General features: G+C 52.2%; 2 pseudogenes; one reads left to right on the top strand and one right to left on the bottom strand.

Annotated features, from left to right (window-relative positions):
• Window positions 1-18,811: 18,811 nt before the first annotated feature.
• On the bottom strand, window positions 18,812-38,628 carry LOC119622685 (SH3 domain and tetratricopeptide repeat-containing protein 1-like; annotated as a pseudogene).
• A 1,454-nt stretch (window positions 38,629-40,082) lies between these two features.
• LOC140713124 (uncharacterized) lies at window positions 40,083-68,240 on the top strand (annotated as a pseudogene).
• Window positions 68,241-72,089: the final 3,849 nt, after the last annotated feature.

Raw genomic sequence — 72,089 nt, 5'->3', positions numbered from 1 at the left:
GCTCTGGAGGCTGATCTGTGTCCTCCACAGTCCCTTGATGCATTTTATTGAAGCCAATCCTTGTGTGAATGACTTCAAGTGTTGTTACCATCCAGCTCAAACCAGAACCGGAAGACTGTTGCACTTGGGCCCAGGACTGAATGATCCCCACAAAACACAGTGACCAGGATGGGAGGGAGGGCTGGAGGTCAACTCCCCCCCAACCCCTGCCACCACAACCAAGAGGACCCCATGGAGGTTGGCCCCGAGATGTGGGTCCCTGCGGGATGCAGGCTCCCACGGATAGTTCAGGGGATGAGCACGGGTCCTCCTGGCTGACAGGAGCCTGGTGGGCACTGGGTATGTGGGGCCTGTGTAGGTGGGTTGGACAGCCCTGGGTTTAACCGGGGAGCCAGGGACTGGTGTGGTCAAAGTGGGCAACAATATGTTGCTGGGACCAAAACTACAGTGCCACCAGCCCAGCTGGTAGGGAGAAGGAGGCCTGGCTAGCAGGACCACCCACCCCTGTCCTAGCCCCAAGCCCAGACTGCCTGCCTGTACGGGACATCGCCTGGTCCAGGAGGCCTGGGCATGAGGGTCAGGTGGTGTGTCCCTGGGTTGCAGGCCTTGGTGGTCCCTTGGGACCTGAGAATCCTCTGGGCAGGAGGATGGCGCGTGGTCCACTGTTTGTATCTGCCTCTGGGGGTGTGCCCCCACCCCAGCTTCTCAGTGCACACGGGGACGTGGCCAGGGCTCCTCACCTGCTCTGTGGCTCCAGCTCTGAGCAGCTCACTGGGTGACGCTGACAGCATCCTCCCCAAAGCTTGGGTCCTCCTCTGGAATCATATCACAGGGGTGGCGTGCACCCACTGCGAAATAGGAAGAAATATCATCCTGTCCACATTTGCGTCTTAGGGACACTATCACGGGGGAGGTCTACACCCCCTGCAATATTGGGAGTCATATCATCCTCTTCTACCCAGGATACAAGAAACAAGACGACCGAGGGGATACACACCCACTGCGATAGTTTCAATAACGTTATCCTATACCCCCGGCTATCAGGAATAACATCATAAAGGGGTGTACACTTTATTCAATGTTGGCAGTAATATCATCCTCTCCCTGCCGGATATCAGGAACAAGTCTATTAATTATTAATATTAATAAATATAAAAAATTAATAATAATAATTGATATTAATAATCAGAGTAAAGATAGTAGAAATTGATACTGGTTAAAAATATTAATGATTAGTATTAATAATTAATAGTAATATCTATTATTAATAATAAAATAATGATATAAGCAATTAATGTTGCTTAAATCACTACTAAGAGATGTTGGTAATAAAATAATGATTCATATTAAGAACTAATAATATTGTTATATGACATTAAAATTAATAATTAATTTTAAGCGTGTAGAATCATATATGAAAAATAGTTATCCAAAATTAATAACGGTATCATATTAATTAATAGTGTCATTGATAATTATCAAAATCGATCATTGATTATTAATAATTAATCATATTATTACTCCTAATAACGAAAGGGGTGTACACCTACCTGTGACGTCGTTCCTAATATCCAGGAACTGAGATCATGACATTAGTTTTCATATCGCAGTAGCTGTACAATCACGCTGTGACATTAATGCTAATATCTAGGGGGAAAGAGGAAGACATGACTCCCAACATAACAACGAATGGACAGCAACCTGGAAATATTGCTTCTAATATTCACGGAAGAAGCGTATGATACTATTCTCAATATCGCAGGGAGGGAAGAGCTCTTCCGTGTTACGGTTAATAGTATCCGGAGGGGCACAGGATGATTATAATTCCAGTATCGCAGGCTATGCTCACCCGCCCTGTGATATAGTTATTAATATGTTGGAAGGGAGAGGATGATATGACTACCCATAGAGGAGGAGGCGTAAACACAGCCTGGGATATTGTTCCTAATATCCATGGAGGGAAGAGGCGGACCATACTACCAATATGGCAGGAGACCAATAGTCACTCCCTCTCCCCCCCTTGGCTATTGGGAGCCACCTCGCAGGGGGGTGAGCTACCCCCCGCGAGGTGGGGACCAATAGCCACCCCCTCTCCCCCCCTTGGCTATTGGGAGCCACCTCGCAGGGGGGTGAGCCACCCCCCGCGAGGTGGGGACCAATAGCCACCCCCTCTCCCCCCCTTGGCTATTGGGAGCCACCTCGCAGGGGGGTGAGCCACCCCCCGCGAGGTGGCGACCAATAGCCACCCCCTCTCCCCCCCTTGGCTATTGGGAGCCACCTCGCAGGGGGGTGAGCCACCCCCCTGCGAGGTGGGGACCAATAGCCACCCCCTCTCCCCCCCTTGGCTATTGGGAGCCACCTCGCAGGGGGGTGAGCCACCCCCCTGCGAGGTGGGGACCAATAGCCACCCCCTCTCCCCCCCTTGGCTATTGGGAGCCACCTCGCAGGGGGGTGAGCCACCCCCCTGCGAGGTGGGGACCAATAGCCACCCCCTCTCCCCCCCTTGGCTATTGGGAGCCACCTCGCAGGGGGGTGAGCCACCCCCCTGCGAGGTGGGGACCAATAGCCACCCCCTCTCCCCCCCTTGGCTATTGGGAGCCACCTCGCAGGGGGGTGAGCCACCCCCCTGCGAGGTGGGGACCAATAGCCACCCCCCTCTCCCCCCCTTGGCTATTGGGAGCCACCTCGCAGGGGGGTGAGCCACCCCCCTGCGAGGTGGGGACCAATAGCCACCCCCTCTCCCCCCCTTGGCTATTGGGAGCCACCTCGCAGGGGGGTGAGCCACCCCCCTGCGAGGTGGGGACCAATAGCCACCCCCTCTCCCCCCCTTGGCTATTGGGAGCCACCTCGCAGGGGGGTGAGCCACCCCCCTGCGAGGTGGGGACCAATAGCCACCCCCTCTCCCCCCCTTGGCTATTGGGAGCCACCTCGCAGGGGGGTGAGCCACCCCCCTGCGAGGTGGGGACCAATAGCCACCCCCTCTCCCCCCCTTGGCTATTGGGAGCCACCTCGCAGGGGGGTGAGCCACCCCCCTGCGAGGTGGGGACCAATAGCCACCCCCTCTCCCCCCCTTGGCTATTGGGAGCCACCTCGCAGGGGGGTGAGCCACCCCCCTGCGAGGTGGGGACCAATAGCCACCCCCTCTCCCCCCCTTGGCTATTGGGAGCCACCTCGCAGGGGGGTGAGCCACCCCCCTGCGAGGTGGGGACCAATAGCCACCCCCTCTCCCCCCCTTGGCTATTGGGAGCCACCTCGCAGGGGGGTGAGCCACCCCCCTGCGAGGTGGGGACCAATAGCCACCCCCTCTCCCCCCCTTGGCTATTGGGAGCCACCTCGCAGGGGGGTGAGCCACCCCCCTGCGAGGTGGGGACCAATAGCCACCCCCTCTCCCCCCCTTGGCTATTGGGAGCCACCTCGCAGGGGGGTGAGCCACCCCCCTGCGAGGTGGGGACCAATAGCCACCCCCTCTCCCCCCCTTGGCTATTGGGAGCCACCTCGCAGGGGGGTGAGCCACCCCCCTGCGAGGTGGGGACCAATAGCCACCCCCTCTCCCCCCCTTGGCTATTGGGAGCCACCTCGCAGGGGGGTGAGCCACCCCCCTGCGAGGTGGGGACCAATAGCCACCCCCTCTCCCCCCCCTTGGCTATTGGGAGCCACCTCGCAGGGGGGTGAGCCACCCCCCTGCGAGGTGGGGACCAATAGCCACCCCCTCTCCCCCCCTTGGCTATTGGGAGCCACCTCGCAGGGGGGTGAGCCACCCCCCTGCGAGGTGGGGACCAATAGCCACCCCCTCTCCCCCCCTTGGCTATTGGGAGCCACCTCGCAGGGGGGTGAGCCACCCCCCTGCGAGGTGGGGACCAATAGCCACCCCCTCTCCCCCCCTTGGCTATTGGGAGCCACCTCGCAGGGGGGTGAGCCACCCCCCTGCGAGGTGGGGACCAATAGCCACCCCCTCTCCCCCCCTTGGCTATTGGGAGCCACCTCGCAGGGGGGTGAGCCACCCCCCTGCGAGGTGGGGACCAATAGCCACCCCCTCTCCCCCCCTTGGCTATTGGGAGCCACCTCGCAGGGGGGTGAGCCACCCCCCTGCGAGGTGGGGACCAATAGCCACCCCCTCTCCCCCCCTTGGCTATTGGGAGCCACCTCGCAGGGGGGTGAGCCACCCCCCTGCGAGGTGGGGACCAATAGCCACCCCCTCTCCCCCCCTTGGCTATTGGGAGCCACCTCGCAGGGGGGTGAGCCACCCCCCTGCGAGGTGGGGACCAATAGCCACCCCCTCTCCCCCCCTTGGCTATTGGGAGCCACCTCGCAGGGGGGTGAGCCACCCCCCTGCGAGGTGGGGACCAATAGCCACCCCCTCTCCCCCCCTTGGCTATTGGGAGCCACCTCGCAGGGGGGTGAGCCACCCCCCTGCGAGGTGGGGACCAATAGCCACCCCCTCTCCCCCCCTTGGCTATTGGGAGCCACCTCGCAGGGGGGTGAGCCACCCCCCTGCGAGGTGGGGACCAATAGCCACCCCCTCTCCCCCCCTTGGCTATTGGGAGCCACCTCGCAGGGGGGTGAGCCACCCCCCTGCGAGGTGGGGACCAATAGCCACCCCCTCTCCCCCCCTTGGCTATTGGGAGCCACCTCGCAGGGGGGTGAGCCACCCCCCTGCGAGGTGGGGACCAATAGCCACCCCCTCTCCCCCCCTTGGCTATTGGGAGCCACCTCGCAGGGGGGTGAGCCACCCCCCTGCGAGGTGGGGACCAATAGCCACCCCCTCTCCCCCCCTTGGCTATTGGGAGCCACCTCGCAGGGGGGTGAGCCACCCCCCTGCGAGGTGGGGACCAATAGCCACCCCCTCTCCCCCCCTTGGCTATTGGGAGCCACCTCGCAGGGGGGTGAGCCACCCCCCTGCGAGGTGGGGACCAATAGCCACCCCCTCTCCCCCCCTTGGCTATTGGGAGCCACCTCGCAGGGGGGTGAGCCACCCCCCTGCGAGGTGGGGACCAATAGCCACCCCCCTCTCCCCCCCTTGGCTATTGGGAGCCACCTCGCAGGGGGGTGAGCCACCCCCCTGCGAGGTGGGGACCAATAGCCACCCCCTCTCCCCCCCCTTGGCTATTGGGAGCCACCTCGCAGGGGGGTGAGCCACCCCCCTGCGAGGTGGGGACCAATAGCCACCCCCTCTCCCCCCCTTGGCTATTGGGAGCCACCTCGCAGGGGGGTGAGCCACCCCCCTGCGAGGTGGGGACCAATAGCCACCCCCTCTCCCCCCCTTGGCTATTGGGAGCCACCTCGCAGGGGGGTGAGCCACCCCCCTGCGAGGTGGGGACCAATAGCCACCCCCTCTCCCCCCCCTTGGCTATTGGGAGCCACCTCGCAGGGGGGTGAGCCACCCCCCTGCGAGGTGGGGACCAATAGCCACCCCCTCTCCCCCCCTTGGCTATTGGGAGCCACCTCGCAGGGGGGTGAGCCACCCCCCTGCGAGGTGGGGACCAATAGCCACCCCCTCTCCCCCCCTTGGCTATTGGGAGCCACCTCGCAGGGGGGTGAGCCACCCCCCTGCGAGGTGGGGACCAATAGCCACCCCCTCTCCCCCCCTTGGCTATTGGGAGCCACCTCGCAGGGGGGTGAGCCACCCCCCTGCGAGGTGGGGACCAATAGCCACCCCCTCTCCCCCCCTTGGCTATTGGGAGCCACCTCGCAGGGGGGTGAGCCACCCCCCTGCGAGGTGGGGACCAATAGCCACCCCCTCTCCCCCCCTTGGCTATTGGGAGCCACCTCGCAGGGGGGTGAGCCACCCCCCTGCGAGGTGGGGACCAATAGCCACCCCCTCTCCCCCCCTTGGCTATTGGGAGCCACCTCGCAGGGGGGTGAGCCACCCCCCTGCGAGGTGGGGGACCAATAGCCACCCCCTCTCCCCCCCTTGGCTATTGGGAGCCACCTCGCAGGGGGGTGAGCCACCCCCCTGCGAGGTGGGGACCAATAGCCACCCCCTCTCCCCCCCTTGGCTATTGGGAGCCACCTCGCAGGGGGGTGAGCCACCCCCCTGCGAGGTGGGGACCAATAGCCACCCCCCTCTCCCCCCCTTGGCTATTGGGAGCCACCTCGCAGGGGGGTGAGCCACCCCCCTGCGAGGTGGGGACCAATAGCCACCCCCTCTCCCCCCCCTTGGCTATTGGGAGCCACCTCGCAGGGGGGTGAGCCACCCCCCTGCGAGGTGGGGACCAATAGCCACCCCCCCTCTCCCCCCCTTGGCTATTGGGAGCCACCTCGCAGGGGGGTGAGCCACCCCCCTGCGAGGTGGGGACCAATAGCCACCCCCTCTCCCCCCCTTGGCTATTGGGAGCCACCTCGCAGGGGGGTGAGCCACCCCCCTGCGAGGTGGGGACCAATAGCCACCCCCTCTCCCCCCCTTGGCTATTGGGAGCCACCTCGCAGGGGGGTGAGCCACCCCCCTGCGAGGTGGGGACCAATAGCCACCCCCTCTCCCCCCCTTGGCTATTGGGAGCCACCTCGCAGGGGGGTGAGCCACCCCCCCGCGAGGTGGGGACCAATAGCCACCCCCTCTCCCCCCCTTGGCTATTGGGAGCCACCTCGCAGGGGGGTGAGCCACCCCCCCGCGAGGTGGGGACCAATAGCCACCCCCTCTCCCCCCCTTGGCTATTGGGAGCCACCTCGCAGGGGGGTGAGCCACCCCCCCGCGAGGTGGGGACCAATAGCCACCCCCTCTCCCCCCCTTGGCTATTGGGAGCCACCTCGCAGGGGGGTGAGCCACCCCCCCGCGAGGTGGGGACCAATAGCCACCCCCTCTCCCCCCCTTGGCTATTGGGAGCCACCTCGCAGGGGGGTGAGCCACCCCCCCGCGAGGTGGGGACCAATAGCCACCCCCTCTCCCCCCCTTGGCTATTGGGAGCCACCTCGCAGGGGGGTGAGCCACCCCCCCGCGAGGTGGGGACCAATAGCCACCCCCTCTCCCCCCCCTTGGCTATTGGGAGCCACCTCGCAGGGGGGTGAGCCACCCCCCCGCGAGGTGGGGACCAATAGCCACCCCCTCTCCCCCCCTTGGCTATTGGGAGCCACCTCGCAGGGGGGTGAGCCACCCCCCCGCGAGGTGGGGACCAATAGCCACCCCCTCTCCCCCCCTTGGCTATTGGGAGCCACCTCGCAGGGGGGGGTGAGCCACCCCCCCGCGAGGTGGGGACCAATAGCCACCCCCTCTCCCCCCCTTTGGCTATTGGGAGCCACCTCGCAGGGGGGGTGAGCCACCCCCCCGCGAGGTGGGGACCAATAGCCACCCCCTCTCCCCCCCTTGGCTATTGGGAGCCACCTCGCAGGGGGGTGAGCCACCCCCCCGCGAGGTGGGGACCAATAGCCACCCCCTCTCCCCCCCTTGGCTATTGGGAGCCACCTCGCAGGGGGGTGAGCCACCCCCCCGCGAGGTGGGGACCAATAGCCACCCCCTCTCCCCCCCTTGGCTATTGGGAGCCACCTCGCAGGGGGTGAGCCACCCCCCGCGAGGTGGGGACCAATAGCCACCCCCTCTCCCCCCCTTGGCTATTGGGAGCCACCTCGCAGGGGGGTGAGCCACCCCCCCGCGAGGTGGGGACCAATAGCCACCCCCTCTCCCCCCCTTGGCTATTGGGAGCCACCTCGCAGGGGGGTGAGCCACCCCCCCGCGAGGTGGGGACCAATAGCCACCCCCTCTCCCCCCCTTGGCTATTGGGAGCCACCTCGCAGGGGGGTGAGCCACCCCCCCGCGAGGTGGGGACCAATAGCCACCCCCTCTCCCCCCCTTGGCTATTGGGAGCCACCTCGCAGGGGGGTGAGCCACCCCCCCGCGAGGTGGGGACCAATAGCCACCCCCTCTCCCCCCCTTGGCTATTGGGAGCCACCTCGCAGGGGGGTGAGCCACCCCCCCGCGAGGTGGGGACCAATAGCCACCCCCTCTCCCCCCCTTGGCTATTGGGAGCCACCTCGCAGGGGGGTGAGCCACCCCCCCGCGAGGTGGGGACCAATAGCCACCCCCTCTCCCCCCCTTGGCTATTGGGAGCCACCTCGCAGGGGGGTGAGCCACCCCCCCGCGAGGTGGGGACCAATAGCCACCCCCTCTCCCCCCCTTGGCTATTGGGAGCCACCTCGCAGGGGGGTGAGCCACCCCCCCGCGAGGTGGGGACCAATAGCCACCCCCTCTCCCCCCCTTGGCTATTGGGAGCCACCTCGCAGGGGGGTGAGCCACCCCCCCGCGAGGTGGGGACCAATAGCCACCCCCTCTCCCCCCCTTGGCTATTGGGAGCCACCTCGCAGGGGGGTGAGCCACCCCCCCGCGAGGTGGGGACCAATAGCCACCCCCTCTCCCCCCCTTGGCTATTGGGAGCCACCTCGCAGGGGGGTGAGCCACCCCCCCGCGAGGTGGGGACCAATAGCCACCCCCTCTCCCCCCCTTGGCTATTGGGAGCCACCTCGCAGGGGGTGAGCCACCCCCCCGCGAGGTGGGGACCAATAGCCACCCCCTCTCCCCCCCTTGGCTATTGGGAGCCACCTCGCAGGGGGGTGAGCCACCCCCCCGCGAGGTGGGGACCAATAGCCACCCCCTCTCCCCCCCTTGGCTATTGGGAGCCACCTCGCAGGGGGGTGAGCCACCCCCCCGCGAGGTGGGGACCAATAGCCACCCCCTCTCCCCCCCTTGGCTATTGGGAGCCACCTCGCAGGGGGGTGAGCCACCCCCCCGCGAGGTGGGGACCAATAGCCACCCCCTCTCCCCCCCTTGGCTATTGGGAGCCACCTCGCAGGGGGGTGAGCCACCCCCCCGCGAGGTGGGGACCAATAGCCACCCCCTCTCCCCCCCTTGGCTATTGGGAGCCACCTCGCAGGGGGGTGAGCCACCCCCCCGCGAGGTGGGGACCAATAGCCACCCCCTCTCCCCCCCTTGGCTATTGGGAGCCACCTCGCAGGGGGGTGAGCCACCCCCCCGCGAGGTGGGGACCAATAGCCACCCCCTCTCCCCCCCTTGGCTATTGGGAGCCACCTCGCAGGGGGGTGAGCCACCCCCCCGCGAGGTGGGGACCAATAGCCACCCCCTCTCCCCCCCTTGGCTATTGGGAGCCACCTCGCAGGGGGGTGAGCCACCCCCCCGCGAGGTGGGGACCAATAGCCACCCCCTCTCCCCCCCTTGGCTATTGGGAGCCACCTCGCAGGGGGGTGAGCCACCCCCCCGCGAGGTGGGGACCAATAGCCACCCCCTCTCCCCCCCTTGGCTATTGGGAGCCACCTCGCAGGGGGGTGAGCCACCCCCCCGCGAGGTGGGGACCAATAGCCACCCCCTCTCCCCCCCTTGGCTATTGGGAGCCACCTCGCAGGGGGGTGAGCCACCCCCCCGCGAGGTGGGGACCAATAGCCACCCCCTCTCCCCCCCTTGGCTATTGGGAGCCACCTCGCAGGGGGGTGAGCCACCCCCCCGCGAGGTGGGGACCAATAGCCACCCCCTCTCCCCCCCTTGGCTATTGGGAGCCACCTCGCAGGGGGGTGAGCCACCCCCCCGCGAGGTGGGGACCAATAGCCACCCCCTCTCCCCCCCTTGGCTATTGGGAGCCACCTCGCAGGGGGGTGAGCCACCCCCCCGCGAGGTGGGGACCAATAGCCACCCCCTCTCCCCCCCTTGGCTATTGGGAGCCACCTCGCAGGGGGGTGAGCCACCCCCCCGCGAGGTGGGGACCAATAGCCACCCCCTCTCCCCCCCTTGGCTATTGGGAGCCACCTCGCAGGGGGGTGAGCCACCCCCCCGCGAGGTGGGGACCAATAGCCACCCCCTCTCCCCCCCTTGGCTATTGGGAGCCACCTCGCAGGGGGGTGAGCCACCCCCCCGCGAGGTGGGGACCAATAGCCACCCCCCTCTCCCCCCCTTGGCTATTGGGAGCCACCTCGCAGGGGGGTGAGCCACCCCCCCCGCGAGGTGGGGACCAATAGCCACCCCCTCTCCCCCCCTTGGCTATTGGGAGCCACCTCGCAGGGGGGTGAGCCACCCCCCCGCGAGGTGGGGACCAATAGCCACCCCCTCTCCCCCCCTTGGCTATTGGGAGCCACCTCGCAGGGGGGTGAGCCACCCCCCCGCGAGGTGGGGACCAATAGCCACCCCCTCTCCCCCCCTTGGCTATTGGGAGCCACCTCGCAGGGGGGTGAGCCACCCCCCCGCGAGGTGGGGACCAATAGCCACCCCCTCTCCCCCCCTTGGCTATTGGGAGCCACCTCGCAGGGGGGTGAGCCACCCCCCCGCGAGGTGGGGACCAATAGCCACCCCCTCTCCCCCCCTTGGCTATTGGGAGCCACCTCGCAGGGGGGTGAGCCACCCCCCCGCGAGGTGGGGACCAATAGCCACCCCCTCTCCCCCCCTTGGCTATTGGGAGCCACCTCGCAGGGGGGTGAGCCACCCCCCCGCGAGGTGGGGACCAATAGCCACCCCCTCTCCCCCCCTTGGCTATTGGGAGCCACCTCGCAGGGGGGTGAGCCACCCCCCCGCGAGGTGGGGACCAATAGCCACCCCCTCTCCCCCCCTTGGCTATTGGGAGCCACCTCGCAGGGGGGTGAGCCACCCCCCCGCGAGGTGGGGACCAATAGCCACCCCCTCTCCCCCCCTTGGCTATTGGGAGCCACCTCGCAGGGGGGTGAGCCACCCCCCCGCGAGGTGGGGACCAATAGCCACCCCCTCTCCCCCCCTTGGCTATTGGGAGCCACCTCGCAGGGGGGTGAGCCACCCCCCCGCGAGGTGGGGACCAATAGCCACCCCCTCTCCCCCCCTTGGCTATTGGGAGCCACCTCGCAGGGGGGTGAGCCACCCCCCCGCGAGGTGGGGACCAATAGCCACCCCCTCTCCCCCCCTTGGCTATTGGGAGCCACCTCGCAGGGGGGTGAGCCACCCCCCCGCGAGGTGGGGACCAATAGCCACCCCCTCTCCCCCCCTTGGCTATTGGGAGCCACCTCGCAGGGGGGTGAGCCACCCCCCCGCGAGGTGGGGACCAATAGCCACCCCCTCTCCCCCCCTTGGCTATTGGGAGCCACCTCGCAGGGGGGTGAGCCACCCCCCCGCGAGGTGGGGACCAATAGCCACCCCCTCTCCCCCCCTTGGCTATTGGGAGCCACCTCGCAGGGGGGTGAGCCACCCCCCCGCGAGGTGGGGACCAATAGCCACCCCCTCTCCCCCCCTTGGCTATTGGGAGCCACCTCGCAGGGGGGTGAGCCACCCCCCCGCGAGGTGGGGACCAATAGCCACCCCCTCTCCCCCCCTTGGCTATTGGGAGCCACCTCGCAGGGGGGTGAGCCACCCCCCCGCGAGGTGGGGACCAATAGCCACCCCCTCTCCCCCCCTTGGCTATTGGGAGCCACCTCGCAGGGGGGTGAGCCACCCCCCCCGCGAGGTGGGGACCAATAGCCACCCCCTCTCCCCCCCTTGGCTATTGGGAGCCACCTCGCAGGGGGGTGAGCCACCCCCCCGCGAGGTGGGGACCAATAGCCACCCCCTCTCCCCCCCTTGGCTATTGGGAGCCACCTCGCAGGGGGGTGAGCCACCCCCCCGCGAGGTGGGGACCAATAGCCACCCCCTCTCCCCCCCTTGGCTATTGGGAGCCACCTCGCAGGGGGGTGAGCCACCCCCCCGCGAGGTGGGGACCAATAGCCACCCCCTCTCCCCCCCTTGGCTATTGGGAGCCACCTCGCAGGGGGGTGAGCCACCCCCCCGCGAGGTGGGGACCAATAGCCACCCCCTCTCCCCCCCTTGGCTATTGGGAGCCACCTCGCAGGGGGGTGAGCCACCCCCCCGCGAGGTGGGGACCAATAGCCACCCCCTCTCCCCCCCTTGGCTATTGGGAGCCACCTCGCAGGGGGGTGAGCCACCCCCCCGCGAGGTGGGGACCAATAGCCACCCCCTCTCCCCCCCTTGGCTATTGGGAGCCACCTCGCAGGGGGGTGAGCCACCCCCCCGCGAGGTGGGGACCAATAGCCACCCCCTCTCCCCCCCTTGGCTATTGGGAGCCACCTCGCAGGGGGGTGAGCCACCCCCCCGCGAGGTGGGGACCAATAGCCACCCCCTCTCCCCCCCTTGGCTATTGGGAGCCACCTCGCAGGGGGGTGAGCCACCCCCCCGCGAGGTGGGGACCAATAGCCACCCCCTCTCCCCCCCTTGGCTATTGGGAGCCACCTCGCAGGGGGGTGAGCCACCCCCCCGCGAGGTGGGGACCAATAGCCACCCCCTCTCCCCCCCTTGGCTATTGGGAGCCACCTCGCAGGGGGGTGAGCCACCCCCCCGCGAGGTGGGGACCAATAGCCACCCCCTCTCCCCCCCTTGGCTATTGGGAGCCACCTCGCAGGGGGGTGAGCCACCCCCCCGCGAGGTGGGGACCAATAGCCACCCCCTCTCCCCCCCTTGGCTATTGGGAGCCACCTCGCAGGGGGGTGAGCCACCCCCCCGCGAGGTGGGGACCAATAGCCACCCCCTCTCCCCCCCTTGGCTATTGGGAGCCACCTCGCAGGGGGGTGAGCCACCCCCCCGCGAGGTGGGGACCAATAGCCACCCCCTCTCCCCCCCTTGGCTATTGGGAGCCACCTCGCAGGGGGGTGAGCCACCCCCCCGCGAGGTGGGGACCAATAGCCACCCCCTCTCCCCCCCTTGGCTATTGGGAGCCACCTCGCAGGGGGGTGAGCCACCCCCCCGCGAGGTGGGGACCAATAGCCACCCCCTCTCCCCCCCTTGGCTATTGGGAGCCACCTCGCAGGGGGGTGAGCCACCCCCCCGCGAGGTGGGGACCAATAGCCACCCCCTCTCCCCCCCTTGGCTATTGGGAGCCACCTCGCAGGGGGGTGAGCCACCCCCCCGCGAGGTGGGGACCAATAGCCACCCCCTCTCCCCCCCTTGGCTATTGGGAGCCACCTCGCAGGGGGGTGAGCCACCCCCCCGCGAGGTGGGGACCAATAGCCACCCCCTCTCCCCCCCTTGGCTATTGGGAGCCACCTCGCAGGGGGGTGAGCCACCCCCCCGCGAGGTGGGGACCAATAGCCACCCCCCTCTCCCCCCCTTGGCTATTGGGAGCCACCTCGCAGGGGGGTGAGCCACCCCCCGCGAGGTGGGGACCAATAGCCACCCCCTCTCCCCCCCTTGGCTATTGGGAGTCATGGTGGTCTCAGAGCCTGTTTTGCATAATGTGAGTAGTATCGTCTCCTCCTGTGGAAATAATGAACTCTTTCACAGATGGGTTTCCACCCTCAGTGTATTGCTCAGGTAACAATGGTATAATTAATTATGAAACATCAAGAATCGATTGTAATAATTATCAATAATACTTTCTATTAATATTTTCCCATTATTATTGATAATTATTTTAAATAGATTATCATAGATGGCAAAAATTAATTTTTAATAATTATGTCAATTATTAATATTAATTTTTAATATTAATGATTTTTTTGCCAGCATCAGGTAGTAGTGATTTAAGTAACATTAATTGTTGATATTATTTTATTATTAATAGTGTTATTATTAATTATTAATACTAATCATTAACATTTTTAATCAGTGTTAATGTTTAGTATCTTTATTGTCAATGTTAATGTCGAGTATTAGTATTAATTATTATTATATTTATTAATATTAATAATTAATAGACTCCTTCTTGATATCCGGTGGGGAGAAAATGATATTCCTCCCAATATCGCGGAAAGTATCCATTCCTCTATGATGGTATTCCTAATAACCAGGGGGTAGAGGATGACATAATGGAAACTACCGCAGTGTGTGTACTTCCTTTCGGTTATCTTGTTCCTTCTATGCAAGGTGCGAGAGGATGATATTACTCCCAATATCGCAAGGGGCGTCGACCTCCACTGTGATATTTTCCCTCACATCCAGCCGGGGAGAGGAAGCTATTATCCCCAATATCACAGGGGTGTACATCCCCTTGTGATACTGTTCCTTATATCCTGGGATGGAGAAGATGATAGTAGTGGCAACATCGCAGGGGTTTTACACACCCACTGTGCTATTGTTCCGAATAACATGATATGACTCCCAGTATCACAGCGGTCGTACAACCTCCTGTGATATTGTTTCTTATATTCAAGGGGAGAGAATGATATTACTCCCATTATCGCAGGGGTTGTACTCACCTCCTGTGATATTGTTCCTAATATCCCGAAGAGGAGAGCATAATATTACTCTCAATATCTCAGCGGGTGTACACCTCGTTTCTCATATTTTTCATAATATCCAAGATGGGAGAGGATGATAAGACTCCCAATATGCCAAGATGTGTCCAGCCACCTGTGATATAGTTTCTAACATCCAAGTGGGGATAGGATGATATTACTGCCCATATCGCAGGAGTTGTAAAACTCCCTGGATATTTAGCCTACGATCCTGAGGGGAGAGGATGACATTACTTTCAATATCGAAGAAAGTGTACACCCCCTTGAGATACTACACCCAATACCCACGTTGGGTGACGATGACAATATGCCCAATATCGCAAGGGATGTACACAAACCCTGGGATATTGTTCCTTATATCTAGAGTGGGAGAAGACGCTATTACTCCCAATAACGCAGGGACTGTGGCTGTACACCCCTCCTGTGATATTGTTCTTAATATCCTAGGCAAGAGAGGATGATACTACCCCCAATATCGCAGGGGGAGTACACCCACCCAGTGATGTTGTTCTTAATGTACTCCACCTCCCTCCACCAGGGATATCGTTTCTAATATCCAGGGGAAGAGAGGATAACATTATGCCCAATATTGCAGGGGAGTGTGCACACCCTCTGTGATGTTGTTCCTAGTATCCAAAGGTAGAGACGATGATGTTACTGGCCATATTGCAGGGGGTGTACACCCTTCTGTGATGTCGTTTTTGACATTCAATGGGGGAGAGGATAACATGAATCCCAATGTCGCTGAAGGTGTACAGACCCCTGTGATGTAGTTCCTAATGTACAGGGGAAAGAGAAGAGTATTGGTCTTAATATCGCAGGCAGTGTAACCACCCTGCCCCCTGTATGCTGTTCCTGATATGCAGCGGGGTGGAGGCTGATAGTACTCCCAATATCCCAGAAGGTGCACACACACCTGTGATATAGTTCCTAATATCCAGAGGGAAAGAGGCTGATTTTACTTTCGATATCGCAGTGGGTGTACACCGCCCCCAAACCTGGGGTATCGTTCCTAATATCCAGGCGGGAAGAAGATGACATGGATGACAATTTCGAAGGGGGTGGACAACTCTTCTGTGCTATAGTTCCTGATATCCAGGGGGTGAATGGATGTTATTACTCCCAATAAAGTAGGAACCGTACAACCACCCTGGGATTTTGTCCTTAATAATCACAGAGGAGAGGTGATATTAATACCAACATTGCAAGGGGTGTACACCCCTCCTGTGATATTGTTTCTTATATCCAGGAAACGAGAAGATGGTAATATTACCAATATTGAAGAGACATACAACCCCCATGGGATATTGTTCTAAAGTTACTGAAGGAAAGAGGATGAGACTCCATCCAGTGTAACAAGGGGTGTACACCACGCCTGTGATGTGAATCATAAAACCTAGAAGAGAGAATGACATTGCTTCCAAAAACACACGGGTTGTACACCCACCCTGTGACATCGTTCCTGTCATCTAAAAGAAGAGATGATGATACTACTCCCACTACCGGAGAAGGTACACACCCCCCTGTGATATTGTTCCTCATAACTTGGGGGAGAGCATGATATTACTTCCAGTATGACAGTGGCTTGACACCCAGTCTGTGATATTGGTTCTGCACACCAACTCTGTGCCCCTCGTTTCCCGTGCGTTCTCTCCACACTTTTGGAACCTTGGGGGAGGCTTTGTCTTTGGTTACAGATGAAGAGACAAAGGGTCTGAGAGGTTAAGCAAGTTTGTTACTGGAAAGTGGTTCCGATCCAGACCCCAAGAGAGGTATTTTGGATCTCACAGAAGAAAGAATTCGGGGAGAGTCCATAAAGTGATAGCAAGTTTATTAGGAAAGAAAAGGAATAAAAGAATGCCTACTCTGGCCGGGCGCAGTGGCTCACTCCTGGAATCCTATAACTTTGGGATGCCGAGGCAGGTGGATCACCTGAGGTGAGAAGTTCGAGACCAGCCTGTTCCAACATGGCAAAACCCTGTCGCCACTAAAATACAAAAAATTAACTGGGCGTGGTGGCAGGTGCCTGTAATCCCAGCTACTAAGAAAGCTGAGGCAGGAGAATCGCTTGAACCCAGGAGGTGGAGGTTTTAGTAAGCCAAGATCACACCCCTGCATTCTAGTTCGGCCAACAGAGCAAGACTCCATGTCAAAAAAAAAAAAAAAAAAAAAAAAAAAAGAAAGAAAGAAAGAAAGAAAGAAAAGAAAAGAAAAGAAAAGAAAAGAAAAGAAAAGAAAAGAAAAGAAAAGAAAGAATGGCTTCTCCATAGGCAGAGTGTCCCGAAAGGCCGCTGGTTGCCCATTTTCATGATTATTTCTTGATCATACGCTAAACAAGGGTTGGACTATTCATGAGTGTTCCAGGAAAGGGGTGGGCAATTCCCAGAACTGAGAGTTTCTGCCCTCCCTTCTGAGACCACGTAGGGTAACGTCCAGATGTTGCCATGGCATCTGTAAACTGTCATGGCGCTGGTGGGAGTGTCTTGTAGCAGCTAATGCATTATAATTAGCATATAATGAGCCGTTAGGACAATCAGAGGTCACTCTCGTGGCCATCTTGTGTTTGGTGGGCTTTGCCCGGTTTCTTTACTGCAACTTGCTTTATCAGCAAGGTCTTTATGACCTGTATCTTGTGCCGACCTCCTATCTCATCCTGTGACTAAGAATGCGTAGCCTCCTGGAAATGCGGCCCAGCAGGTCTCAGCCTCCCTTTACCCAGCCCCCATTCAAGATGGAGTCGCTCTGGTTCACCTGCCTCTGACAAATTGGCTTGGGTTGAGTGTTCCCTAGTGTTGGAGCTGTTCCTAGGAGTAAGAGGTATTTTCAGTAGGAAACAGGCCTCTGTTAGCCCGGGGACTGGCACTCTGCACCAGTATGTCGGCCTCATTTTAGTGGTGACAAAACTGGGGCTCAGAGACATCAACTCCCTCATCCCGAACCCCCAGACTGTCAGTGGTGGGCTGGGGTTTGAATGTGGGGCTTGAAGACCCATCATCTCCTCTGGTCCCCCAGTCTCTGCTGCCCAAGAGGAACAGGATCCCAGGATCCAGGCCCCTCATGGCACCAGCCAGGGTGGGTGGAGATGGGGAGGCAGAGTTCCAAAGCCCCCCGGACTCTGAGGCAGGTCGGGGGCCGAGAGCAAGCCGAACCTGCGGACCCCACCCCAAGAAGAATGGCTGCAGGCCCGGCCCGGCGGGCAGGAGTTCTGTGTCCTGAGTCAACGTGACGGCGCTTCCGGCTCCTCCAGCCAGGCCGTGCTGTCTTCACGTTTCCAATCATGCGGCCTCCTCTCCAATTCCCAAGCCCAACCCACAGAGACAGCGATCTGGGGTCTTCGTGAGGTTTGTCAGCAGCTCTGACCGGCTGCTTTCCACCAGCCCCGCGGCCGGTTCTGGAAAGCTCTCTGCTACCCCCTGGTGGGGAGGCTAGGGGCAGGGCTCTGGTTGCAAGCATGGGGTCCCAGAACCTCCTGGCTCTGTCACCTCTGCTGGGTGGAAAACCAACCCAGGACTGAAGCAGCAGATGGGTGCCTGATTCCTTATTATCAGAGCTCCGCCCACTGGCAAGTCTCTCTCCGGGCCTCAGTTTCCCCTTCCATTCAACGAGGGGCTTGGGGGATAGCAAGGAGGGGTAACTGCTTAGTGAGGATGGGAGGTTTCTTCTGGGGAGATGAACACATTTTGAAACTAGATGGTGTGAGTGGTTGCACAGGACTGTGAATGCACAAATGCCAGCACATTAATCGCGTTGAAATAGTTAACTGCATGTGATGTGAAAGTCACCTCATTTAAAGTGTTTAAAAAAGGGGCCTGGGAGAGTGCAGTGTATGTGAGAATCACGTGGGACACCCGTCGTCTCTGAACCTCGGTTTTCTTGCCGTAAACTGGCAAAGAGACCGTGTGAGCTGTGTTCCCTGGGGCCAAGAGATTCCAAGAAGGAAAACCTGGGATTCCTGGGACTGGGATGAGGGCCGGGGGCCGGAAGGGGAGGGGCATGTAGGGACGGCTGGGGGGCAGCCCAGATAAGGCTTTCAATACTGGGTAGCAGCGTCTACACAGGCGGAGATCCCTGCATCTCACTTCTCGCACGGCTGACCAGTGGCCAGAGGTGGGACCGGCCAGGCTCGGCCCAACCAAGTCTGGGAGCAGAGGACACTGAGTGAGGGATCCCAGGGACTACCCTTACTGGCCTGTGGCTCTCCTGACACCACAAGAGAAGTCCAGGAGCTGACCTTGGGTCCTAATGGGGGACACCTTCCTGACTGCAGGCTGGCAGGGTGGTGTGGTGGTCAGTGTACTGGGCTCTGTGTCTCTGCCCCTACCTGCTGTGTGACGGTGGGCCAGACTCCTAACCTCTCTGTGCCTCTATTTCTTCAATGGCTAACAGAGACACTGGCAGCCCCCACATCCGATCACAGTGGTCTGAAGGTTAAAGGCAAGGGCGGCACGAGGCCTACAGCAAGAACTCTGAGCAGGGAGCTGCCCAGGGAGTTCCACCACCATCTCCCCTCTGGCCGCCAAGAAAACTGAGGCTCATGGTGACCTGGCCCAGGTCTGTTGGACTCAGGGTCCTTCTCATCCCCAAGATCAGAGGGCTGCCACCAGGGAAGGAGCTGGCCCCTAGACACAGCCCAGGAAGCACACAGGGAAGGATGCCATGGGGACTTCAGTATGTTATTGCAAATAAACCCCACATTTATTGCTATTTGAACCCTGCTTTCATGCCTCCATTACCCAGAAAATGAGCCACGGGAGACACCAGGAGAGGCAGGAGATCAACCTCCTTGCACAAATCCCACTCCCTCGGATGCTGTCCTCAGCGAGGGTGACTGGGGGCCAACCAGCGGGCCCACCCGCAGAATGGCAGAGGAGGTAGGTTGACCCTGCGGACGCTGAGCTCTGTGGCGAAGGTCCTGGCCTTCTGGTAGAAGAAGAGCGACTTCTCGCGGTCCAGGAGGAAGTTGTGGGAGATGGTGGCCGGTCGCGTGTAGATCTTCAGCTGTGCCTTCTTGTTGCCCAGGTCCACGGCGGCTGCCAGTGCCAGCTGGTAGTACCCGGCTGCGTCAAACGGGTCCTGAAGGGGACAGGTCATGGTCAGCAAAAGGGGGACTTGGAGCCCGTCTTCCCAGAGGCCATTCCTGTGTCCAGGTCATTCCACATGTCCAGCCAATGCTGGCTCACCCCATGAGCCCCGAAGCCTGTGACACTGCTGTGGTCTCAGCTGCAGGAGGTGGGGATGACCCTGACACCCCTGGAAGCCTTCCTGACTGTCCCTACACCCCACTCACCCCAAGCCTCCTGCCCCAGTGCCACCCTCTCTGCAGGCAGTGGCTGCTTTCCCCATGGGCTGAGGTCAGGGCAGATCCTGCCTGCTCTGAGAGTTCCATGCAGGACCCGTGGCTCTAAGCCACAGCAGGGGCACTGCGTTGAGTGACCCAGGCTCCCCTCTCGCCCGTGTCCATGCTGACCATTTCCAGGCCCTCCACAGGCCAGGCCAGGTACAAAACCATCTCTCAGGTGTCCTCTCTGGCAATGTTCCCTGAAATATTGACGGAGTGTGACTCCCCAGACATCCACTCCCATTTTCAATGCATCTTTGGCTCAAACTCACCATCCCTGGGTTGGGATGCCATCTCCCAGACCTCCTCCTTGACCCTCCCATGCCCCACCCGGCTTCTCCCTAGGCACCTCCTCCACATCGGGGTCACCCAAGGGACCTCTCTAAGACCCATGCCTGGCCTGTCCCTCTTTACCATCTCAAGATGGCTCCCAGGGCCAACGACAAAGTCCAAGATCCAGCAGTCCATTCCCTCACTGTCCCGCCCCACACACGGAGCAGGGGCGTGAGAAGGCCCCGAGTCACCGCCACTGCTCATCCAATGGCCCCCGGCCCAGCCGAACACTGGACTCTGTGCTGGGTGCGTGGCTGAGCCTAACGTCCTTGCTCCCAGTCTGAGGGACCTGGGAGTGAACACTGACCACACAGGGTGGCCCGGGCTGTGGCAGAAGGGAGCCCAGGAGGCCCCAGACTCAGCCGGGGTGTGGAAGGGAAAGGCCTCCTGAAGGGGTGGGGGCTTCCCAACTAAACAGGAAGGAGCCAGCCAATGCATATGTCTCTGCGTCGGCCTGTGCGTGTTTGTGTGCCTGTGTGTGCATGTCCCTGTGTGCATGCCTGTGTGTGCGTGTGTCTGTGCCTGTGTGCATTTGCGTGTGCATTTCCATGTGCCTGTAGTGTGTGCAGCAGCTAGTGAGTGGAAGGCTGAGCCAGGACACACCTAATCCACCCTATTCCAGGGCTCACTCTCACATGTAGACTAAAGGGGACCCCATTTTAGAGGCAATTGGCAAAGATGTCCATTTACCCCTGCTTCTTTGCCAGCCTTCCAGGCTCCATCCAGCCTGGCTTTTTCTCCGACTCCTCTGGGCCCTGGGTCCAGAGCCTCCTATACAATGAGGAGGGTGTAGCCTTGGAAAGACAGCTGCCCTTGGGGAATTCCAAGGGGGCCTCCCTGTGGGAAACTGGCCTGTGCTGACAACATACTCACGATGAGGCCCACAGGGCTGTGCATGGGAAGGAGATGAAGGAGGGCTGTGCATGGGAAGGAGGGCTGTGCATGAAAAGGAGGACTGTGCATGGGAAGGGGGACTGTGCATGGGAAGGAGGTGAAGGAGGACTGTGCATGGAAAGGAGGACTGTGCATGGGAAGGGGGATTGTGCATGGGAAGGAGGTGAAAAAGGGCTGTGCATGGGAAGGAGGTGAAGGAGGACTGTGCATGAGAAGGAGGGCTGTGCATGGGAAGGGGGACTGTGCATGGGAAGGACTGTGCATGGGAAAGAGGGCTGTGCATGGGAAGGAGGACTGTGCATGGGAAGGAGGGCTGTGCATGGGAAGGACTGTGCATGGGAAGGAGGGCTGTGCATGGGAAGGAGGACTGTGCATGGGAAGGAGGACTGTGCATGGGAAGGAGGGCTGTGCATGGGAAGGAGGACTGTGCATGGGAAGGAGGACTGTGCATGGGAAGGAGGGCTGTGCATGGGAAGGAGGGCCGTGCATGGGAAGGAGGACTGTGCATGGGAAGGAGGGCTGTGCATGGGAAGGAGGACTGTGCATGGGAAGGAGGTGAAGGAGGACTGTGCATGGGAAGGAGGTGAAGGAGGGCTGTGCATGGGATGGAGGACTGTGCATGGGAAGGAGGTGAAGTAGGGCTGTGCATGGGAAGGAGGACTGTGCATGGGAAGGAGGACTGTGCATGGGAAGAAGGTGAAGGAGGCCTCTGCCCCTCGACCCCAACCGTGGACTTGGCCTCTCAGGTACTACTTGGCCCTTTCCTTTCTCCTGGACAGGTGCAGTGGGCGGCAGGCTTCACCAAGAGAGATAAAGGCCTCTTCTGGGAGGTCCGTCCCCCTGGGTCCCAGGCGAGCCCCTGAGCGGTGAGCAGCGTCCCTTTGGGCCTGACACCTGGCACCTCCATGTCTGGCTGGGACTTGGGAGGCCACAGGGACCACTTCTGACAATCAGGTGTCGCCAGCACTGAGCTGAGGCCTCCCGGGCAGCCCCAGACCTGTTGTGGGGGATACGGGGCAGGGTCTTAGGGCTGACCCAGCTCCTCATGTTGTCCGAAGGCCCCCAAGATCTCGGCCCCTGGACTGGAGTGCCCTGGCCCCTCAGCCCATAAGGAGCACTGACACGGTGCCAGTGCAATGCTGAGGAGAGGCGGTGCCTGCTGGGCAGAGGGGTGGACACACCCCAGGTCTGAGTCTGCCAGTCCCAGCTCTCCACCCCTGCAGGGCTGAGGCAGAGGGAGCACAGCCCCTCCCCTCGAGACACACCCGACCCAGCAAGGCCTCAGCCTGGTTGGCTGGGGCCTCGCCCCACTGCACCTGCCCTGAGCTGGGGTTTCCCTGTCTGTGAACCCAATGGTAAGATACTGGTCCCACCCCACCCTTCCTGGGTGGTGTGAAGATTCAAGGTGTCTCGGGACTCCAGGAAGGAGTTGCTCAGTGCAGGCTGGCACCCTGGGCAGGCTTCCTAGAGGAGGTGCCAGGATTTGGGTTACATCTTGCAACGTGGATTCAATGTGAGGATGCTGCTGTCCTCTGAAATGTCCTTCTCCCAACCCTGTTTTCTTTGTTAAATGCAACTTGACATTTGACTGTCAAGACTCAGCTTTGGTGTCACCTCCTCCAGGAGGGCCCCCCTGACTACAATCCCCCTTCTTTACCCAGAGGCCACCATTGCCCACTCATGTGTCAGCCTCCCTGGTTGAGACTGAGTTCCTGAGGGTGGGGCCTGGCCATCTTGGGAACTGGGTTGTGTCTCCTAACCTTGCCGGCTCCTCCAGCCATGTGCAGAGTTCTAGGGAGGCCACTGGGCCATTCCTAAGGAAGGCTGGAACCCAGGCCTCTGGGGTCTGGGTGGAGATCTCATTCCGAGGGGGCCGGGAACACCCCAAGCCCTGCCCCTCCCCACCCACCTTCAGGTCGTAGAAGATGATGCCACCGAGCACCAGGTACACCTTCACGTAGTACAGGGTCTCCTCGTCGAACTCCAGCGGCGAGTTGCAGAGGTACAGGGCCTTGAGGTAGAAGTGCTCCGCCAGCTTGCCTTGGCCCAGCCAATGGTGCAGGGCGGCCGGCCGGTGGTAGGCCACGTGCTCGTTTAGCCGGTCCCCTGGGGTGCAGGCCAAAGGGACAGGTGTGAGGACATGGCTCCTTGGGGCAGGGAGGGCACAGGCCCCTCAGGAGCAGGTATGCAGACCCCGGGCAGCACACCTGGCTTGCCTCTAGGCACCTGTGGTCACCTGGGCAGCTATGGCCAGTCCCTTCCAGGTTCCCAGACTCACTTTCCCATCTGCAAAGCAGAACTAATAAGGCCTGCCCCTGTCTACTGTGAGGCTTTGGCAAAGTCGGACATGGATGGCCCAGCTCTGTGTCTACACATAGCCACCTGCCTTTGCTCACTGCTTTTAACCAGGGGAGCCCAAAAGCCATGCAGTTCAGGTGCTCCCGGGCACCCCAGCTCCAGGCAACCCACAGACGTGACATCTGACTCCTGCTGGGTGTGTCACGATCAGAGCCCCCTACCTTGGGGAGTCAGCTGCACACCTACTGTGTACTGCGCCACGGGGCACAAGGCGCTGGGGCATGTGGCCTGCCTAGGGTTCCCTGTCTCTGGAGAGGGACAGACGACCCTGGCACAGCACCAGGGGATGCCTGGTCTTAAGGGGCAGACTGCTGGAAGGGGAACTGGGATTTTATCAGCCAGAGAGCCGTGTGGTTGATGAGGGTGGGAAGGGCACAAGAGAAAGGGAATGTGCCACTCAGCCTGGCACATACAGGGACCAACGAGATGCCTGGCATGTCTGGAAGGCAGAGGGCACACTGGGCGGCCCTTGTGGTCAGCAGTGGAAACAGGCAGAGGAAGCAGAACTCAGTCAGGCAGGGAGCTCTGCACTGCGTGAGAGACCTCGGGTTGTTCCTCACAGCCGGACGGGGAAGCCAGGTGGGCAGATCTGCCTGCCTGGACAGGAGCCCAGGAAAATCCAGCAGCTGTTTCAGCTCCTGGCCTGCAGACCTGGAGGCTGGACTCTGGCAAAGTGTGGGTCCTGGCAGGGTGGGGGCTGAGGGGACTTACCCAGAGTGATGCTGAGTGCTAGGGCCATGTAGGCAAACTCCATGCCCTCCTAGGGCTTTTCCAGTGTGGCCAGCAGTGCCACCAGCTTGTTGCACAGCTGTAGCTGCAGCTCCACCTTGCGGTTGCCCGTAGTCATTGCCAGGGGCAGGGCCCGGTCCTACCACACAGGCAGGTGGGGTCAGGTTTCCCGCAGCACCCACCTTGCCCAGCGCCCTCCTCAGAGCTCAAACATGTGCTTGGAACTTCCCACGCCCCAGCTACCCCTGCATCTCGACACAGTTCTGTGCTCTGGGATAACACACAGTTCAGACACCCAAGTTGGGGGCTGAAGAGTCACCTGAGGCCCATCCAGCTACACCTGAGAGCCTCAGACCAGCCTCTCCCACCTGGGCACCGTGGGTCTGACTGGGGGGAGCCAGCACTCCTCTCTGCTCTAAAAATGCCACATTGATCTGTGCCCAGGGCTGAGCCACACCGTGACCTCAGAGGAAGGGAGAAGCCGTCCCACTTCGGGGTACATGCAGACCTGGGCCTCCCACTGATATGCTGTGTGTCCTTTGACATATCCCTGTGCCTCTCTGAGCCTCAGTTTCCTCATCTGGAAGATGGGGACAAGACTTCCCACTCATGGTTGCTTGAGGACATCAGGTACAAGGATACAGCCGTTGTCATGGCCAGGACCAGAGCGTTTGTCCCGGACAGGGGCATGGTCAATATCATTCCTGGTGAGACCACTTAGAAACTCATCATGTGCATGGGTGGCCCTGCCTCCAGGTGTGAGGCCACTACCCTGCCACACCTGTGCCTCAGCCCTCCGGGTGCCCCACTGAGGCCCACCCACATCAGCCCACAGGCCAGCTCACCCGGTAGAAGGACATGCCTTCCTCCCGCTCCTAGGCCCCATTGAAGAAGATGTCTCCAGCTGCCTCAAACAGCTCCAGCCCCAGGTTTGGGTCACCTGTGTACAGGTCCACATTCTGTGCCACCTGAAAGGACACAGAAGTTCCCTCAAGACCCACACCTAGCGAGGTGGCTACGCGCACCTTTGCCAGGCTCCTTCCTCTCACACACTATAGGTACACCTGAGCATTTTTCAGACCCTGTGCATGAGGGCTGCCCCCACCACTGGCATGAGGACAATGAACTGATGCACCTGAGTGCTGGGAGGTGACTGAGCAGCTGCAGCCCAGGACCCTGACACCTGTGAATCCTACCAACAGCACTAGCCCTAGCCCACTACCCCTGCACTCAAACCAGTCTCCGTGGCCCCCAGATTGCTGGGAGCCCAGTCCCTGGCTCCTTTCTGCGTTGCTACATCCCTGCCACATCAGCAGTGTTTGTGGGTGGGCCTGGTCCCCTCTTGGCCATGAGCTCTTGTTCCCTCTCCTCAGCTCAAGGAGGTATATAGCAGGTGCTCAATAATGAAAGCTTCACCAGGTTCGTGGGCTTCACAATTTGTACCAGATCACACTGTGTTTCGGAAAGCCTCTGAAAACAGCCACTATGATAGATTCATTTTGTAAGATGTGCCACGTGTCGCTTGGATCAAGTTCTTCTGTGTGTTAACTGAGTGGTCACATTATTTGAGCATGTGCTGTATACCAGCAGGTGCTGTGCACCGTGAGGGGCCGCGCCTCTGCCCTCAGGGAGAAGATGTTGGCCACTGGGGGAGGATGTGAGGGAACCAGTTGGAGGGAGGGAAAAGGCACACAACAGGTGCTCAGCAGTGGCTTAGGAATGAGTGGATGGATGGATGAATGAATGAGGAGAGGTAGACACATGGATGGATGGATGGGTGTGTGGATAGATTGATGGATGGATGGATGGATGGATGGATGGATGGATAGATGGGTGGAATGATGTGTGTATATCTGTATGTATGTATGGGTGGGTAGATAATGTATGGATGGGTGGAGGGTAGATGATGTATGTACATGTGGATGGATAGATGGTGGATAGACGAATGTATGGATAAACAAATAGACAGATAGATGAATGGAGGGATGCATTAATAGGTAGATTGGTGGGTGGGTGGATGGATGAACGATGGATGGATGGATGGACGAACGGTGAATGGATGGATGGGAGGAAGGATGGATGATGGAAGGATGGATGGATGGAAGGATGGATGAATGGATGGGTGGATGGATGATGGATGGATGGAAGGATGAACAGGTGAATGGATGGATGATGGAAGGATGAATGGACAGATGGATGGAACAACAGATGAATGGATGGATAGACGGGTGAATGGATAAATAAAAGGATGGATGAATGATGGATGGATGAAGGGACGAATGGATGAATGGACAGATGGATGGATGATGGATGGATGGACGGTGGATGGATGGATGGATGGATGATGGATGAATGGAAGGATGAACAGATGAATGGATGGATGATGGAAGGATGGATGGATGAATGGATAGATGGATGAATGATGGATAGATGGAAGGATGAACAGGAGGTGAGTAGATGGTTGATGGAAGGATGGATGGATGATGGATGGATATATGGACGAATGGATATATGCACGAATGGATAAATGGATGAATGGATAAATGGATGGATGGATGAATGATGGATGGATGAATGGTGGATGGATGAATGGTGGATGGATGGAAGGATGAACAGGTGGATGGATGGAAGGATGGAAAGATGAACAGGTGAATGGATGGTTGATGGAAGGATGAATGGATGGATGGATGGACAGATGAATGGATGGACAGATGGGTGAATGGATGGATGATAAATGGATGAAGGATGGATGATAAAAGGATGGATGGATGAATGGACAGATGGATGGATGATGGTTGGATGATGGATGGATGGAAGGATGAATAGATGAATGGATGGATGATGGAAAGATGGATGGTGGAAGGATGGATGGATGAATGAATGGATAAATGGATGGATGGAAGGATGGACAGGAGGTGAGTGGATGGATGATGGAAGGATGGATGGATGAATGGACGAACAGATGGATGGATGGTGGCTGAATGAATGGATGATAAAGGAATGAATGAATGATGGATGGACGAATGGATGGATGGATGGATGGATGGATAGATGGATAGATGATGGATGGATGAATGGAAGGATGAACAGATGAATGGAAGGATGAACAGGTGAATGGATGGATGATAGAAGGATGGAGGGATGGATGGATGGAAGGATGAGCAGGCAAGTGGATGAATGATGGAAGGATGGATGGATGATGGATGGATGGACGATGCATGGATGGAAGAATGAACAGGTGAATGGATGATGGATGGATGGACAATGCATGGATGGAAGAATGAACAGGTGAATGGATGATGGAAGGATGGAAGGATGGAAGAATGGATGGAGGGATGGATGAACACGTGAATGGATGGATGGATGATAAAAGGATGGATGATGAATGGAAGGATGGATGGACAGGTGAATGGATGGATCATGGATGGATGGAAGATGGTTGGATGGATAATGGAAAGATGGATGGAAGGATGGATGGACGGAAGGCTGGATGGATGGAAGGATGGATGGATGGACGAAGAGGTGAATGGATGGACGAAGAGGTGAACAGAAGAATGATGGATGGATGGATGGATGGATAGAATGATGAACAGTTGGATGGATGATGGATAGATGGAAGGATGGATGGATGGACAAACAGGTGAATGGATGGATGGACAGGTGAATGAATGGATGATAAAAGGATGGATGGATGATGGATGGATGGATGATAGATGGATGGATGGACAGATGGATGGATGATGGATGGATGGATGGATGGATGCGTGGAAAGACGAATAGGTGAATGGATGATGGAAGGATGGATGGATGGATGCATGATTGGATGGATGGATGGAAGGACCCACAGGTGTATGGGAAGATGATGGAAGAATGGATGGGTGGATGGAGGATGGATTGATGGATAGAAGGATGAGCAGGTAAACAGATAGATGATGGAAGGATGAATGGATGGGTGGATGGACAGGTGAATGGATGGATAGACGGGTGAATAGATGGATGATAAAAGGATGGATGAATGAGGGATGGATGGATGATGGACGGATGGACAGATGGATGGATGGATGGATGGATGGATGGAAGGATGAACAGGTAAATAGATGATGGGAGGATGAATGGATGGGTGGATGGACAGAGAGTGAACAGCACAGGGGTCCTCCTGCATCCCTTGCCACTCACCTGGATGTACAGGTCCACCAGCTCGCTCTGCCGCAGGATGTAATAGATCCTCCCTGCTTGCAGCCAGGCATGCGCCTCCTTCTCTTTCTTCTGGAGGTCAATGAAAATCCCCAGACTTCGTTTGGTGTAGTCCAGAGAGGATCTGTAGGCCCTGGAATCAGACACAGGTGTCAGAACAAGGGCTCTCATCCTCCTGGAACCAGTCTGCCTCCTCCCGTGGGTCTGGTGACAGATGAATCTGGAATGTGCAGACTGGGAACGGCCCTCTTGTGTGTGCAGTGTTCTGCCCTTCCCAGGCTGCTGGGAGGGCCAGGGTGAACACACATGGCATGGAAAAGATGAACGACATCCATCTGAGGGAATCGAGCATCATGCTGCCCTGTGGCAGGAGGAGTGTGCTAGTCCATCTTCCCTGCCTCCCAGACATGGCCTGTGTCTTCTCCAGACGCACCAGGAGCCGTTAGTGTTCAGAGGCTATCTAGGCCGATGGTTCTCAATGTGGGCAGGCATCATAGTCACTCAGAGGCCTGTCCTTATAGCTTGCTGGTCCTGCCCCCAGAGCTTCCGGCTCCACAGGCCTGGGGCAGGCCCTAGAACTCCCACTTGCCGCAAGCTCCTAGGTGACATGGATGCTGCTCTACTTGTCCAGGAACTATACATGGCTCTAGCACACTGGCCCATTTTCCTTCTGTGAACCTGAGGCCAAGACTGTAGCCAGTCTTCCAGGTCCCCACGGAATCTGGCTCCTTCCCTGTTCTCTCAGTAAGTCCAACACTCTAAGGGGTGTGACTGCATCAATGTCACCAGGCCCTGTGGGTGGGGTGGCCAGGGCCATGGTTACCCCACCAGGTCAGGATGCTTGGGAGAAGCTGAGTAGGCCACATATGGGATGTGAGACCTTGAAACCCTGCCCCAGGGAAGTAGGTGACACACTGGCTCTGTCTTTTGTGGGAGAGAAGCCACAGGTGGCTGCTGTGGTCACATTTAAGAGGACAGATGATGGCCAGGAATGAAGATTTGGGGCAGGCAGAGGTCAGATGACAAAAGCCACCATAGTAGGAAGAACAGCCCAGAGTGCACCTACTGCCTCTGCTGGGGTTGAGGTGACCTTTGACCCAACAAGGGAGGCTCAAGCTGGGACTCACGGGCCAGCAACAGCCCTGGGATGACCCCAGGCCCGCCAGCTCAAAGCATCTGATGCCAAGGAACCAAATGATGAAAAGGAGAGGGGCTGCTGGCGCCCTGGGCCAGCTTCCCTGTGACCCCCTCCCTGCCCTGCCCGCCTCCACCTCTACCACTGCAAAGCCAGCCCTTACCACTTCGTGCCCAGGGACAGGTAGAGCTGACTGATGGTCTCCAGGAGCTGCCCCTCCAGCACCTTGTCGGCCACCTTGAGGGCCAGGGAGAGCTGGAGATCGTGGTAGATGACACACTGGGCCTCGCTGGGCATGACGGCGCTGTAGGAGTAGCACAGCCACTGGATGGCCCGCAGCTGGCCTGGGCAGAAGACAAAATGGAAGACGTTAGTCTCCCAGCATCGAAGCAAGGCTGGCTGGGCTCGGAGGCCCCTGCTTGCCTCTTTCACACCTCTGTGAGCCTGGGCCCCATAGGCAGGGAGACTGAGCGCAGATAGGCCATGCACCTGTGCCAGGGCAGACGCCGAGCACACCGTGACATGGGCACACCTTGGTGCAGATGCTCATGGTACAGGCCGGCCTTCTTTACAACTCCCAGGGCCGAGGTCCTGGCCAGGCTCAGCCCCTGCACCAGGCCGTCTATTTCTGCTTCACAAAGCCCCTGTGGCCAGGACCAGGGCCGCCTTCAGCCTGAGCTGATGAGGCCAGGGGCACAAGTAGCCCCTGTCGCAGATGGAACCCTGAGAGCAAAGCCAAGCGTCATGTCTGCCACACATGGCATCATGTTGGGGGAATGGGGTTCAAAGCCGGCCCCTGGCATTCCTAGACATGCTTCTCTCATGCAACCAGGCTCCCAAGTCAGAGGCTCACTGGCCTCTCCCAAAGCCAGGGCGCTGGGAACGGTGGGAAGCTTCGGATTTTCTACTGTCAGAAACATTCCGGAGATTAACACAGGAAACCAGGTATGCCGAATGGACATCTGTCACATACGCCACCCAACAACAGCCAACACAGTCCTCCCAACACAGTCCTCTCAAGCACCCTCTCGAGCACCCATGGGACATTCCCCATGACAGACCATGTGCCAGGCCACAAAACGAGCCTCAGTGAATGGAGAAGGACTGAGACCAAAGCAGAGGTGTTCTTCAGCTGTACTGGCACGAAACTGGAAATCGACAGTGAAGGAAATGTGGGAAATTCAAAAATATGCGGAAATTACACACTCCTAAACAACCAGTGAGTCAAAGAGACCATCAGGGAAACTGAAAACTAATTTGAGAAGAATGCAAACAAATGCACAGCCCGGGCCAGCGCGGTGGCTCACGCCTCTCATCCCAGCACTGTGGGAGGCCGAGGCAGGAGGATCGCTTGAGTCCAGGAGTTTGAGATCAGCCTGGGAAACATGGTGAAATGCTGTCTCTATTAAAAAAAAAAAAAAAAAAAAAAAAAATTAGCCGGGTGGGGTGGTGCACATCTGTAATTCCAGCTACTCGGGAGGCTGAGGCATGAGAATGGCTTGGAAACTGGGTAGAAGTTGCAGTGAGCCAAGATTGCACCACTGCACCCCAGCCTGGGCAATAGAGCAAAACTCTGTCTTAAAAAAAAAAAAAAATTACGGTGTATCAAAAATTCCAAGATGCAGCTAAAGCAGTGCTGAAAGGGAAATTTATAACTGTAAATGTCTACATTCAAAGAAAGAAGAAAAATCTCAAATCAAAAACCTAACCTTCCACCGTGAGAAAAAGAACTAAACCCAAAGTAAATAAAAGGAAGAAAATAATAAACGTGAGAGTGGAAATGGGAAGTAAAAATACAGAGAATGGAATAACAAAAGAGATAATCAACAGAACCAAAAGTGGATTTTTTGAAAATAATAACAAAATTGACAAATCTTTCACCAGACTGACCAGGAAAACAAAGATGGGGCACAAATGACTAAAATCAGAGACTGAGCAACATGGCTCATGCCTGTCATCCCAGCACTTTGTGAGGCCGAGGGGTAAGGATCGCTGAGGCCAGCATTCAAGACCAGCCTGGGGAAACATGATGAGACCTCATCTCTAATAAAAATAAATAAATAAACAATTACAAACCCAAGTTTCTAAAATCAGAAATGAAAGAGGAAACATTATTGCCAATCTGACAGAAATAAAAAGAATCCATGAAAACACTACGAACAATTTTACACCAAGAAACCAGACCATCTAGACACAACAACCAAACTCCTAGAAGGACACAAACTACCGAAAGTGACTCAAAAATGACCCCAAGGAAGCATGTGGGGTACCAGCCCCGCCCTCGGTCTCCTCGACCGTTCAGCGCAGGGTGGGGAGACAGGGAAGCATGATCCCCGTTCCCTGGCCTGCATTTCCAAGTCTGAATCCCCCAGCACCCCGGGGAGGGCCTCGTAGGAGGAGGTACCACAGGCTATTGTGCCAGGAGCCACCGGAGGCTGCAGTGGGGGCTGGGGCGCTGGGTTCCTGGAGGGTCTCCTTCCAGTCAGAGAATGCCCCTGGGGAAGAAGCCTGGGTCTGAACCCCCTAACCCTCCTTGGGCAGATGTGTGGGACCGGGGCCCCTTCACACGGTCCTTTCCAAAATCTCATCCCTCCTAGGGCCAGGAGTGGGTGCCAGGCCTGTGCTGGGAAATGGGCAGGTTTGGTCACAGCCCCTGGGGCTCTGGTCCAGGTCATAGGAGGCACCTCTGAGTGGTCTCACTATGCCATGACAAAGCGCTGCAAGACAGAGGGGACCCACAACAGTATCCCTTGTCTCAGCCATTTCCCTGGACTCAACTTCCTCATCTATCCTCTGAGGCCTAGATTTCGGACACCCTGCCCACCTACTGTCTGTTCACTGCTCAGTCTGCAGTGACTGTTCGATAGCACTCCATGGCTCCCCAGTGCTCTTGGGGAAAAGGCCAAGCCACAGCCTGAGGCCCCAGGCCCTGCTTAGCTCTCCAGAAGAGCTTCTCACCATCCAGCACCCAACCCACCCACTCCCAACTCTGCACCTCCCTGCAGAAGCCCTGCTCACTCACCCCTGCTCACACCCCACTCATCCCCGCTCCCACTCCCCCTCACTCACCCCCACTCACTCATCCCCACTCACACCCCACTCATCCCCGCTCCCACTCACCCCCACTCACACCCCATTCATCCCTGCTCACACTCCCGCTCACTCACCCCCACTCACTCACCCCCGATCACACCCCACTCATCCCTGCACACACTCCCACTCACTCACCCCCACTCACTCACCCCCGCTCACACCCCACTCATCCCCGCTCACACTCCCGCTCACCCCCACTCACTCACCGCTGCTCACACCGCACTCATCCCCGCTCACACTCCCGCTCACTTACCCCCACTCACTCACCCCCGCTGACACCCCACTCATCCCCGCTCACACTCATGCTCACTCATTCCCATCACACCTCCGCTCACTCACCCCCACTCACACCCCACTCATCCCCGCTCACTCACCCCCACTCGCTCACCCCTGGGCCTTCACACAGGCTACACCACCAGCCCCTCCCCCACCACCAGTCCCTCATCCACCACCTATTACTTGACTAAATCCTCTCAACTCTCTGGTCCTTGACTAAAGAGGCTTCCCTAACCCAGGGCCAAGTGCTGCCCCGCCATCACGCCACTCACCCTTTTGTGGCTTCTGTGGCCTGAAGCTCACATTCCCACGCTCAGTCTCTGCCACCCGAGGACCCCACAAGCCCCATTTGTGGGTGGGGCCTGGCACACTCTGCACAACCAGCTGCTTTTGCATGAACTGCTCTGCGGCTTTGGGCAATCACCCGCCCCTGTGTCCTCTGTCAAGTAGGATGACAGGTGCGCAGGCTGCCAACACACCAAGCAGATAACACGGGCACAAGAACTGGTGTTCAGGGCCTGGCTCATGGAGGGGCCCCAAGTCCCATCACAGCAGAGCCTGCCTTGATCCCAGGGTTATGTCTAGGAATTCCCAGCATGTAGGAATTTGAGTGCTCAAGGCAGGATGGTCCCTGGGCAAACCAGGAAGAGCTAGCTGCCTCAGTAGGGCACAGAGGGCCTGGCCCTGCATGGGAACCGCCTGTCTCCAGGGCACTTACCAACATCTGCTGCTGCCCATGACTCAGCACTTTCGATGGTGGAAAATCCAACACTTGTTTCTGAATCACAAACCCCAGGTGTGCCCTGACCCGAGTGGCCCCAGAAGGCGCACAGGAGGAACTGGGGCACTCACTCTCCACATGGTCCATCTCCACGGCGATCAGAAGGGCCCACTCATAGTAGCCCTTGCCCTGCTGGGCCGGGCCCTGACGGGTGCAGAGGAGGCCCAGCTACAGGAGCACGTGGGCGAAGTCCCGGCCACACTCCCTGCAGGGCAGCCTCGAGAACAGCCGCACGGCCCCCAGGAGGTAGTGCTGGGCCAGCCTGCTGGCACTCGTGTGCAGGCACAGGGTTCCGAAGTTGGCCAGCACCACTGCCTGGTTCCTCCGCTGGCCCAGGTCCCACGCCGCCCGTAGGGCGCAGTAGTAGCCCTCAGCTGCCTGCCTCGTCCGGCCTGTCCTCTTCAGAGCCACGGCCACCATGTTGGCAATCACACCCTCCTGGTCCTCGCTGGCCACCACTGCATCCTGGACAGACTGCAGGATGTTCAGGGCCACCGGACTCTGTCCATGAAGCACGTGCAGCCAGGCCAGGGCCACCAGGCAGTCCAGGATGGCACGAACTCTGACAACAGCACTGGCTTCCACCGCCTGTGTCATGAAGGTGATGGCTGGGCCGTGGTAGCCACGGTGGCTGTACAGTTGGGCCAGGCTGGCTTGGAGAAGGCCACGCAGCGCCTGGCCTGTGCCCGGAGTTAGGGAGGCCAGTGCTCGCCTGTGGTAGTGGGAAGTCTGGATGTGGAGGCTGTGGGGCTGGCTGGAGGGCGTTCTGGAGCACCAGGTTCACGCTTCTCAGCGAGCCGGCCAGCGAGTCCTGTGTCCTCAATGAGGCCACCTTGACACAGCTCAACACCAGGTGGGGCAGACACTTGCGGCCAGGAGTAGGAGCCAGGAGTAGATGTCAGCCAGGAGTAGGGAGCAGTCTGAGAGCCACGCAGCCTCTGGGGCTCCCGAGTTCCTGTGCAAAAGCAGCAGCCGCTCCAGGAAGGGCAGGACCACCTCGGGCTGCTTGAGGTGCACATGGTGTCTGGCCAGCAGGAAGCAGGCCCGGGCCTCAGCCTGCAGGCTCTGGCCACCCACCACCTGCTGCAGCACCAGCTACAGGAGCTCTCCCTCCACCTCCATGCTGCAGATGTGGCCAGGCGTCCCCAGGAGCAGGGCCATGGCTTTGGGAACCACCTGTGTAAACTTCTCCCGTTCTGCTTCCGGTAAATGCTGGCCAGGTTGGTGTACACAGCCACCACCAGGAACAGGTCCCCAAAGCTGCCCTCCAGGGCCCCAAGTGCTTCCTCAAAGTACACCCAGGCCTGGGACAGCTTGAGCCTCCTGCTGTACAGCCGCCCCAGAAGGAAGCAGAGCCTGGCCAGGGCCATGAGGAGGCCAGCTTTCTTGGCCACGCCTCAGGCCTATGCCAGGCACCCAGTCAGCTCCTCCTCGTCGCTAAAGCTGCAGAACATGCCGCTCAGCCATGGCAGTGCCACATCGTACAGGCCACAGAAGCTGGCCTTGTACCCGGGGGCGTTCAGGAACAGCAGCAGTGAGCTCAGGGCCTCTGGGTCCTCCCAGTGGTCCTCAGCTTCCAAGAAGAAGGAGGGCTCCTCAGGGTCCTGCAAGCTCACGTTGCTGGATGCTGCACAGAGACCCCAGGATGCTGCCTCCTGGGGGCAGCCTGGACAGGTCTTGCATTGTTCCAGAACATTCTTCACCTTTGGCAGGGTCTCCTGTGGCTCCAGGCCCAGGCAAGGTGGAGGTACTCCTGCAAGTCACACACACACACACACAAATGTAACTTTTGTCAGTGTATTGGGCCCCCCGGTGAGGTACAGGAATCCATGAAATCCTCAACAGCCAATCAGAGCTATTGATCAGCTCAAAAGCTGCTATGCAAAATTCATAAAGCCACCGACGGCACAGGACAGGGGTGTTGTACCCATGTACCCAGCTCCGTGCAGGGAAACGGATCATCCCTGCAGGAAGGACGGGAAATCTTCCAGGTCCCTGTGGCCACCTTCACCTTGGATGGTCTGAAAACCTGAAGCCCACAGTTCCTAAAGGGTTAACAAAGGCCAGCCTGCTCCAGCAGCCCACTGATGCCTGCTGGCTTTGGTGGGTTCCTAGCCAAAGCCCCCTCCCAGAGGTGAGCAAACAAGCGCATTTCCTGTTGGAAAATCTGGGATGAAAGGAGGCATTACTGGGAAGGAAAAAACCTAGATTTAAACAGACTCTCTGTTTCAAGCTCACATGCAAAAAATATTTTCAATACAAACTGTCTCCTTATTCATCTGTAAAATCTTGGAATTAAAAAAATAAATAAATATGATTTAGAGGCAAATGTCTGACTTGACTACACTAGATTAGCTAAGAAATCTCCCCCAACCGGCAGAGGCACACAGCCCCTCCCAGCCACTACTCTGACCTCCGGGGCAGCTGGAGAGCCACGTGCCTTTGCTCCAGGGACTTTGGCAGAGGGTGCAACCACCGCCTCCTCGAGGCAAACCTACAACAGCCTTCCCTTCCCCACTGGCTCCCCTCAGGAAGGAGCAGACCCTTCAGGGACCTCAGTTGAGGCCCCTGCAACCTAAGGCTCTGAATTCTGCTACCCACTGAGGGCAGTGTGGCCTCCCATCTCTGAGGCAGAGCACAGGGTGAACTGCAGCTTCTCCAGGTCATGAAAAAGGAACCCACAGCTACATGTGGGCTCCAGCAGTGGAAAGGATGCCCCGCCTCGGTCGGGGACCAGGCGGGGGTCAACATGTTCATTGGAAGAAGTGTGGGACCCCACGGCCTCCAGTGTCAGAGTAGACGGGAGGTTCAGGCCCACCTCAGGCGACGTCCCCCAAGCCCCCAGCCCACACCACAGAGGAGTGACAGCCGCATCCAATGCCCACCGGACTCAGCTCTGTCCCCTCCCCCGGTGTTACTCCAAGGCCCAGCTCATAACCAGAGGAAGCCTGAGCCACGGGCAAAACCCACCTTGTTCCTGCGGCTGCTCAGTCTCAGCTTCCTCTATTGAGCCTGGAAAGGGAGAAAAGAGAAGCAATGAACACCCCCAGCCAGCACCTCTGGTGCCATGTCAGGTTGAGCTGGTGTCGGTGTTGCAGGGTGAGAGCACTGCAGGGTACAAGGGTTGAAAGTCATATCATCCTCTTCCCTCCTGGATCATGGGAACAACATCACTGGGGGTTGTACACTTTCTGCGATATTGGGAGTAACATCGTCTTCTGTGCCTTGGAATATTAAGGACAATATAATGGGAGGGGGCGTGTACATCTTCTGCAATATTGGAATAATATTATCCCCTCTCCCCCTGCATACTACGAAAGATATCACAGAGTGGGTGTTCATCTCCTGCGATATGGGGATTAAAACCATCTTCTCCCCTTCCAGATATCAGGAAGAGTATCACACGGGGGTGTACAGTGTCTGCGATACTGGGAGTAATATCAACCTCTCAGCCTTGGAATATTAAGAAGAATATCACAGGGTGGATGTACACTCCCTGCCATATTGGGAGTAATATCAGCCTCTCCTCTCCATGGGTATTAGGAACAATATCCCAGGCTGGGTGTGCGCCTCCTGCTCTATGGGGAGTCATATCATCCTCTCCCTTCCAGGATATTAATAACAATATCACAGGGTGGGTGAACACAGCTTGTGATACTGGAATTATTATCATCCTCTCCCCCTCCAGATACTAGGAACCATATCACAGAAGAGCTGTACCTTCCCTGGGATATTGGGAGTAATATCATATGCTTCTTCTGTGAATATTAGGAGCAATATCACCGGGTGGCTGTCCATTCATTGCTATGTTGGGAGTCATGTCATACTCTATCACTCTGGATATTAGGATCAGTGTCACAGGGTGAGTGTACATCTACTGCGATATTAAAACTAAAATCATGCTCTCTGTCCCTGGATATTAGGAACAACATCACAGGTAGGTGTACACCCTCTACCGTATTAGGAGCAATAACATGATTCATTAGTAAACATCAATGATCGATTTTAATAATTATCAGGCTGGTCTAGAACTCTTGATCTCAGGTGATCTGCCCACCTCAGCTTCCCAAAGTGCTGGAATTACAGGCGTGAGCCACCGTGCCCAGCCAACACTTCTTGACATCCCTTTTTGGACCTCAAATTTAGCATGCCAAAAACACACTTTTGATTCCCCCTGCTATAACCCACTCCTCCCATAGTCTTCCCGATTCCAATAACAGCATCTCTAGTCTTCCGGTTACTCAGGCCAAAATCCTTGACATCATCCTTAAAACTTCTTTTTCTCTCTCTTGTCATCCAACCCATTTAAACTCTCCTTTCAAAATATATGCCAGACCTAACCACTTCCCACCTTCCTCATCATTTCCAACCAGGTCCAGCCCTCATCATAGCGCTCTGGGTTACTGCAAAAGCCTCCAATCGCCAGGCACAGTGGCTCACGCCTGTAATCCCAGCACTTTGGTAGGCCAAGGCAGGTGGATCATCAGAGGTCAGGAGCTCAAGACCAGCCTGACCAACATGGTGAAACCCCTCTACTAAAAATACAAAAAAATTAGCCAAGCATGGTGGTGGGTGCCTGTAATCCCAGCTATCCAGGAGACTGAAGCAGGAGAATCATTTGAACTCAGAAGACAGAGGTTACAGTGAGCCGAGATCGTGCCATTGCACTCCAGCTTGGGTGACAAGAGCGAAACTCCATCTCAGGAGGTTAAAAAAAAAAAAAGCCTCCCAACCCACCTCTCTCCTTCCGCCTTTCACCCTGCCCTGCATTCTACCTTCCTCTCTCAAACATTTCAGAAAAGAAAAAATTATATCCACAGAGAGAGAAAGTACAAATGGGGTGAAATGTGTGGGGAATCTGAGGGAAGAGTATATGGGAATTCTCTGTACTATTTTTGCAACTTTTCCGTAAGTCTGGATTATTTCGAATTCAAGAGTTAAACAAAGAAAAAAAAACACTATCTCCCTTTGTGAATCCTTCCTGTCTTTCCCCTGGCAACTTAAGGATGCTCTCAACTAACACATCTATTTTTTCATGAACACTAAAAGAACCCTTGCCGAGTTTTGACTTTCTGTGCTTGGCAGTAAAAGTGTGTGTGTGTGTGTGTGTATTTCATATATATATGTGTATGTGTATATATATGTGTGGGTTGTACGTATAGAGAGGGAGAAATATATATTTGTGTGTATATATAAATATATATTATATATTTACAATGGTAATGTGTGTATATATAAATATATATTGTATATTTACAATGGTAATGTGTATATATATAAATATATGTGTGTGTGTAGATATATATATAATACATACCCCATAGCCTGTCCTTAATCAGTTCTAAACTTAGTCGGAAAAACACACACCTAAGCAGAGAATTTCAAAATAATATGATGAATATTTTGATAGAGGGATGTGTTGCTATGGAACACGCTGCTAAGACACAAAACCTCCTAGATGGGGCAATGAATGAATCAAGTTTTGCACCTATAGCCACCCCCTCTGATATCCCCTCAAACCTTTATAGTTATATGCATTTGCTTCCCCCAGGACTCCTGTTTCATAAGGGTTAGTCCTGGAGCCTAGCAAGTTCCTACTGCAGCTGGCGCACATATGCCATTCAAGAAACAGTGGCGGAGTGAAGGACGGGTTAAGATCCATTTGTCAGCCTGTGCTCAGTAATACAACATGCACTGGTTTGCAAATTATATTTTCGTTGAAAGCAACAGCAGGATCACAAATTATCTTTCCAGAGAAAGCAAACCTCAAAAGCTTCTTTACCCTACTAAAGCACGTCATAAGAAGCTCCCCTTACATAAAAGAAAACCTCATTCGTTATCAATGACATGTAAACCTAATAAGCCTTCACCTCTGATGACATCTCTTCCATCCCCAGGGCTAGATAAAGGAGGTTCCGGAAACCCTGGTAGTTGTGAAGGTGGCTCCCAGCTCTGACAGTCTTGAACCCTGCGGGCGCGGAGGTCACACAGCAGAACAACAGAGGCAAACATCATCAGGCTTCGAGTATGTTTGAACCAGAGATGGCAAATAGGCTGCAGTCAACTGAAAACACCAGAGATTCATGGTGGCCACCTGAGGGGTTGTGCTCTTAAGAAACAAAAATAAGAAATAAAAAATAAAAAACTAAGAAAGGAAGGGGTCAAGAATCCATCAGGTCTGACTGAGACGTGTATCAGTGACTAACACCCCATATGGCAAAAGTACTCCGGGGCGCTTTGGGTACTCACAGCTTCAGCAGTATTCAAAGGCGTGTGCTTCCCTAAGACTAAGACATGGGAATACCCCCAGCAACACTGCCAGGAGAAACGTCTCCCATGGATTTGGCTAGAAATACAGTTGTCTTTAACAAATCAACACTGAATAAATCCTGACTTATTAGAGCCTGTGAGAATGACATTCTCAATGATAACAGTTATCACTACAATCTCCAAACATCTGCGATCCTGCAGGGAGGAACTGTGACAGCGCAGGCCACATGTCCAGAATGCTTCCCAGACTGCCTGTTACAGAATAAAAGAAATGAATCCCCCCCTGAAAATGTCTTCACTTACATTTAGCCAGTTGTTCCTTGGTGTGCATCTCTGTGCTAAAATGGCCATTCTTCCCCACAGCCTGAAGTCATATGCTAAAATAAATGAGACTCACATGAAGCCAGAAACATGCAGATGCGAGGAAACCAACACAAACGAAATGGGCTGGATAGTGTGGCCAGGAGGATGATACTTCCCAGGAAGGAATCACTTCACTTCTGCCCATGAAGCAGGCAGCTGTCATTGTCCCCCAGGCCTACGCCAGCCACTCGAAGTAGGTTCTAACCAAACTACCTCCAACAATCAATGTAAATACACCACACAGTTGGCTTCTGAAAGGACACCTTGCAACCAACAAGAAACTGTTAGCACAACTTTGACAAACTGTACAACTAAACACCTTGGAACGGGATAAAAACTGCCACATTTTGACTCAAATACTGTTATGTGGTAGCACCGCAATAATTCACTGAAACAAAAGAATGAATGAGGAATACGTTTATATAGGAATCAGAGGAAGCATGACTAATCATTTAAAGAAATAGGTCAAGAAACTGCTAGGTTCAAATGCTACCGTGAGACGCTGTCAGGGCCTTAGGCAAATTCACTTCTCTTGGTCCTGTTTCTAGGTTCACCAAAAACCAGCTTTGGACTAGGGAATCTGTTGTTTCCCAAAGCCTTCCTTCTGTGATTCCAGCCCAGATTTTAGGACTGCTCTCCCACTTGGTCTATGAAAGCATTTTCTATGTAGAATAGCAAGAGTACATTTCTGTGTTGAATGCGGTTTGAGACCTACTCTATGATGCAGAATATCATCATGTAACTTTAAGCAGGACGACAAGGCGCACTCTAGATAAGGATAACACATAAGATGGGGCCATACACCTGTGCCTGCCTGGCAGGGAGATGGGGAAGTCTCATTTAATGAAGCTGGGGTGCCTGTTGCACCTGAACATCCTCAGTCCACGTCAAGTTCACAACGTCCTTCTGACATCAAACCACATGTATCACATACTTTTCCATACCTTCTACCCAAGATTAAAATATGCAGAGCACCGTGATAAAGATACCTCCATCCCGAGCATGTGGGCTCTCATTCTGTAGAATTACATACTTTCGGTGCAAAATGGTGACCAGGTTCCAGCGGCAAGAAGGACTGGGCTCAGTGGGGACAGCAGGCCCTGCAGCAGCCACCACTCCTGTCGCCACAGTCTGATGCAGCTACAGAGAAGCTGTGGCTGAGGCCATGCACTTTGTGAGAGAACCGCACAGGAGGCAAAAGGTAGGGAAAGTTGGGAAGAGGGCAATGTCATGCTCCTGAGCCCAAGCCAAAGCAACCGCATCCCCTGTGACTTGCACTTATATGCCCAGATGGCCTGAAGTAACTGAAGAATCACAAAAGAAGTGCAAATGCCCTGTCCCACCTTAACTGATAACATTCTACCACAAAAGAAGTGAAAATGACCGGTCCTTGCCTTAAGCGATTATATTATCTTGTGACATTCCTTTTCCTGGCTCATCCTGGCTCAAAAAGCTCCCACACTGAGCACCTTGTGACCCCCACGCCTGACCACCAGAGAAACCCCCTTTGACTGTAATTTTCCTTTACCTTCCCAAATCCTATAAAACGGCCCCACCCTTATCTCCCTTCGCTGACTCTCTTTTTCAGACTCAGCCAGCCTGCACCCAGGTGATTAAAAAGCTTTATTGCTCACACAAAGCCTGTTTGGTGGTCTCTTCACAAGGACGCGCATGACAGGCAGGTGCAGAGCCAGGGAAGGACCAGTGATGAGAACAGAAAGGAATGCGTCTCCCTGTGCACACACTCGGATTTTATGACAATGTGCGCAGGGGGCTGAACCGGATGCCTGAGAACATTCCTCCAAATTCTTTTGCTGATTTTCTAAATATTGGTGTAAAATCTGAACTCAGACAAAATTTTTTTAAATCGCTTCAATCAACATCTTTGTCTAGTGCTCAGCATCATATCTACGTGATCATCTAGAAAACCAACTTCTGTTCTAAGGCTCACATCTTCCTATTAAGTCCCAGGGATTTTACAAGGGAATACACCTCTCATTCGCATCAAGAACACACACAACTACTGTTAAAGAAATGCTTAAATTGCTTACATAATTTTTTAAACACCCAGATTTGAAATACAACAGAGACAACTTTTTGATAGCTCTGCTTTCCAACTGCGAACTGCGGGTGGAGAAAATAACCTGCCATGATTTCTAACCAGTCAACAACCTGTCTTCCCTGGCTGCAGTAGGAGCAATCTTTCTGAGCTCAGGATGAAAAAGAACCCAGCTGGTTAGGGGACAGACAATCATCAGTTCTCAGTGGGCTTCCCGGGTCCCAAATCCCCGTGTGACACGTGGAAGTAAAAAGCTATCCATGACCAAGCATCTGAACGCTTATCCCACCTCGCCATCTGATTCTCCTGCCATACAAATTTAAAATTAATAAGCCTGCTATTAGAGAACAGAGTTGGTGCTGCATCTGTCTTCCTAAAATTATGGATAATTACCAGCCCACAATGGCTTCTAATCAGATTTGAGTAGTCCCTTAGACAGGAAGCTAAAGTGCCTCAGCCCTAAACTGAGAAGAAAACAGAAACTGGAATGCTGTAGGTTTGATTTTTTACCCCTTGCTCTAAAGTTGCTGTTCCCGAATCTCCATCTACTGTCTTGTTTATAAAATGTATGAGAAACAGGGAAATTCAAAGACATGATAGAAAGGGCCACTTTTTCTAGGTACAAACTTTGTGAACATTATTTTCAGCTACTGGGCTTTTTCTCCACAAACTGTGAACCTGGAGGACATTTTCTCCCTCGTAGTTACACATTCAGAGTCAGGGAAGGTGGCTTTAGCAGTAAAGAGGGGAGTGCAGTGAGAAGTGACCGGACACTGAGAAGTGCAGACAGGGACTTTACCTCGGTGGGCTACAGCATTCCTGGGACTCCGCCTTTACTTTTCTATCTGTACAAGGGATCTAAAGGCCCGTGATTCTAGGCCACGACAGCTCTTCATACACACATACACAAACATCACACGCCTATGTGAAAAACTGTGACACTTGGCAGATTTCCTGAAGAAATTATCTTGTATCATTTCTACTCAAGTACTCCACCTCCTTCCAGACAAGTATCTGAGGATGATGGGCTATCTCACAGCCATGTGTGTAACCTCTCCTGCTTACTATCCCTGTTCACATAGCATTTTCCAAAAGCATTTGGTGTGAAGTGACAGAAGAAAGAAGAATAAGGTTCTTTCAGCCCATTCATTCATTCATTCATTCAACAAATATTGACTATCTATGTTCCAGGCACTGGTGATATAACAGGGAAGATATATTTTTGTAGGTAGAGATAGACAACCAAAAAGTATGTTAAAGAGTGATCAATGCTATAGAGGAAAATACAGCAGGAAAGAGGAAAGAAGAATACCCCTAGCCACCCTACTCTGTGGTGACGCTAACGTTACAAAATGGAAACAGCGGCTGGGCGCGGTGGCTCACACCTGTAATCTCAGCACTTTGGGAGACTGAGGCAGGCAGATCTCCTGAGTTCAGGAGTTCAAGATCAGCCTGACCAACACGGCGAAACCTTGTATCTACTAAAAACATAAAAATTAGCTGGACGTGGTGGCACACGCCTGTAATCTCAGTTACTCAGGAAGCTGAGGCACAAGAATCACTTGAACCTGGGAGGCAGAGTTTGGAGTGAGCCGAGATCGTGCCACTGCACTCCAGCCTGGGTGACAGAGCAAGGCTCTGTCTCAAAAAAAGTAAAAATTAAAAAAAAATATATAAACAGAGAATAAGATACCAAAAGAAAGAACATGAACAACTAATTGTAACAAAAGCCTTTGTAAGCTGATACTTTCCTTCCTGGATCCTTGTCCCTTACAAATGGAAAAAAAGGGCGGATAGGGGGTAGCATCAAAATGTTGTTTTAAGATGGCTTCGGGTTTCAGATGTCTGACAGCCATACTCATGTACTTCAAGGAAAAAGCTCTAGCTCTAGAAGCCATCTGGGCAATGGTTTAATGTCTTTTTTTTTTTTTTTTTCCCCAGAGAGTTTTAAATACAGGAAAACATGTGTGTTTATTTGACTGCTCTGTGCCCACACAAGTGCAAACTGTGTTAACAGGTTTTTCCATGTTTTGCTGAATTTGCCAACTTGCCATAAACAGGCTTCCATGTATTAATTGTCTATAAATAGCACAAACACCCGAAAATGCAAATCAAAACAAGCTGTCCCTTCAACTGCTGCTGCCATGATGACAGCGAGCGACAATTGGCCAAATCAATACACGGAGACTGAAGCTGTCTGGCAGAGAGCATAGGGTCGACTGCTTTTCCCATAGCATTTAAAGAAACAAGCGGAAACGGCTCTCCATACAGGACAGACACGTCCTTTATTCTTTGAATCAACACTGCCAATGTCCAAAATACTTTCTCCATCACACTATCTATATGGAATTCAAGTTCCTTCCAATACCACGAGTAACATCAGTGACAGACTATGTTTAGCCATAATGACCCATTAGCATTCTTTTTCCTCTAAAATGTTGAAATAATAACATTGAGTGTGCACTCACGAGGTGCCAGGCTCTGAGTTTGATCTCGTTTAGTTCTCATTGAAGTCCTGTAAGATCAGTACCATATTCTCTCATTTTTCATAGATGAGGAAACTGAGGCATAGAACGGCTAAGTAAGTTGTCCATGGTCACAGGTGATTTAGGAACTTTTCTTCAAACTTTCAAAAGTTAACTACTGCCACTATTACACATGGGTTTTTGTTTGTTTTTGTTTTTTTTTTGAGACAAGGTCTTGCTCTGACCAGGCTGGAGCGCAGTGGCGTGATGATGGTTCACTGCAGCCTCGACTTCCCGGGCTCAAGTGATTCTCGCACCTCAGCCTCTCCAGTAGCTGGGATTACAGGCATGAGCCACCACACCTGGCTAATTTTTTAACTTTTATTTTTTGTAGGGATGGGCTTTCACCATGTTGCCCAGACTGGTTCCAAACTCTGGGCTCAAGAGATCCTCCCAGGTCAGACTCCCAAAGTGCTGGGATTACAGGTGTAAGCCACTGGGCACAGCCCTACACATGTGACTCATACAAAGAGCAGTGAGCAGGAAGAGAACAGAGACTTCAGCCAGTCTCCTGGCTGTGGCAACACCATATCCCTCCTCCATATCGTAATGTGTCTCCACCCACCAAGCTCCTAGACGTTGAAGGCAGGCCAGCTCAGAGACGAAACAGCAGTCAAGAAAGAGAAGATGCAGACATGCGTCTTGATTTCAGCTCGAACGTGCCTCTCTGCCCTGCAGCTGCACAGGCAGAAACCAGGGGACGTGAGTCTGAGGCAGTGTGTTTGGTTCCTGGCAGGTAATCTTTTGGGAGACCATCCCATACAATTAGTGTTACACTTCTCAGAAAGGAAGTGTGATTTTTATAGAAAAATCGATTCCATTTAGGAGAAAGCCCTAATAAAACCACAAAAGGATAATACATTCATACAACAACAAATTCAATTCATCTGTCACAAACTGAAATCCCAAAGTCCTCTGGGCACACAGCTGCTTTTCTGAGCTGAAATTCAACTCCAGTTGAGAAACAGGTCAACTTTTCTAAAAAGATTTCTTTTTCACATGCCTTCAATAAAAATTCCTTTCCCTCACTTGTCATTTTCCAGATTTAATGGCTCTGTTGGCCTTCCTCTCATTTAGGCCATGAACACTGACTGCATGTCTGCTATGGCAGGGACTCCAAGGGAGGCACCCTAGGGAACACAGATGACCGCAGCACAGCAACACCGTCAAGGAGCACACACGGGGAAGGCAAGATGATACAATCGCAGCCTTCACACAGAAAAGAACTTGGCATCCGTACCCCGTCCCATTTCTAGAAAACAACAATGTTGAGTCAGGAACATTTACCGAACAGCCTGCAGTGTGGAGGCAGGCACGAGGGGGCTCCATGCGGGGAAAAGCACCTTCAGAAGGGGGCATGCAAGCAATGTGGAGGCAGGAGACGCCCCCACGCACAAGGGCCAGCCTGGGAGCCTGCAGAAATGCTCATGCCTCTGGGAAGAGGGAGAGACAAGATACTTAAATGCTCCAAAATGAATAGAAGCCTCCCAAGAACCTCCCCCGAAATGGGGCAGGGATTTACAAAAGACCAAACCGAGCATGTGCAGTTACCTGAGCATAGCGCCACCAGAGCGAGCTATCAAGGAAGAAACAGGGTCACTAGAAGCCTGAGCCTCTACTCCCAGCTCTGCAACTCATTCACCCTATGACCTTGGTGAAGGCTCTTAGCTTCTGTGAGCCACAAGAGAATCATAGGAAAACAGAAGATATGAAAACTGCTCTGCCTTTTTCACAGAACTGCTGAGGGAATAAAATCAGATAATGGATTTTAAAATTGTCTGTGAATTACAAAGCAAAATGTAAATGTATGAAATCATTCTTACCATTAATAATAGCACTGTAAAATTAAGAGCAGAGTTAAGACCACAGCATTTTCCACCCCCCGACTCCCGAGAGAAATAGTGAGTCCAGCCGATTTATTTGGGCAACCCCAGTATCTAGGCGTTGAGAGCCTCAAATAGCTCATGAACTCTGACAGTATCACTCCAGCCCAGTGCTCATTAGGTTCTCCAAGACAGCCAACTGACATAAAATACTACAGCTTTTTCAGCTGGGCTTGAAGCCCTCCAAGCTCACAGCACAGCTAAACAATGAAGAAGAGGTTTTCTGCCACTAGACTCAAAAGCTGGCTTTCATAGATTCCCATAGAAAGAACATTCAAGGCCAGGCATGGCGGCTCATACCTGTAATCCCAGCACTTTGGGAAGAAGAGGCAGGAGGATCACCTGAGGTCAGAAGTTCAAGAACAGCCTGGCCAATATGGCAAAGCCCCATCTGTACTAAAAATACAAAAATTAGCCGGGCATGCTGGCGGGCACCTGTAATACCAGCTACTCAGGAGGGTGAGGCAGGAAAATCGCTTGAACTCAGGAGGCCGAGGTTGCAGTGAGCTGAGATCACACCATTGCACTCCAGCCTGGGTGACAGGAGCGAAACTCCATCTCAAAGAAAAAAAAAAAAAAAAAGAAAGAGCATTCTTTTTTACTGATGTTAAATTTTCTGTGCTTAACACAGAGAAATCATACAACACTGAAATCCTGAAAAACATATCATAAAAAGCATTTAGTGACTGAAAAGACATTCAATATAACCTGTAACAGTGAGTTCCCCTACTCTTTCTAGCCAGCTCCACTAATGCTGTGACCCTTAACAATGCTTTCACTAACACAGAGGAAATTTAATAGGACCACTTACCCCTCTCAGCTGACAGCTAAACTGCTGTCTTTCCCTGGGCTCACTAAAGATGACCTTTACCCAAAACCAGGCTGAAACGACCCTGTAGATGTTGACTAACAATTTCAAAATTCCCATATTCTTTGTCCACTCCTAAGGAAGATGAACTGAAGCCAGGTGTCTCCAAGTCAGAACTAACAGAGGCCTTAAACATCAGATGGCCCATTCCCTTCTTTGACAACCGGGGGATCTAAAGCTGAGCTTATGGAAGAAAACAGCCTGTTTAGTAACAAAGCGAAAACCAAACCCTAGTCACCCAACCTCTGGTCCAGAACTCCTGCGACAATCCAGCACCCATACCGGATGAGTCTCCCTAACCAGAAACTCTGAAATCCACAACTTTTGAGTGCCGACGTGACGCTCAACGAAATGTTCATTGGAACAGCTCTGACTCTGGATTTTTGAATTCAGGAGGCTCAACCAGCAAGTATAATACAAATATTCAAAAATCCAAAAATGTAAAAAAATCTGAGACACTTCTTGTTCCAAGCAGTTTGGATGAGGGATATTCAACCTGCATTTTTTTTTTTCTCTAATGAAGGAAATTAAAAACGAGGCCTGAGCAAAGTCATTCAATCCATACTAAAGTCATTCAATCGTTTAATTAGTACCCATTTAAAGTTAAGTGCTACCCGCAGATATTTAAAAGGATGAATACTTACATGCCTATAATCCCAGAACTTTGGAAGGCTGAGGCGGGAGGATCACCTGATGTCAGGAGTCCAAGACCAACCCGGCCAGCATGGTGAAACTCTACTACTATAAATGCAAAAATTAGCCAGGTGTGGTGGCGCACACCTGTTATCCCAGCTACTCGGGAGGCTGAGGCATGAGAATCGCTTGAACCTGGGGGGAGAACGTTGCAGTGAGCAGAGATTACACCACTGTACTCCAGCCTGGACCACAAAGCAAGACTGTCTCAAAAAAAAAAAGAAAAAAGAAAATTTAAATTGTGTTTTCACATGGAGCCCATGTTCCCAGAACACAAACCCTGCTGTATGCTCCAAGGGCACACAGGGTGCCCCTTTATCTTAATGCTGACCATATTCCGTGGGAGCCATTGGCACGTGTCTGTCCATCGCACTAGACTTCCTGCGCATGAGGCAGGGATCATATATTATTACCTTTCTGTCCCCAATGTCTGGCCTAGAAGACACTCAGTAAATGATTCCTGAACTAAGTCAGTTACTAAGGCATTTTAAACTTGTATTAACAGAATTGATTGAATAAGTTTGCCAATGCAACGTTCATACCACACAGCTTAAATCTCAACCTGCGGATTTATCTTGTGTTCTGCTAGATTATCACTTATTAACATTCAGGAGGTACCTAGTATGTGCTAGACATTACTAATTGCTAGCGACCTAGCAGTGACAAAACAACATTCCGTGTTCAAAGAGAAGTTCTAGTATAAAGGGGAATAGAAGGAACAGGCTAGATTGATGAGAGAGCTAAGAAAAGGACAGGCTGCCATGGGAAGCACCTGGTCTTGTCTGGATGGTACACAGTTAACAAAGTCTGAGTGCTTCATATAGCATAAGATCATCTCCTCCAAAGAAGCCAATAAAGCTTTGATTCCCCAGTAGCAGGAGTCACCACAAAGGTGCGCACAGCCACATGCTTAGTGTAGGAAGTGAAACCAAACGAACAAACAAAGCTCCAACTTCCAGAGGCAATGGTCCAATTATGAAATCCTCTGGCTACGTTCAATTGAAATTCAAGGTATTCAAGAGGCCAATATTTAAGTGATAAATTAACCCAACTACTTAACACTAAAGTAGTCTTTGGTTCAAGAGGTAAAGGTATACTACCTTTTACAAATTTATTAGCTCTTTTTTTTTTTTTTTTTTTTTTTTTTGAGACGGAGTCTGGCTCTATCACCCAGGCTGGAGTGCAGTGGCCGGATCTCTGCTCACCGCAAGCTCCGCCTCCCGGGTTTTACGCCATTCTCCTGCCTCAGCCTCCCAAGTAGCTGGGACTACAGGCGCCGCCACCTCGCCCGGCTAGTTTTTTTGTACTTTTTAGTAGAGACGGGGTTTCACCGTGTTAGCCAGGATGGTCTCGATCTCCTGACCTCGTGATCCGCCCGTCTCGGCCTCCCAAAGTGCTGGGATTACAGGCTTGAGCCACCGCGCCCGGCCTATTAGCTCTTAATATTTACATTTAAATATGACGATGGTGTAATAAAAACTTTACTAAGTAGTTACTATGTGTTAGGCATGAAACTAAGAGCTTTACACACACATTTGCACGATCCTGTGAGATGATAATGATCCCTTATCATCTCATTTCATGGAAGAAAGTCAGGTTTATGTAAGCTTAAAAACTTTCACCAAATGACACAGCTAGTTAGCAAAACCCAGGAAGCCTGACTCCATAGACCTTCCTTAAAGAAGTAACATTTACAAACTGTCCAGCACAGTGGTGGTACAAACGAGACTTCAATAAATGCCTGAAGATACTTCATACCGAAAATCGTTTCCCGCCAATCAAACTAGACTTACCCTGGTTCTGCATAAGCAACTGTCAAATTATTGTTCCACAAAGAAATGGTGGAATGGGTAGAGATCAGAACAGAATGGATAACTGGTAAATATACTTGATGGCAGGTAGTAACAGGATATGGCATTTAGGCTATTTCCACATTTGTTTGCTTAACACTTTTTTTTTCACAGTTCTAAAACACAAGAGCCATTCTAAGCTGGTGAAAGCATAAAGCATGTCTATGATCCAGGCCTCCAATTCACTGTGGATCAGTGGATCTCAACCTTTACGGTATATCAGAACCACCTGGGGGTTTTTAACAGCACTATAGCTGCACAGGCTTCATTCCTGCAGATTCTATTTCAACTGGTCGGGACTAAGCACGCATGCTTTTTTCACAGTCCCCCAGGAGCAGCTAGGTTTGCAAACCACTGTCCAAGATGCTCTCACACTTCCGCTCAGTTCAACACACACTCACTGAGATTCTAAGCACTACGAATCGAGCTAAGTTAACAAGTCAGGCTCCACTCCCTAATAATATTGGCAAAGAAACCAATATCACAGATTTATTCCAGTCCAATCCAAACAAATTGCCGGGTGAAAAAAATGCCCTGGCATAGTTTGCCATACAGAACAACTGCCTGTATCTTCCAAGTCCACAGCCTAGCGACTGACTCTGAGCCATGAGAAATCAGAATCAGGGGAAAATGCCAGTTTGAGGCATCTGCCATACTCCAAGCACACCCCCAAAAGCGCCCAGCTACATTTCACATCCACTGTCCTAACAGGGGTCGAAATAGGGCAGAGCAGTGCAATACAGAAAACAGAGCCTGCTGGGCGTCAAAAGGCTGGAGAATTCCAGTCCTAGCCCTGCTATCAATCGGTCTGGTCACTTCTCTCTGGTCCTGGTGTGGCCAACAGTTATGCGAGAGGGTGAGGCATAAATACACAGATGTCAGGCAAGCTCCAGCATCCAAAATACATAGAAATTAAAAAGCATTAAGGTGATATCAAGGAATATATGCCATCAACCAGAAAAGTAACGGAAATATTCCCTTTTCCATTCTTAAGAAATGAAAAGTGGAAGCAAAAAATTGAGCAATCAGCCTACCAAGTTGACTGGGGCAACAGAATACACTCACGGATTCTGCTCAAAACAGTGGGGGTGACAGACCAAAAAGAGAACGGCAGAGCGTCCCTCTCTCCTCTGTCCACCCATGACACCAGCACGTGAGTGCGTCCACACGCAGCGCCCAGTCTCCTGTTCCACTGGCGCCAGTGTCCACTCACCGCAAGCCTACTAAGTGCCACATGTGCTAGGATGCTCCCTCATCTCATCACCATAGACGTCCCTGCTGGAGGTGAGTATGTGACAGATGAAAATCACGGAGGCCTAGGGAGGTTGAGACCCGCATTCCCACTGCGGTGAGGGTGTGCTTGAGAGGGACCCCACGGCTGGGCCCTCCATGCCGCTCTCCTCAGTCATCACTCCCAGACCAGAGCAGCGAGGGAGAATTTTCTTCCTCTCACTATTTTCAGCCCCTTGGCTGACCCAGCATTCCCCAGAAAGCTATCGAGTTCTGGCAGCTCTGAGGCCACAAAGCCATAAAGGCAAGGGACACACAGCCCATCTGTCTCTAACGGGTCTTTTACTTGTCATGCTGGTCATTTCTAAGAGCAGATGGATTAGGAAAGACTTGGCAAGTTACCACGAAATGACCCCTCCACTCCTCCCTGGGGGAAGGCTGACTAGCGAGCAGTCAGGCCGGCTTTCTTCCCCCACTCCCTGCATTCCTGTCCCCAAGGAGCCACAGACAATCCCACCAAATAGAGGCAGGAGACAGCCACCTCCTTCCTACAGCTGGAGGGGGGAAGGGTCCTCTTGGGCCTTTCTAACTGCATGAAAACCAAACTGTGAGCTGTACTGACCCGGGCCTCACCCATGTTGCAGGCATGTACAACACAGGTGCCCAGAGGTATTTTCGTACAATGATTCCAGAACCACTATTCACACAGCTCCACTTCCAACACATACGACGTGCTTCACGGATTACACAGCATGTTCACCATGGCCCTCATCCACTCCTCCCAGCAGCCTTGTGTGATACCTTGAATATGCTTCCTCATACTAGGTATGAAACCAAAACTTTCCCAAGAACATCCAGCTAGTGTTAGAACCAGGATATGAGGGCTTCTGATTCTAGAACCGGTATTTGTGCCACTATTCCACATGGGCCCCTCCAGGGATTTCTACCTGATCTGAAAATGCAGACAGCAAATCCGTCTCTCTACAGTCCTCGGGTTCCCTATAGACAAGAAGTCAAACTTCTAACAGAAAGCTTATACTTACTTGGAAGGCTACCTGAGATATTTCTTTTAAGTTAGTTTGTTCATGTTTTGGAAAGATTGTTCCAATGACGATGCGGGGCATGAAGTGTAGAAAGGATTCCATGATGAGACAGAGAAACAATTCGGGGCTTACAACTGTTCAAATGAGGCATGAGGTGCAACCAGAAACGACAGAGGGAAAATGCATTGGAAAGAAATGCAAAATGAAGTCCACTCAGACCCAGGATGGGAAAAAGGGGAGTAAGCATGATGGTGGTTTCTAGTTCAAAAGACTGATGAACAAGGATGTCATTAACTACTGCAGAGTGGTGTCTGGGGCCTGGGTGCACCAGTTTGTTTAACCATTCACCTGCTGAGCAGTCTCCGGGCTGTGTCCAGTTTCTAGCCTTTATAAATAATGCTGCTATCAACAGATACATATAGGCTTTTGTGTGAACATAAGTCTTCATTTCTCTGGGATAACTGCCCATGAATGTGAATGCTGCATCCTATGGCAATTGCACATTGAGTTTTATAAGAAACTGTCAAGCTGTTTTCCAGAATGGCTGTACCGTCTTGCATTCCCACCAGCCAAGTGTGAGTGATCCCGTTTCCCTGCGTCCTCACCAGCATTGGTCTTGTTACTACTTTTTATTTTAGGCATTCTGATAGGTGTATAGTGACGTGGCTTTAGTGTGCATTTTTCTGATGGTTCATGATGTTGAACAGCTTTTCATGTGCTTATATGTTATCTGAAATGTCTCTTCAGGTCTTTTATTCATTTTCAAACTAGATGATTCGGTTTCACTGCTGAATTTCGATAGTTCTTTATATATTATAGATATGAGTCCTTTATCAGACATGTGGTTTGCAGATAGTTTCTCCCAGTCTCTAGCTCCTCTTTCCATCTTTATTTTGCATTTTACATTTTAGTCTATGATCCATTTTGAGTTAATTTTTGTATGACGTATGAAGTTTAGAGCAGAGTTCAGGTTTTTCTCCTATGAATAATCAGGTAGCCAGTAACTTTTTTTAAGAGACAAGGTCTCACTCTGTCACCCAGGCTGGAATGCAATGACAAGATCAGAGCTCAGTGCAGCCTTGACTCCTGGGCTCAAGTTATCCTCCCGCCTCAGCCTCCTGGAGTAGCTGGGACCACAGGCAGGTGCCACCATGACCAGTTCATTTTTTTAGTTTTTGTAGAGACAGGGTCTTGTGCCATGTTCCCCAGGCTGGTGTGGAACTCCTAGGCTCAAGTCATCATCCCACTTATATGGGGCCAGGCAGTGGCACATGCCTGTAATCACAGCACTTTGGAGGATGAAGCAGGAGAATCACTTGAATCCAGGAATTCCAGACCAGCCTGAGCAACAGAGGGAGGCCCTGTCTCTGCAAAACATTTTAAACATTAGCTGGGCATGGTGTTGTACACCTGTGGTCCCAGCTACTTGGGAGGCTGAGGTGGGAGGATCTCTCGAGCCTATGAGGCTGAGGCTGCAGTGAGCCATGATCGCACCACTACACTCCAGCCTGGGAGAAAGTGAGACCCTGTCTCAAAAAAAAAAAAAAAAAAAAGCTAGAGCATCACCCATATTAAAGACAGGTATTGTCTTTTTGATAATTTAATTACAGTTATATAATGGACATGTAAAATATCCAGTTTGAAAGTTTGAAAAATACATAACTTTAAGTATTCTTACCTTAAAATTCTGATTCCTACCTAAGATATCACATACTGTTTACATAAGTATCACAATGCCGGGACAACAACTAAAAATGTGTACGAGGGAGAAAAATGAGCATGTATGCCTATTAAGGTATATTTCCCTCTTATTACATAAAAAGGTCATCACGGCAAATCCCTGTGACTGTATCTAAAGCAAGCCTACAGTTTTACTTCTCGGTATTATAAAATGCAAGGCTAAAATTCAAATACTACACATTTCCTGAAGCCAAGGGTAGTTTACTTAACATAAATGCCTAGGGTCTATATAAAAAATATGAAAAAGCTAGCTACTTCATAGCCATTCCAATCTAAGTTGTTTTTTCTTTTTTAATTGACACATAATTGTGTACTGTACATATGTATGTAGTATATATAGTGATGTTATAATACATGTATTGTAGGTGATCAGCATAATTAGCATATCCACCATCTCAAACATTTATCATTTCTTTGTGTTGGTAACGTTCAATACCCTTCCTCCAGTTATCTGGAACTTTATTTTTCTTTCTTTTTTTTTTTTTTTTTTTTTTTTTTTTTGAGACAAAGTCTTGCTCTGTTGCCCAGGCTACAGGGCAGTGGTGTGATCTCAGCTGACTGCAACATCTGCTTCCCAGGTTCAAGCTATTCTCCTGCCTCAGCCTCCCTGGTAGCTGGGATTACAGGCACCCACCACTATGCCCGGCTATTTTTTGTATTTTTAGTAGAGTCGGGGTTTCACCACGTTGGCCAGACTGGTCTCAAACTCCTGACCTCAGGTGATCCACCCACCTCAGCCTCCCAAAGTGCTAGGATCACAGGCATGAGCCACCGCTCCCAGCCTGAAACTATATATTCTTGTTAACTATAGTCATCCTGTGTTATAGAACACTAGAACTTATTCCTATCCGGCTATAATTTTGTATCCTTTAACAAATTTCTCCCTATCTCCCTCTTCCCCCACCCTTCTCACCCTCTAGGATCCTCTGTCTACTTTCAACTTCCAAGAGATTCACTCTTTTTTGCCTTCCACATAAGAGAACATGTGCTGTGTAACTATCTGTCTCTGGCTTATTTCATAATATCTTCCAGTTCCATCCACATTGCTGAGAATAACAGAACTTCATCCTGTGTTATGGCTGAATAGTATGCTACTGTGTATAAAGACCACATTTTCTCTATCCATCATCTGCTGTTGGACACCGAGGCTGATTCCGTATCTTGGCTATGGTGAACAGTGCTGTAGGAAACAGAGGTGTGGATGCCCCTCCGACACTGATTTCCTTTTCTTTGGGTGTCTACACTGTAGTGGGACTGCTGGATCACACTGTAATTTCATTTGCAGTTTTCTGAGGAACCTCCATACTGTTTGCCATAGTGGGTGCCTTAGCTTACTCTTACTCTTTCTCTTTTTTCTCTTCAAGACAGAGTCTCACTGTTGCCCAGGCTGGAGTACAGTGGTGTAATCTCGGCTTGCTCACTGTAGCATGTGCCTCCCGGGTTCCAGTGGTTCTCATGCCTCAGCCTCCTGAGTAGCTGGGATTATGGGCACCCGCCACTGCACCTGGCAAATTTTTGTATTTTTTAGTAGAGATGGGGTTTCACCACATTGGCCAGGCTGGTCTTGAACTCCTGGCCTCAAGTGACCCACCCACCTCAGCTGCCCAACAGTGCTGGGATTACAGGTGTGATCCACCGCTCCCAGCTAATTTTTGTGTTTTTAGTAGAGACGGGGTTTCACCATGTTGGCCAGGCTGGTTTCAAACTCCTGACCTCAGGTGATCTGCCCGCCTCCGCCTCCCAAAGTGCTGGGATGTCAGCGTGTGCCCCGTGCCCAGCCAGCTGCTCTAGTGTACACCCCCCTACAGTGTGTAAGAGCTTCCTTGTCTCCATATCCTCGCCAGCACTTGTTATTTTTTGTCTTTTTGGTAATACTCATCCTCACAGGTGAGATGATACCTCACTGTGGTTTTGATTTGCATTTCTCTGATTATAAGTGATACTAAGCATTTTTCTCACATATTTTTTGGCCATTTGTATGTCTTCTTTAAAGAAATGTCTGTTCTGTTGGGTGTGGTGACATAAGCCCAGCACTCAGAAAGCTAAGGCAGGAGGACAGCTTGAGCCTAGACCAGCCTAGGCAGCATAGCGAAATCAAAGAAGAAAGAAGAAAGAAGAAAGAAGAAGAAAGAAGAAAGAAGAAGAAGAAGAAGAAAAAAAAAGAAATATCTTTGTCTGTTCAGCTTTTTGACCTCCAAAAATTAAGAGCCCATTTTGGAATCTGACGACCTGCCTGATTCAGAGACAATCTGTGTTTGGTTCTACTCTGCTACTTACTATGTGACTTTGGGAAGTTCCCTTAGCCACTTTGAGCTCAACTTCCTCAACATTAACCAGGAATAAGTGCCACCTGTCTCTGCTGGTTAACGCTGAGGACTGAAAGGAGAACCTCCACAACGCCACTTGACAATGCCACCTGGGGGAAGCCCCTCAATGCGGGGCTGGTAGGATCATCTGAAGCTAAGTACAACTTTCCTTTCCACTTTTCCAGGCTCATTCTGCATACGATTAGCAAGGAATAGCGAATAAAGGAAACCAAAATACTTGCCTAATTTTTTATAAGAAAATTTTAAAAAGTGGGGGTGGTAGAAAAATAGGAGGGAGACGAGGGGAAGAAAAAGCAGCCGGTCACAAGTTCTAGTCCAGGGCTCATCCCCGGCCTCCTCACTCAGGCAATCACCAGTCCCCACCTCCTGGGGTGGGGGTACTTTCTCTGCGGGCTTCACCCACATGGAAGGCACTGCCACAGGTGTTCAGAATCCAGGAACACCTTGAAATGGGCAATGTGCTTTGGGTAGGAGACCTACAATTTCCTCAAAGAAACCACGGCACAAAAGTGACCCACAGAGGAGGTAACCAACGGCTGTAAATACTTGGTGGCAAAAACTGATGTCATACCTTCTGTACAGGAGACACACACCCAAATAAAACTTGTCAAAATAGCAGAGAAAAAAATACAGCAGACATCCAGTACCATTCTGTTACAGAAATATTTATATCCCAAAGCCAGGGACCTCTCTGGAACACTGCCTTTATTTCCATGTTTCTTGGAAGATGTTTGAGTGCACTCACATGTGTCTCAACAAACTTCCAGTCCCTGCTCTAAACCCTGTGGCTCCTCAGCAAAACCCAAAGACAAGTGTCCGTTTTCCTTCCAAATGGGAAATTTCCTGACCTACCGAAACCAGCATCAAATCCACTTATTATGAGACAGCTGATTACAGGTGAAGCCCTCCAGTCCCAGGATGACTCCCCTCCTGCAGGAGCGGGAAGGATGGGCATAACACTGGCCTTCCAGACCACATCTCCAGGCAGTTCAAAACCATTGCTGCTAAGGTGAGCCATGATAAAAATCGAAACCAAGTATCTCTGAAAAGTGTACATGTCAAGAGCCACACCTCGAACCAGACTCAGCAGAAATGGACGTTGCAAGGTTTGTTCAGAGACCTCCTCTCCATGCCCCCTCTCCCGGGGACCTCCCTCCTTGCACTAGGGGCCCATGGCCAATGGACCACTCCCTTACCTCTAGCCCAGTGCATTTTCAGGAACAGCTCCCAGACTGTACCAGACCCTGAAATGTATTCACTGAATGCACTATTTCTTCAAATGATCATAAATCACCTGACTATAACAACAATTGTTTTAAAAGTGTTCTCTCTCTCTGTTGAGAATCGTACCATGAGTTTGAGCAAGCAGCTTTGCTTCTCTCTACTGCAATCCTATCATTTGCAACATGTTAACAATTACTGTGTTCACCCATAGCATTGTTGTAAAAAGCCTTAAGACCCACTTCATGTAGCCTGCCTGGAGCACAGACCCTGTCACATGGCAAACGTCCACTGAAGGTGACTTATCTGTAGCTATTAGTACCTAGCACTCCAGTGAACAAAAGGGGTCGATCAGGTCTCATCGTATCACCATGAAAGGATATCCATGTAGACTGCGCAGTGGGAGTAGGGGGACTTAGTGTTTATCAGGTACTATTTTGTATTTTACAAAGTGTACATACATATTTGTAGGTACACTGGAAAAGATCTGGAAGGAAATACACCCAGTGTTAAAAGTGACTACCCCAAAGACACATTCATCCAAACACACAACAGAAAAACACTATCTTTCTGTCTTCCATATCATTTGAACTATTTTCAATAAGCATCTATGGCTTTTGTAAAGTTTTTGAAAGGAATTTATTGCAATTTTTTCTGGAGAAACAAGCAGGAGCATGAGAAAGGTGGAAACAGAAGGTAAAATGGAATGGGACTCAATGGAATTGAGTCCAAGCCAGGCTCAGCAGGCACATGAACCACGCACCTCTCACTACAACTCAACACCAGCTCTCTCTTCTCTTGGCCCAATGGCCCAAGACTTAGAGATAAAATGTTTTTTTTGTGATCACATCAGTCACACCAAGGAGCTTGGAACCACCCTTCCAAACTCCTCTGGTTCTGTGTACCTGCCCGGGGCTGTTAGCTTTCCTCCTGTGTCTTTGGCTGGCCTGTAATCCCCTAGTAGTGGAAATGCACCCTGACACTTAGCCATCATCCCCACAACACTCAGTACTGCATAGAGACCAGGGCAGTGATGTCCACTCGGACTGTGATTCTACCTATACAGCAAAGGACCAGGGACCAGATGTGACTTGTCTTTGGTAACTCACCAGCTGTTGCTTGAACCAGAACAAAGCCAGGTCTCCTGATGCCCAGAAAAGAACTAGTGCCTCTCCCACTAGAAAAGTGATGAAAATGTTTTGCTTGCTGTGAAAAGATGCACTACTGGAGAAGATGGGTGCAAGTTCTCATGGAGGCACTCAGCCCAGATCACCAGGAAACAGGGCTGCCAGATGAGACACTCTGCCCAGATCACCAGAAAACAGGGCTGCCGGATGAGACACTCGGCCCAGGTCAACAGGAAACGGGGCTGCCGGATGAGAAACTAAGCTCGTCCACCGGAAAGGAAATCTGCCTGGGCAGTGGAGGGAAATTCACACAGCGCAAGGACAGCAACAGCATGAACAAAACAAAAAATACCTGCCTGGAAAGCCATAGCCTGGTTAGCAAATTCGAAACAGAGCCACAATCCTAGCAGCACACATCACTGCAACACAGAGCTTCAGTCAGTGTGCGCACACTTTAAGTAGAAATGTAAAATGTCCATGTTTTTGGAACAAGCGGGCTATTTTTGTGTGTGTGTGATGTCAAGGAAAACAGCTGAGAAAAAACTGTTGGCAAGGAAATAGAAATAGGCGCCCTTACACATTGACAGTGAGATAACGGTATGCCCTAACGGAAGGGAATCCAGCAACACCCATCAATATTTAAAAAGCGCAGATCCCTGGATCCCACAATTTCATTTCTAGCAATGCATCCTATGAACATATTCATGCAAATATGCAAGAATTATGTACAACTCAGCATTGATTAATCCAGACGGTTGGGAACAGCCTAAATACTTACCAGTGGGGAACTGGTGGAGAACCGTGTTTATCTTATGCCAACATCTGTGTTTTTAAAAACAAGACACATAGGCTGGGCACAGTGGTTCATGCGTGTAATCCCAGCACTTTGAGAGGCTGAGGCAGGTGGATCACGAGGCCAAGATATCCAAACCATCCTGGCCAACATGGTGAAACCTCGTCTATACTGAAAATACAAAAATGATCTGGGTGTGGTGGCGCACACCTGTAGTCCCAGCTACACAGGAGGTTGAGGCAGGAGAATCGCTTCAATCCAGGAGGCAGAGGTTGCAGTGAGCCGAGATCACGCCAGCCTGGTGACAGAGCAAGACTCTGCCTTGGAAAAACAAACAAACAAACAAACAAACACTGGCAACAGTGGTCACAGGGCAGTGATGGGAGTAGGACTGCCTTTCACTCTCCAGTACGTTTTGAATGTCACTCATATTACATATTCAAAATATATGACTACAGCAAATATTTTCAAAGTAACTATGAAAAACTGGGAAAATAATATCATCTAACACACAGAACTGCTGTATAATTAAAGGATGGAAAATCATTAGGCACTATCAGAGTTCAAAGGAAGAAAGATTAATTCTAGCTTGGATGTCAGAGCGGGGATCATGGAAAGGAAGTGAGTATTTCAAGTCTTGAAGGATGGAGAAGATTTAAAGAGGCAGAAGTGTGGAGATGATGTCCCAGAAGGAGATAAGAACATAGGTGTAGACGATGAAGAGATGAGAAGGTATAAATTCTAAGTGCAGCTGTCAGGCTGGGCTTCAGAACAGGGCTTAGGCAACAAGCTGGAGTGCAAGGCTCATGGCGGGAATGGAAACACTGAAACCCAAACTTGCATATCACGACCTGATCATGAGCCTAGAATGCCAAGCCAGGGAACCCGTCCTTGATCTTAACAATGAAAAATCACTGGGCCGGGTGTGGCGGCTCATGCCTGTAATCCAGTGCTTTGAGAGGCTGAGGCGAGAGGACTGCTTGAGGCCAGGAGTTTGAAACCACTCTGGACAACACAGCAAGACTGTCCTTACAAAGATTTAAAAATTAGCTAGGCAGGATAGCACACCTGTAGTCCCAGCTACTCAGGAGGCTGAGGCGGGAGGATCACTTGAGCCCAGGAATTTAGGGTGACAGTGAGCTGTCATGGCACGCCTGCATTCCAGCCTGAGCCACAGAGCAAGGGCATGTCTCAAAAATCAAATCAAATGAAATAAAATCACTACAAGCTTGTATAGACATAAAGTATAATATCATGCCATATATGATTTAATCCAGCTATATAATATAAATTAGAGGGGGGAAAGAGAAATTAGGAAGCTATTATAAGAAAACAAGACTCAACTAAGACATGAGCAAAGGCCCTGTGCTCACAGCACTATCTTTATATAAAGGAATGAACTACTACATTTATTTTCATGGCATCACCAACTCAGATACAGGCTACAGTATTCTGGAACCATCTCTGTATCAGTCAAATCAGATGGCCATAACACCTTAGGCAAATACCATAAAAAACACTAAAGGCTGTGTGGTTTAAACATTAGTTTATTTCTCACAGCTCTGGAGGCTGGAAGTCCAAGATCAAAGTGTCGGCCAACTCAGTTCCCGGACAGGGACCTCTTCCTGGCTTGTAGACAGCCACCTTTCTTCTTGTTTCCTCACACCAGGTCAGTGCGAGCTCTCTGCTTTCTCTCCCTTTTTTTTTTTTTTTTTTTTTTTTGAGACAGTGTCTCACTCTGTCACCAGGCTGGAGTGCAGTGGCACAATCTCAGCTCACTGCAACCTCCAACTCCCTGGTTCGAGCAACTCTCCTGCCTCAGCCTCCCGAGTAGCTGGGATTACAGGCACGTGCCACCACACCCAACTAATTTTTGTATTTTTAGTAGAAACAGGATTTCAGGATGGTCTCAATCTCCTGACCTCATGATCTGCCCACCTCGGCCTCCCAAAGTGCTGGGATTACAAGTGTGAGCCACCACTCCTGGCCTGGTTTCTCTTCTTCTAAGGGCACTAATCCTGTCAGACCAGGGCCCACGCTCATGACCTCATCTAACCCTAATCACCTCCCAAAGCTCCTTCCCCCTAATACCATCACACTGGCAGTTAGAGCTCCAGTACTAGAATCTGGGGGAGACATAAACATTCAGTTTATAACAATGTCTTTTCAATCCTGTTGAAAAAAACAACCAAATGAGTAGGCGACAAAGTACCTTATATGTAAACAAGTCAGGACTTTTCATATTTCTGCTAACACATTTAGGTCAATTTAAAATGTCTGATAGCAAGAGTCAGAAGCAGAGACAAATGAAAGTTAATTATTCTGCATTTTAGGCCCACGTTGAGCTGTCTTCCAATGACATTGTGGCACAAAGAACACTGCTTTCTATTCCTGGTTTTGCCACCAAAAAAGCTGGAACATTTCCCTGTATTTCCGTTTATCTCTAAAATCACTCTGTTGACCTAGCAGAACTCCAAGGTCCCTTCCATTCACAAATTCCACAAATAACTTCCTACCAACAGAGGCTACACAAATAAACTACACTGACGAAGGGGAAAGGTAACACTAGCAAACAATGAGATACACTCAAGGTAAGACGTAAAGAGAACTGGATCAACCACAAACTGGTGGACGATGAGCCGGCGGTGCATAAAAACACATTCCCTAAGGATGGACAAAGAGGCAATGGCGCCGAGGTAGTATTGTTGAAGATTTCCTCTTTTAAATCTTCAAGATAAATGGCCCCATTGTTCATATTCATTCTGATTCCATGTGAATGTGAAAACTTCCTCCAGGGGACACAGACATCTAAAATCTTCCCAAGGTATCCAATTTGTCACTTGATGTTTTTACTGACAAGAAAAATGAGGGACTGAATATATAAACAGACCATGCCTGATCATATGTATAAAGACAGAACTCAGACCACAACCTATGGCTGCCCACCCAGGAAACCAATCCCCTATCTACAGTCAACAGCCAGGAGGCCAGCCAGGCTAGCACATCAGACAGGAAGCCAGACTGCTCTCTCTCCACAACCCAGAAACTAAACCACAACTCTGTCCCAGGTGACCAGGACTTGACTCAAAACTGACAGTCACCCTAATTTTGGCCCCTGTTTCCAGTTAGGATCATTCAGAGAAAGCCAAATATGCCCCTAACCAATCACATAGGACACCCCACTTCTGCACAGTCGCCTCCAGCCCCCACAACAGCCTCCACTGGGAGCCGTTCTTTCCATCCTGAAGCTTCCTAACTCCTCATCCGCCACTCACTTGCATGTCAGTCTCTGCCACACGCAAGTGACGGTGCCGACTCTCTTGCCACAGCAACTCTGAGAAAGTCGCCTCTGCCTGTCTCATGTGAGTGGCTTTCCTTCATTTTCCCCAAAAAATAAGTCTTAAATGAGGGGCTTCTCACTATATGGCCAAGCTATACAATTCAGAAGCCCAGCATGGCAGATTCCAAGCCTGGAAAGACCATACACCCCTCAGGTCCTCTTTCCACAAAACACAGCTTCCTTCAGTTCTTCAGTCACTCCCACCAACCAGGGAAGGAACCACGTGTTATGGAAAGATCAAGGGCCTTGAAGTCAAACTTCTGGGTTCATCAAGTACTTCATCTTTCAACTTAAGAAATGACATGGCCTTGGCCAGGCGTGGTGGCTTGCACCTGTAATCCCAGCACTTGCGGAGGCTGAGTTGGGTGGATAACCCAAAGTAGGGAGTTCAAGGCCAGGGTAACAAACATGGAAAAACCCCGTCCCTACTAAAAATACAAAATCAGCCTGGCGTGGTGGCGTATGCCTGTCATCCCAGCTACTCGGGAGGCTGAGGCAGGAGAATCACTTGAACCTGGGAAGCAGAGGTTATGGTGAGCCGAGATCGCACCACTGCACTCCAGCCTGGGCAAGAAGAGCAAAACTGTCTCTAAAGCAAAACGAAACAAAACAAATGATGTGACCTTGAACAATTTTCTCAACTTCTCTAAGCCTCTATCTTCAATAACATAATTTTACCTCCAAGATTGCATTAAATGGAATCCCACAGGAAAAACAGCCGACAAATATTAGGGGCCCAACAGCTGTGCGCTGCTACTGCCACCCCACTTTACCCCAAGGGAGAAGCGCAAGATGTCCAGAAAAAGCCTGTTCATCCCTACACCTCAGCATCCTGTGTTCACACAAGGCGCAGTGGCATCCAGACTTACCGGGGTCACCCAAATACAAGCCATGTTTTGGTTTTTCAACTTAGGTACACATGGCTTCTAACGTTCACCATATATGATCCATAATTTAGAAGAGATTTTCCTACACTACCTTGTGGTTCTACTTTAGCAGACTTAGATGTGCCATAATAGCTCACTCTCTTAAGCCCTCTTCAGTATCAAAAACAAAATTTTCATCTGTAACACAGTTATCAGCAGTGAAAGTGGAAAACGTACCTAGGAGTCAAAATGACCCTCTGCCCCGCCCCACCCTGCCCCACCCTACAAAAAGCTGTTCAGGAGTATTTGGGCTGCTTATGAGAACGCTGTCTGTATTCCCAGGGACAGACACATGCCCACCCTGGTTAGAAGCTGCGCAGCTCACCCTCCAGGGTAGAAAGCTCCCCACAACCCCTACCCAAGAAGAGAAGCAAATGGGGTGGCCAGGCTCCAGGATGTGGACTGTTTAGTGTGGTTTCTGCAGTCCAGGTCACCGCCATGGGTGAAGCTCTTCCTTCTTTTCCACCCAAGTGGCCAAGGTCCTACGGCTGCTGTAGGGCCTCTTCCCTATGAGTCAGCCCAGGCATTCCCCTTCCCCTTCCTTCTGTTTTTTTGAGACGAAGTCTCGCTCTGTCACCCAAGCTGGAGTGCAGTGGCATAATCTTAGCTCACTGCCACCTCTGCATCCTGGGTTCAAGCAATTCTCTTGCCTCAGCCTCCCAAGTACCTGGGATTACAGGCACCCGCCAACAAGCCCAGCTAATTTTCATATTTTCAGTAGAGACGTAGTTTCAACTTGTTGGCCAGGCTGCTCTCAAACTCCCGACCTCAGGTGATCCACCTGTCTCGGCCTCCCAAAGTGCTGGGATTACAGGCATGAGCCACTGCGTCTGGCCGAGTCAGCCCAGCCATCCTGACTTTTTGTTCTGGCAAAATTACTCTCTTCCACGTCTACCTTCCAAGTAGCTAAATCAGAGATCTGGCCTTGGGTCAGGCTTGAAGAATCCCTGTTTTTGGTCTTCAAGAGGTCCTACCAGGTTCTGCGACAATTCCAAGACTTGTGTTCTTAAAGAGGAAAGAAACCTCACATACACGGCTCTCGCAGAGCTCAGGCGAGCCCGTATCGGAGGCAAGGCTTGGGAGGCGGCCCTAAGGTTTGGGTGTGCCATCTATGATAACAGCTAAGAGATCTGAAGCTAGCTGTCTGGGTTCAAACCTCAATTCCAACAGCACTGGCTGTGTGATGTTAGACGACGTCCTCAGCCTCTCTGTGGTTCAGTTTCCTCACTGTAAAAGGGCCACAATAAGAGAGCTGCTCTAAAAATTAAGTCAATTGGTGCATATAAGGTATTCAGAATAATGCTTGGCACATGGGGGACTTCAATAGACACATGTTGAACAGAGTAACTTAGCAATTAGTAAATATACTCATGCAGGCCAGGCGCGGTGGCTCATGCCTGTTATTCCAAAACTTTGGGAGGCTGAGGCGAGAGGGTCACTTGAGCTCAGGAGTTTGAGACTAGCATGGGCAACACAGCAATATTCCATCTCTAAAACTGTGTGTAACATACATGTCTATATACACTCAAATGTTCACAGTGTATTTATAGTATACAAAATAGCTGGAATACAGAGTTAACTATTCACAATGGTTACTTCTAGAGAAGGGGGATTGCAAATTTCAGCTTTTTACCCCACACATATATTCTTGTATCATCTGAAATATTTAAGCAAATTGTATGTAGAAATTTGCCCCGAAACACATAGCAGAACAATGTAGTTTTCACTCAAAAATCTTCAAATCGTGATGGAATTGTCCTGTGAAAGTAAAGTTATAGAGATGAAAAGCCTCCCTCCAGCCTAAATGCTCGTTCATATGGCCTATAGTACACAAACCAATGCAGACACCCCAATCCTTTCCCCACTGTCATAAGAGTTTTTCAGTGAACTGCATTCCCCTTTACAAACTAGATGATAGTTAGAGTTACCAGGCAAGAACGTGGATCCAGTTCTGCTTTTTCAAAGGCCAATGTTCCTCCCATAATAGCAATGCATTCTTCAACCGGTCAACTGCCCCCAACACCTGAGCTCTCTGTTGTACACAACTCAACGAGGCCTGGGAGAAAACAGGTGCAAGTTTCACTTAGTAACAAAACATCCCACCTGATTCCTCTGCTGGGCTAGTTCTCAAGTCGTCTTTTTCTAAGCTTTCATTCGGCTCTACCACACGTACCTAGGCTGGGTAAAACACTTTACCGGGTTTTTTTTTTCGAGACGGAGTTTCACTCGGTGGCCCACGCTGGAGTGCAGTGACGTCATCTCGGCTCAGAAGCCAGCGCCCGGGTCCATGCAGCCCCCTCCGCGGCAGACGCGGGGAGCCGGGGAGCAGTGGGGACAGGCCCCTACCGGCAGGGCGACCGGGACCCCCGCGCGGGCCCACGTGGTATCGCAGCAGGCGCGAAGCCCCCGGTGCCACCCGAGGCCGAGACAAAGCCCAGGCGCAAGGACCCCGGATCCCGACCTCGGACCCTGCGGAGCCCAACTCGGAGCCGCCACGCCCGGGGCAGAGACCCCCGCCCGGTCCGGAGACCTCGTTGCCCGTTTTCACCTCAGACCCCCGCCTACGAGTGCTCGCTCCTCGCCGCGGCGCCTGGGCCGACTGGAGCGCAGCTGAGCAGCCGACAGAGCCGCGGCAGCCTCAACAATGGAGTCCCGGGGCGGGGCCGCTGCCGCGGGTTCAGCCCGTGTTCCACGCTCAGGATCCGGCTCGGATCAAGGAGCTGCAGCTGGCGCGAGGCTGCGGCCGGAACACACACCACGCTGGGGCACAGGGCCCCGCCTGCCGCCCGCCGCACCGCCTCCAGCAGAGCCGGGCGTCCAGGGCCCGCCACCCGGCCAATGGGGAGCGATCCGCGCGGAGAGGGCGGGGCCTAGGGGAACAAATGGAGGCTGGGCGGGGCGGTGCTGGGATTGGGCGTACAGGTTTCCGCGGGAGGACCGGACCCAAGAGCTGGCCGGATCCTGGCCTCCTAGAAGACCCAGCTCAACGTCCACCTGCAGTCTGCTCTACAGGACGCGCTCATCTCAAGCCCAGAACTCAGGCTTTTAGGGCAGAGAGCGAGAGACAGGCTTGCTTTACAAAAAGTGAAACTGAGGTCCAAGCAAACATTTGGAAGCACGTATGGTGGGCTTTAGGACTGAAGTAGGGAGAGGCGCGGTGGCTCGCACCTGTAATCCCAGTACTTTGTGGGGCCGAGGCAGATGGATCACTTGAGGCCTCGGGTGGCACCGGGGGCTTCGCGCCTGGCCAACAAGATGAAACCCCATCTCTGCTAAAAATACAAAAACTTAGTCGATCGTGGTGGCGCATACTTGTGGTCCCAGCTACTGGGACCTGTGTAAAACAGGACCTGCACCCTGAAGGCACTCACTCGGGGAGGCTGTTGGGATGGGTGGATGCACCTTTAAGGTCTTCATGGTGGCTGGGGCTGACCCCATCCCCATCCCTCTTCCCACACACACCTGAACACTCATCACTCCCACGCTCGCACCCACCACTGAAAGCCTGGCCCCTAATCTGATTTGCCTCACAAGGTCTCCAGATGAACAACGCATGCTTCCCTACCTCTCCCCTGCTAGGGCCCCACCGTGTTCTGGGATGTACTCAGGGATCAGGAGAACAAAACCTCAGGGAGTGAAAGGACATTCCAGGGTGCAGGCCTCTGCATCCCCCTCCATGCCCTCACCCCTGCCTGACACACCCTCACCCCTGTACCTGGCCAGCTCCTACCAACCCTTAAATTCTCACCAAGTTCAGTGGTGGCAGCCACACCCTAAAGTGGCTGATCCCCCAATAACCTATGCCCTTGCATAGTCTTCCTGACCTTGGGTACGAGCAAAACCGGTGACTGGCTTCTAACCCATAGAGCCTGGCAAAAGCAATGGGATGTCACTGTCACAGTGCGTCACCTTCTCACACTTGAGAGAAAGGTTCCGCCTGCAGGCGCTGCCGGAGGGAGATAATGTGCTGAGAAAAGACCTTTGGAGGGGCCCCGTAGGCAAGGAAGCAAAAAGCTGGGCCCTTGCCAACCGGGTCCCAGGAAATGGATTCTGCCCTGGTGGAGCCTCAGATGAGGATGCAGCCCAGCTGCTTAGCGTGAGATCCCAAGCACAGAACCCACTAAAATGTGCTCAACTCCTAGTTTGCCAAAATTGGCTTAAAACTGTGTGTTGTTTTAAGCTTCTAAGTTTTTAGTTATTGCCTGTGAAAGTGTTAAAATATGAGACAGTAACTTAGGTCCCCTCCCCATCACACACATTCTTCTTTCTGGCATTCATCACAATTATAGTTATTGATTGAAAATCTCCCTCTTGACTGGGTGCAGTGGCTCAGGAGTTCCAGACCAGCCTGGCCAACATGGTGAAACCCCATCTCTACTAAAAATACAAAAATTAGCTAGACGTGGTGGTGCAATCCTGTAATCCCAGCTACTCTGAAGGCTGAGGCAAGAGAATTGCTTGAATCCAGAAGGCAGAGGTTGCAGCGAGCCGAGATGACACCATTGCACTCCAGCCTGAGTGACAAGAACAAAACTCTCTCTAAAAAAAAAAAAAAATTGTCTCTTGCCACTAGCATGAAGGTCCCATGGGAAGAAAAATGGAAACTCTTTCTCATAACAGTACCCCAAATGCCCAGCACGGTGTAGTTCTAGGGCAGTGGGTCGATGGTGGACGCTGCTGGTTGGAGGGCCCAGCTGGCCCTCCCAGCTGCCTTCTCCCTGGTCAGGTTCCATTATAGAGAACAGAATAGTTTCTTGCCTTTCTGGAGTCCCTCTTAGTGGGGATTGGCCAAGTGACATTGTCCTGCCCCAGGACACATAAGTGGAAGTTGGCTGAAAGGTTTCTAGCCATGGTGTGCTGGGGCGATTTGAACCAGGACATGAGAGCTGACCATCCATTGTTTGAGAATTCTGCAAGTTGGTTGTTCAACACATTCAATACTTCAAAATATCAAATAATATAAACTCGCAAATTAAAAAATGCATTAGACTAGATGCAGTGGCCCACGTCTAACACATTGGAAGCCTGAGGCAGGAAGATCACTTGAGCCCAGGAGTTCAAGACCAGCTTAGGCAAAAAAGGAAGACCCTGTCTCCACAAAAAATTTTAAAATTAGCTAGGCATGGTGGTGTGTGCATGCAATCCTAGCCACTCACGAGGCTGAGGTGGGAGGATCGCTTGAGTCATCTGTTCAAGGCTCCCATGAGCTATGATAGTGCCACTGCACTCCAGCCTGGGTGACAGAGCCAGACACTATCTCAGAAATAAACATATTTCATATATCAATAAATTTATAATAAATGTATATTTATATATACATTTATGTATTACAATTATATATTTAGACGTAAATATATATTTCTTGTTTTATTTATTCATTTATTTTGAGACGGAGTTTAACCCTTGTCACCCAGGCTGGAGTGCAATGACGCAATCTGGGCTCACCACAACCTCCACCTTCCGGGTTCAAGTGATTTTCCTGCCTCAGTCTCCTGAGTAGCTGGGATTACAGGCACACACCACCATGCCTGGCTAATTTTTGTGTCTTTAGTAGAGATGGGGTTTCTCCATGTTGGTCAGGCTAGTCTCGAACTCCTGACCTCAAGTGATCTGCCCACCTCGGCCTCCGAAATTGCTGGGATTACAGGTGTAAGCCACTGTGCCCAGCCTATATGATATATTTATATATTATAATTATGTATATTAATTTTATATAATTATATATAAATATAAATATAAAAACTTTCCTTGCCTTCTCTTGTTTCTACCTACAGTCAGTCCCATAACTTCAAATACATGTAATAATTTCAAAGTATATTTATATATATATTTTTTTGTTTTTGAGACCGAGTCTCACCCTGTAGCCAGGCTGGAGTGCAATGATGCAGTCTCAGATCACTGCAACCTCTGACTCCCGAGTTCAAGCGATTCTTCTGCCTCAGCTTCCCAAGTAGCTGGGCTTATAGGCTTCCAGCACCACGTCCAACTAATTTTTGTATTTTTAGTAGAGACAGGGTTTTGCCATGTTGGCTAGGTGGTTTTCGAACTCCTGACTTTAATTTATCTCCCACCTCGGCCTCGTAAAGTGCTGGGAATACAGGCACGAACCACCTTGGCCAAAATATTTTTCTGTTTCCAAGCACTTTACATGAGAGGAAAGCGGAGAATAAATCATCTGGCACTCTACTGTAAAAAAAAATCTTTGTGCCTCTCTTCTTTTCATCTTTCCTAAGGGGACATATTACCAAAATGTCTTTAGGTTGAGGTCCCCACGTGAAAACTTTACAGGGTGCTGTGTTCTCAGCCACCCTCCTGTCTTTTCCTTGTCCTGGTATTTTAGAACTGTCTGGGGATGACCCAGGATACCCACAGTGGCCATGTCTATTAGAGGGTCTAGTGAGTATTAGCCCCGGGGTCATCTCATCGCCAAGGACAGCCTCAGGTAGGGGATAGAGTCTCTCAGGGGAGTAGCTGGATGCTCTTGGCCTTAGAGGAATCTCCTGGTATAGTTTCATCTAAAATGGTGACCCCTTTGGGTTATTAAAATTTTAGGACATTAAAATGAATGGACAATACAACGTAATATGATTAAAGCTAGGCCATTAAAACTGTTCCTCCAGCCGGAGTTTTTATTCCTCGGAGACACATTGACGGTCTGCCAATGGGATGGTGATATTGAGAGGAAAAGGCAGAAATGGTTTCTGCTCTCTAGATTGTCTCAGACTTGTGAAGAGAGAAAAACTGTCCCAAAGGACCAGGAAAACCCACCCCAGAAAGGATGTGCAAGAACCTGAACATGAAAATGCACTGAAGGCACACAGGAGGACAAAGAGCAGTGCCAGTGCCTCCTAGGTAGTCACTGAGTACTTTACTGAACAGGATGGGTGTCCCGAGGGATAGAATGGCCTGCCGTGACACTTAGAAAGGTCTGTGTTGGAGTCAGCACTGCCCCTCCCTGAATTTGTTACCTTGAAAAGGCTTGTCGGCTGATTTGAGTTTCAGTTTTTCATTGACTGTAAGATACATTTTACCTGTACAGCTTGAAAGATAAACATACTATTTCCAAAGAGGCAAAGTAAAATGATGTATTTTATTTACTAAAAATTCGTATTTATTTCTTCCCCGGAGTGAGTGTAGTAAGTTTTAAAGGTCTGTTCTTTTTAAGGGTAATTTCAAATGGAATTGTAGGACTTAGCTTTGTCAATGCTACCGGTGAAATAAAAGTGTGATAGATAAATTGATGATTTAGAAAGATTCACCAAAATGTCAGTTTCCCTCTTGTAGCATGGTGAAGAATTAATGACAGTGGACACATCTGTATCCTCTTCTCTGGATATCTGAGGGTTTTGTTTTTGTTTTTGTTTTTTTTTTTTTTTGGAGACACTGTCTTGCTCTGTAGCCCAACTGGAGTGCAACGGCGCCATCTCTGCTTACTGCAACCTCCGCCTCCCAGGTTCAAGTGATTCTCCTGTGTCAGCCTCCCGATTAACTGGGATTATAGGCACCCACCACCACACCCAGGTAATTTTTGTATTTTTAGTAAACACGGGGTATTAGGCCTGGCACAGTGGCTCAGGCCTGTAATCCCAACACTTTGGGAGGCCAATGTGGGCGGATCATGAGGTCAGGAGGTCCACAGCAGCCTGACCAATATGATGAAACCCTGTCTCTATTAAAAATACAAAAAAATTAGCTGAACCTGGTGGCAGGCACCTGTAATCCCAGCTACTTGGGAGGCTGAGGCAAGAGAATTGCTTGAACCTGGGAGGTGGAGGTTGCAGTGAGCCAAGATGTTGCCACTGCACCCCAGCCCAAGCGACAATGTGAGACTCCGTCTCGAAAAACAAACAAACAAACAAACAACAAAATGACAGGGTTTTGATATGTTGGTCAGGCTGGTCTCAAACTCCTGACCGCAGGTGATCGCCCTCCTCAGCCTCCCAAGTTGCTGGCATTACAGGCGTGAGCCACCATGCCCTGTCCACTCTATTTTCTTTTTATTTCCTAAATTTTAATATGTTTGAGTTTGTCTGTTCCTTTATTACTGTTTTCTTACATAAAAGAAATTCTGCCTAATCCTTCGTAAAAAAAAAAAATCTTCCTGTGACTTCTGAAAGTGTTCTGGTTTTATCTTTCATATTTGAATATATAATAAGTTGATTATGGTTCATGGAATAGAGAAGAATGCAATGCATTTTCCCAAGTAGATGCCAGCCTGGTTTGTCTCATATTTTAAAATGCATGTGATTTCTTTTTCTAGTCTATAGTGCCTACTCTATCATTCATCAACTTTCCATATGAATGCTGGGTCATTAACACTTTTTTTCCCTTTGATCTGCTTGCTCATCTTTCTGCTAATACTGTGCTGTCCTGAATATTTTCCTTTGAAAATCTTAGAAGTATGTGAGACAAGCCATCACTCTTTTTTGAGATGACTAAAAATCATTAGACATTTGTCATTTTTACTACGTAAGAAAAAGTAGTTTTTCTTGCCTAAAAACAACCTGAGTTGGGAATTTCTGTGA

This window comes from Chlorocebus sabaeus, chromosome 12, assembly GCF_047675955.1.
Source record: "Chlorocebus sabaeus isolate Y175 chromosome 12, mChlSab1.0.hap1, whole genome shotgun sequence".
NCBI lineage: Eukaryota > Metazoa > Chordata > Mammalia > Primates > Cercopithecidae > Chlorocebus > Chlorocebus sabaeus.
The sequence above is the reverse complement of the archived record's forward strand: the minus strand, read 5'-3'. Positions and strand labels throughout refer to the sequence as shown.